General features: G+C 38.1%; 1 non-coding gene and 1 pseudogene across 1 annotated transcript; both read left to right on the top strand.

Moving 5' to 3' along the window:
- Positions 1-17,249: 17,249 nt before the first annotated feature.
- Ecsit-ps1 (ECSIT signaling integrator, pseudogene 1) lies at positions 17,250-18,414 on the top strand (annotated as a pseudogene).
- An 11,381-nt stretch (positions 18,415-29,795) lies between these two features.
- LOC120100376 (small nucleolar RNA SNORA2/SNORA34 family) lies at positions 29,796-29,931 on the top strand. Its single transcript, XR_005500139.1, has one exon. It is a non-coding gene; the product is annotated as a small nucleolar RNA SNORA2/SNORA34 family (small nucleolar RNA).
- Positions 29,932-72,089: the final 42,158 nt, after the last annotated feature.

Consider the following 72,089-nt stretch of genomic DNA (forward strand, 5'->3'; position numbering starts at 1 on the left):
AACTACCATTTCTGTTCTTGTGGTATGAAACAGATCCTCTAATCTCTGTTATGTGGCATGTAATGTAATAACTAAATTTTCAGCATCATTTATTTCTCTAAATTTGTTTTAGTTTAATCTTCCTTTAAAGGCATGTAGAATGACAGGTATTACTAACCATATAATTTGTATGTTGCCAGTCAAAACATGTGGGGTCAAAATCCTCTCATTTATAGTGTTTTCCAGATTTTGATATGAAAAATATTTTCTTTATAAAAATCCCTTTAATTCTCTATAGGATGACATTATTTTATTATTGAAACTCTATTTTTTTAGTCTATATTCAATTAGCTTATTTATTTATTTACTTTTAGCATCTAGATACCTTTGAAAATATTTTCATCTATTTCTCCTTTTCACTCCTTCAGAGACTTCATTTTCATTGTGCATTTTTATGACCAAGTTGCAGCTACCCAAAGACCACTGAGGAGCCAATTCTGATGCAAATCACATAAGGGCCTTTATCGAGATCATGTGCAAGGTCTTTCAGACTCTTACACTGAAGCAGGCCACAGTGAGAGCACCGAGTCTGGGAGTTCAGGTTTTTTTATTGTGATTACAGCAAACTTGGGGAAATTACATAGGGGTCAGCAAGTTGATATTGTAAAAACGGCATTTCTGGTATAATCTGCAGCAACTGAACACAAGAACAGAAACACCTGAAAAGGGGAATTGTCAGGTTATCTATTCTCTGCAGTATGTCTTAGGTTATCTTTTTGTACCTTGGTCTTGCTATTGTAGCCTGGCTGTTGCTAAGAGGGGAGGGGTGTCATAAAATGTTTGCCCAGATGTGATTTTATCCCAGAATCAAAGATTAGCTCCTGGTCTCACACAAAATGGGTTTTTTCAAAAACAGAGTTGCAGGGGTACTGGCTGTTTTTGTGTGTCAATTTGACACAAGCTGGAGTTATTTGACACAAGAAGGAGCCTCCCTTCAGGAAATGCCTCCATGAGATCCAGCTGTAAGGAATTTTCTCAATTAGTAAAGAAGGGTGAGAGGGCCCATTGTGAGTAGTGCCATCCCTGGGATGGTAGTCTTGTGTTCAATAAGAAAGCAAGCTGAGCAAGTCCTGGGAAGCAAGCCAGTAAAAACATCCCTCCATGGCCTCTGCATCAGCTCCTGCTTCCTGACCTGCTGCAGTTCCAGTTCTGACTTCCTTTGGTGATAAACAGAAATATGGAACTGTAAGTTGAAAAAACCCTTTCCGCCCCAACTTGCTTCTTGGGCATGGTGTTTGTGCAGGAATAGAAACCCTGACTAAGACAGTTGGGTTTTACACATTCGTTTATTTAATTTTTAACTTTTTCCCTCTTGGGAAGATTTTTTAATATTAATCTTCTCTTTAAGGACTTCATTTTATTTATTTATTTATTTTTATTATTATTAACTTGAGTATTTCTTATATACATTTCGAGTGTTATTCCCTTTCCCGGTTTCCAGGGAAACATCCCCTAATCCCTCCCCCTCCCCTTCTTCATGGGTGTTCCCCTCCCCATCCTCCCCCCATTGTCGCCCTCCCCTCAACAATCTAGTTCACTGGGGGTTCAGTCTTAGCAGGACCCAGGGCTTCCCCTTCCACTGGTGCTCTTACTAGGATATTCATTGCTACCTATGAGGTCAGAGTCCAGGGTCAGTCCATGTATAGTCTTTAGGTAGTGGCTTAGTCCCTGGAAGCTCTGGTTGCTTGGCATTGTTGTACATATGGGGTCTCGAGCCCCTTCAAGCTCTTCCAGTTCTTTCTCTGATTCCTTCAACGGGGGTCCTATTCTCAGTTCAGTGGTTTGCTACTGGCATTCGCCTCTGTGTTTGCTGAATTCTGGCTGTGTCTCTCAGGAGCAATCTACATCCGGCTCCTGTCGGCCTGCACTTCTTTGCTTCATCCATCTTGTCTAATTGGGTGGCTGTATATGTATGGGCCACATGTGGGGCAGGCTCTGAATGGGTATTCCTTCTGTGTCTGTTTTAATCTTTGTCTCTCTATTCCCTGCCAAGGGTATTCTTGTTCCCCTTTTAAAGAAGGAGTGAAGCATTCACATTTTGATCATCCCTCTTGAGTTTCATTTGTTCTAGGCATCTAGGATAATTCAAGTATTTGGGCTAATAGCCACTTATCAATGAGTGCATACCATGTATGTCTTTCTGTGATTGGGTTAGCTCACTCAGGATGATATTTTCCAGTTCCAACCATTTGCCTACGAATTTCATAAAGTCATTGTTTTTGATAGCTGAGTAATATTCCATTGTGTAGATGTACCACATTTTCTGTATCCATTCCTCTGTTGAAGGGCATCTGGTTCTTTCCAGCTTCTGGCTATTATAAATAAGGCTGGGATGAACATAGTGGAGCACGTGTCTTTTTTATATGTTGGGGCATCTTATTAATTTCAAGGTATTTTCATCAATGATGTTTTATACACAGTGTCAGCCTTCTTTAGCATAACATCATGATTTTTTAAATATTTTAACCTGATCAGAATTTTAGGTGCTTTGGATTATTTTTGTGTGTCTCTCTGTCTGCATCTGCGGTTCAGCTCTGATACTGTTTTGTCTAGGTGATGCCCCTATCTTTCAGCTCACAGACAAGAGACATTTCCACATGTAAGCTGGGGTTGCTTTACCTGATCCTAACCCCTACCCAGCTCTAGGAAGTTGTGGGTGCTGGCTACTAGAACAAATAGAGCTGGCTTTGCCCCAATGAAGAAGGACTTTGGAGAGAGAGAGAGAGAGAGAGAGAGAGAGAGAGAGAGAGAGAGAGAGAGACTCTTTTAGCCTCCTACTTCCCCATCCCCTAACCCCTGAGGTTCAGATTTAAAAAAAAATCCAAAAATACTTTTGTCATTGTTTTTGTTGTTGTTGTTGTTGTTTGTTGGTTGGTTTGGAGTTTTGGTGTGTGTGTGTGTGTGTGTGTATGTGTGTTTAGGTCCAGTCACCAGTCACTCTGTTATTTTGTTGTTGTTGTTGTTTCTTGGTTTTATGTTTAATAAGTCCTTACCCATTGACCTAGAAAATAACTAGTCTTTTTGTTTGTTTGTTTGTTTGTTTGTTTTGTTTTGTTTTGTTTTTCTGCAGTGTGCATAGCAGGAGTCTCCTCTGCATTCTCCTGCTGGAATCCTCCTCTGGAGTCCCTCCAGAGCATATTGGCTGCTTTTCTCTGTATCTCCTGGGCAGAAGGAAAATGCCTAGCTCTGTGGCAAACACTGACCAAAGTCTTTGTGGTGGTGGCTGGGGTGTTACCCACCATCCATAGAGCACAGCAGGTAGTTCATAGACAGTTGCAACTCTATATCCCATGGGCAGATGTTGGACAGGATTAGTGCAGCAGCAGCAGCTAGTTGTGTCCTCTCCCAACCCCAGACTATAGAAACACAGCCTTACAGACCTTAGTAGGCTTCTCTGCTTTCTACTCAGAACTCTAATATTGTGAACATGAATTTTATGTGTTTGGATGTGAGTTGGCCACCAAAGGTAAAAAAGTATAACATAAATGTAGGCAATAAATTAATACCTAACCTGTCTTCCTTTTTCCTAACTAGTTTCTTAATAACAATACAGAGGAGAGAGAGAGAGAGAGAGAGAGAGAGAGAGAGAGAGAGAGAGAGAGAGAGAGAGAGAGAGAGAGAGAAATTGAGGGGGGCAAAGATTTATTTCCAACTTAAAAGCAAAATAACTAGGCATTATAAATCTATTCTAATTCTTTAGGCTAAAATCTTCAAGATATTTGCAATCTAGCATTGGCCTGGTTCTCTATAGTTCTCAGGTGTGTTTCCATATCTTTCTGAACCCCTTCCTCCTTGTGAATTCCTCTGGTCTTGCTCTCTTCCTCAATCCTATCTCCTCACTGATGTTCCACCTTGTCTCTCTACTGCCTACTTATGACTATTTCCAGCTTTTATTATTGTCAAGGCAGAGAATAAAAGGTGAGCAGTGTTTACTCAAACTTTGGCAGGAGATATTTCTTTAATGACTGTAATTGTATTTACTTCTCTATTTTGTGGAACTTTATCGTGTGAGTATTTAAATACACTTGAGAAATATTGAACAAAACATAATTACATGCATACTCATACAGAGAAACTTTTTTATTGGATATATTTCTTATTTCCATTTCAAATGTTATTTCCTTTCCCGGTTTTCTGTCCATAAGCCCTCTATCTCCTCCTCCTCTCTCATAGGGGTGTTACTCCCCAATCCACCTCCTCTTAATACCATCTCCACCCTCGACATTCCCCTGCACTAGGAATTCAACCTAGGCAGGACCAAGGCCTTCCCCTTCCACTACTGCCCCAACAAGGATATTCTCTGCTACATATGCAGTTGGAGCTGAGCAGGAGATTCTTAACATACACATTACAATGCTGTGTCTGTATTGCAACCAGAACTCGGGATATAGAATTCACCATTTGAATCTTACAAGAGCAACTTTACACAATATACCATAGCATTATTCTTGTATCTCAAGGTGTCAAAAAAGGACACAGTCTACTCTACTTGGATTGTGGTAAAGCTAACAAGTAGGCTAAGAGCAGCAACATCTCTCACTCAGTGCAGAGACCCTGCACAAACTGTGGACATTGTTGGGTTGGGTTTATTGGACTACACTTCTTTGGCAAAGTAAAACAGTTTCCCCAAGTTCCACCTCCCCAGGAAATGTTTTTACAGCCTTTGTGTCTAGCATCTGAAGGTTAATGTTGTCCTATGTGACATGCAAAGACAACTCATGCCCCACCAAAATGAAACCATCAAGGAGCCAAGGATATCCATCAAGTTAGTAGGTAAGTCTTTGACACTTTCTTTTTTTTTTAATTTTTTCCATCTGTATTAAATTGAGTATTTATTATTTACATTTGATTGTTATTCCCCTTCCTGGCTTCATGGCCAACATCCCCCTAACCCCTCCCCCTCCCCTTCTGTATAGGTATTCCCCTCCCCATCCTCCCCCCATTACCACCCTCCCCACCAACAATCATGTTCACTGGGAGTTCAGTCTTGTCAGGACACTTTCATTGATACAAAAGTCATTTGGTTTATACTTCCTGCTCTAATTAATCCTTGTCAGATTTCTAATGTTGATGGTTAACTGTTCTCCAGTTTAACAGTCTACATTAGCCAAATAAAAATGTCTTTTATTACTAAAATTTATATGTTTGTTCAAAAACATTAAACATAACAATATAAACAGACTTATTGATGAATTTTAAAAGAAACCGAAGGCTAAATTAAAATGAAAAATGTTTTAAAACATATTTATTTAGATAATATGCTGGCCAAAAATACAAATTTATTTTCGTGTTTCTCAAGTTCAGATGGAAACCAAATGCAATTAAACCAATGGTACAATTATTAAAGTTTATGTATTTTTAAATTTTTTGCCTAAAATGATTTTTGGTACATCTAAAGAATCTGTTATATCATATTGTCTATAAAATGTGATAAAAATTAAAGTCACTCAGCAAGTTGTTCATCCATAATAAAATTATACTTTGATATTTTTCTCATTTTTGCTTTATTCAAAATATCAGAACATGTACTTTCTCTCTCAAAATTTTCAATTATTATTTTTCATTTACTTCTAAATATCCTGTTACCTAATAAAAATACCTTTTTAACTTCAAAATAAAAATTGTCCTACATTTTAAAAATCCAAAATCCTATAACCTTACATTAAAATCTTTAAATTCTTTTTATTTTTATAATATTTTTAATTCTTTGAGAATTTCACAGATGCATGTAATATATCTTAACAATTATCATTCTTTTTAAAGCATGAGTTGGAGTAAAATATAATTTTTGTGATAGAAAGTAATAAAACTGGCATCTCTATTTTTTCACTTAACCAATATTTTTCAAAGTTCCAAACAAAGTTTAATAATTTAAGTGAAATCATACACTATTAACATATCTTCCTCTCTCTCTTTCTCTCTCTCTCTCTCTCTCTCTCTCTCTCTCTCTCTCTCTCCCTCTCAAAAACAAGCCAGCTAGAAAACAGGAGAAGCTTCTCAAGGTAAATTACCAACAAAAGAAAAGTCAGCAGCTCCGAAAAAAAAGAAAAAAGAAAAAAAAAAGAAAAGTCAGCTGATCTGCCATGGTAAAGACAGACTTCATGACACGCTTCAATCTACAGTAGTCTGTAGATGCTCTTTCATTACAGGGTGAGATGGGTCACCTACATGCCATTGTGAAGCAGTATGGCACATGTTTTCCGAAGAGCAGAAGCACAACCCCAAGCATACAGACTGATGAAGAGTAACTGCAGCTCCTAAATCTAGAGAACCATAAGCTCATACATGACTCATGTATACGGATGAACCACATGGCCCCATTTAAAAGTATCTATATTCTTAGATTTTATACATAATAGCACACATTCACAAACCTCAAAACAGGTATATTAAATTGAAATTATGTCCTTTTAGTGGTTAGAGTTGGGTAATTGTTATGTCTTTCTCCATATCTGTATTTTCTGATATGCTATACAGATTTTTCCATGCTGTACAGCAACATTGCTGTGTTCCTTCTAGAAAGCCCTATGCTGCTAGTGAAGCAGAAAAGCGTCTCTCAGACAGGCAGGGAGCATCCTTGCAGCAGCAGCTGTACACAAAAAATCCGCTTCAGGTCTCTGAGCTGTGCACCACTGTCCTCTTTCTCTCTTCCTTCCTTCCTTCCTTCTTTCCTTCCTTCCTTCCTTCCTTCCTTCCTTCCTTCCTTCCTTCCTTTCTCTCTCTCTCTCTCTCTCTCTCTCTCTCTTTCTTTCTTTCTTTCTTTCTTTCTTTCTTTCTTTCTGGTCTCTCTCTCTTTGTTCTTTTTGGGGGTGGATATTTTTAATTTACATTTCAAATGTCCCCTTTCCCGTTTCCCATCCATAAACCCCCTATCTCAACCCCCTTCCCCTTCTTCTATGAGGGTGTTCCCCCACCTATCCACCAACCCTTTCCATCTCCCCACTCTGACATTCCCCTGCACTGGGGGTTCCAGCCTTGGTAGGACCAAGGGCTTTTCCTCCCATTGGTACCCAACAAGGACATCTTCTGCTACATATGCAGCTGGAGCCATGGGTCTGTCCATGTGTACTCTTTGGGTGGTGGTTTAGTCCCTAGGAGCTCTGGTTGGATTGTTGTTCTTATGGGGTTGCAAATCCCTTCAGCTCCTTCAATTTTAAAGATCTCTGTCTGGTTTTGGTTTTATTTTGTCTTCTTTTAATTGTATGTTTGCCTTTGTTCTGATAAATTATAAGACTCTGACAATGAAAATAGTTAAGACACTCATGAAACCCTGTACTCAATTTAAAGTGTTATTTTACACAGTGTGAAGGTATTATTTACAGTATTCCAATCTTCTAATGCATAATTAGAATGAACATCAGCTTGTCACCTGGACTATTGCTGTCTGTGTCTGGCACATTCTTTGCTCTTAGGTATGTAGACATCTATGCTCAGAGTGCTTTACAGGCAAATAAAATTCTCTCCCTAACTTGTCAGCTACAAAGCATATCGCAAGATCTGGCATGGGGCCCAGAGGACTTTAAGAAAACAACATTATTTCATATTTGAATCTTGAGTTTGTCAAATAACTCTTTGTACATTTCCCTTCAATGACTCCTCTGAAAATGAGTCTGTTTACTGATGATGCCACATGGTAATTTTCAATTTTTCGATGCAAAATCCAATTGAATTTTGTCAGGGCCTTAAAAGACACACCTTGTAATTGGAGGCAGTATGATATTGTTTACTAAGCTATAGATTTTTTTAAATGTTCTTTTATTGTCAATCCCTGGGATGGTTACTGATATACAAAAAGAGGTCTCAAGATTGCCTGTATGATTAGCATTACAGAAAAAATATTAGCAGATATTAATCAAGAGATAGGTGATTTGAGAAATATAGTTTTACAAAATAGTCTACCAGGGTCCATCCTCGACACAAGATCAAAATTCTCAACTGGAATCAGGGATTTGGAAGGCACACAGTAAACACACACAGACAACTTTTCAGGTACAAACTGACAGGCAATTTTTCCAGGCTTAAAGTTGCACTTCTCTCTTGAAGCTTCACATCCTTTTGATCCCTCCTCGGGCTGGAGGTTGTGCTCTCTCTTTTGCTCCCTTTCTCACACTTATACACTCATTGTGTTTGTTCTTCTTCTTCCACACGTACTCTCTCCTCACACACTCTCACTCTCTCTCCAAACCGTACACCCTACACTCACCTCACGAGCACCTCCTGCACACCTCACTCTTTCACCTTTTTCTTGTTCTAGTCTTTCATTGTTACTCCAAAACAGGTAGAAGACACTGAATAATAATTGCCAAATCAAATTCTAAAGAATAACTACATCCCACAAAGAATCAAGAGTTGCAATTGTTCTTCAAAATTTCAAGCTTCTGCTATTCCAAGGCCTGTGGTCAAAATAATAATAATTACAAACTTACCATTATTTACACTTTAACTTTTAACTTCTTATGAAAGTCTAATGATAAATGACAGATAGTGACCAGAAGGAATCAAGTTAACCCTTCACTCAGCAGTTCCTCAAGCTTTCTGCTTCTCTGCATTGTACAAAATGACTCTCCTAAGAGTCCCAGGGTTTTGACCATCTTTTACTAATTTATAATTTTATGCATTCTATACTTTCTTATCCATACATATCTGAAAGAGGCCAGGAACTACTCTCAAATGTTGTGTAAAACTCATTCTATAAATTTCAATAGCTTTTTCCTTCCTGAATTAAAGTATCCCATGTTTGTGTTCCCTTATTCCATTTTTCCTCTATCCCATGACTATGTGTCTTCTACTAATGCTTTTTCATGATTCCAGTAAACTCCTTCACTTTCTGGTAATGGACCCTGTATGCCTCTAGCAATATATGGCTCTGTTTCATTTAAACATGATTTCTTCAAAATTTCTTCCCAAGTCAAACAATCTAGAACTACCATTTTGCAGTTACTACATTGTTTCCAAGATGAGAATGCACAGCATGCACCTGGGCCCATTTTGCAGTTACTACATTGTTTCCAAGATGAGAATGCACAGCATGCACCTGGGCCATTAGGACTGTGCTGTGCTGTGCTGTGTCCTCGTGCCTCAATTTTTAATTGTTTAAGAAATTATTACATCAAGGAACATTTAGTTTCACAGAATTCCCTAAAGCAGAAGTAACAAGTAGGAAAGACAGATATAATAGAATAATTATGCACACCAAAGCCAACCGAAAAGCAGCCATGCACAAATTAAATCTATATAGCCTTTGTCTGGGGCTAAGGTTAGGAGAAATGGGAACAACTTTTTTTTCTTTTACAAAAAGCTGCTGCAGGCTACTGAGATGTCTCCATCCAGGCATACAGCAGGTGCTAGCCCCTACTTCTGATGGCAGATTCCCTGGAGGGATGTGTCTCCTGCTTCTTAGGAGGAGCTCCTGTGGGCTTCTGAGATGTCTATCCTGGCCTGCTGCTGGCAGTCCCTGTCATGATATGCTGTTCCCAGCAAGAGACTTTTTGTCTCTCAAGCATAGTCTTCATTGTCAAAAATTTCTTGATATTTGTTTTATATGTGTCAGAGTTTTCTTATACTGCTGATGGTCAAATAAATGCTTTCTGCAAATAGATAGATTAAATCTCTCATGTGACCTTTGAATAGCCATTGTGCCTAAGATGAAGCTGATCTTTCCTTGGTCCTTAGTTAGTTATTTGTGTCAATCTCTATGCTTGCTCCTACTAATTAGACTAGAGCTAGAGGAAGCTCACTCAAACATGACCTTTATTAAAGCCACTATCTTTTCTTTAAAAACTTATATATGGGATATCTTGAGAGTAAGATATCCTTGTACAGTCAGACAAGCACTATGGAGGCTAGAAAATGTTAAACAGAAAAGGTTTTCTACTAAAAGAAATATATGTACCAGTTTTCTATCTGGAATGCTAGCAAAGACTGTAGTTTGCAACCTTGTGATGCTGAAGTTGTTTCAGCCTTCAAATGAATCCCCCAGGATACTATGTTTGTATATACCTGCACCCCTACCCCATATCTTGAGCATTGCCTCTCTGTCTATAAACCCATCTTTATAAGTGATGTCACTTGTACTTTACAATAGCTTACCAAATTCTGGCCAATCCTAAATCCCACAAGCTATTATACTTATCGTATTCATTCCTCCTAGACACATACTAATGTTGCAATAAAATTTCAAGAGACAGTTACACAATCTGTAACAATGCATGAAGCCCTGTAGCTTGGTCATTCATATTCTACAAAGTTGAAATCCTAGTACTGGATGTTGGGTGTTAATAAAGTGATTTGCTTGCCATGAACAGAGCTTCCCTATGCCCAACACAATCTGAGCATTTGTCTTACTAGGAATGCTCAAAGTCTGCATATAAAATTTTGTTTGAAGAAAAATTATTCCCAGTATTGATGAGGTTAACTATTTTCTTCATTGGTGGAAGGGGATCTAGCCACTAAATATTTTACCATCTATTCCATTGATACTAATGTAAGGATTTATACTAGAAAGCTGTCTTCAGTTGCACTGATGATCAGGTTTTAACTATGTAAAAATTTTGCAACTTGATACAATTCAGTAAGTAAGAAAAAAGGGTCCTAGTCATAAAATAACAGCTCTAGTGGAACAGTTAAAATTAACACCTAAGAAAAGATTTATACAAACTATGAATAAAATCTTGCCACAGATCTATAAATTATGTATAAATTAAGATTACCATGAACAAATGGAAACTAAGTAATTAAACAACAAAGAAGCTGCTAGCCTGAATGCAATTTTGTGACTGTACTAATTATTGTGAACAACAACATAAAATTACATATATTCTGACTCCTTTTGACTACACCACTACAACTTTCCAGGAAAGGGTAAAGTAGTACTTTAAAATAAAACCCTTCAGCTCCTTCAGTTCTTCCCCTAACTCCTCCATTAAGGTCCCTGTGCCCAGTCCAATGGCTGGCTTCCAGCATCCACATCTGTATTTATCAGTGGGTGGGTGGGGGAGCACGCTCACAGAAGCAGGGGTGGTGGGATGGGGGAAAACTATGAAAGGGATACCATTTGAAATGTAAACAAATAAAATATCCAATAAAAAAGTAGGACTTTAAAATGTACATATTTAAAATATAGATTTGAAATATAGATTTTCAAGTTTACGAATGTAGAGAAGACAACATCACGGTGATTTCTGCCTTACTTCCATGGGGCTAAGTAGACAGTCACAGAATGACTTTCCCATGCACATAAATATATAAATGAAAAATTAAGCCATGAAATGGTTTTCAGATGTTTGCCAGATGTACCACAGTGCTCTGATCCAGGAGGAGGGAGCTAAAGTAATTGTGAAACCTAAAAAGTACTTCAGCTCTGGCCTTCTGCAAAATACAGTGTAGAGATAGATACCCAAAACAGGAAGTAGGTCCAACTCAGGTAATGAGGCAGAAACTATTGCTCGGGATTACTGAAAGGCCAGAATTTAGATGTAGGCAGAAATACCTGTGGTCCTCTGTAAACACGAAGCCATGCATGAGCAAGACAAAATTCTTCAAAGCAGAGAAGCAGCACTTACCACAGGTCTCTGATCTCAAGCACCACTAGACCATTTTAATCATGGGCTTACATGGCCATAGCATGGTGACTTCACATAACTTTCCAGGTTTTAAATTCTTTTCACTCCAAAAATCTTAAAAGAACACTTAGTTTTATATTTTAATAAATTAAATGCTTACCAGCACTGTTGGTAAATCATGACTTCTGTCGGAGAATCAGATAAACTACTGAATTTTAATTAACATGTGTGAGAACTGTAGTTAACAAGCATTGTTATACAACTTCCTCAGTGCACGCAGTCATGTGGGCATGCTGACTATCTGTTACAATATCCTAGGCCAAAGGTAGTCATAAACATTGCTTGTGGCCTGGATTGTGAACAGATGTGGTCCTGAACTGGTATCTTCGCTGTCTTAACACCTTTCATCTTAGAGTCATAGGCTCTCTATAAATTCCTACAGAGCCATCGTGATAGGATGCTCTTGAATATCTCCTATAGCATAATGGTGAGAATCTCAGCTTCCCTCAATGGATGAAGATGCTTTTAGGTCAGGTGGGCAATGCTATCTCACAGAGCTAGTAAAGTTAAAAGAACTCGGAACCCAGATACCTCAGAGACTTGGAGATCAGCAGGAGTCATGCTGCTCCCTACCCATTTCTGTATCTGCTCTGGAACATGTAACCGTAACACCAAACAAAGAACATCACAAGCAGTCAGTCACCCTATTGAGCACCTGCAGTCTTTCCTCATGCAAATACATCATCACTAATATCTCAAAATGAGTCAATAGGAAACAGCAACCTCTAAGTCCCACACCACTCTTCAATGTTCATATAGTCCCTGTCCATACGGGAAAAAGTACACTGAGGATCATTTGAGAGCGGCTGTCTTACCTAACGCTTGCAGAAGCGTTCTCTTTCCTGAAGCATTCATGACCGTACCTTGGCTGACCAGGCTCATGCCACTGCTTCCACACTCACTGTCCCTGTCCCTGATGCTGGTTCTGTCAGTGCCTCTGTAGCTTAGGAAAGTCTTGGGACCTTAGCTACCTGCTCTGTTTAGACTAGCCAAATCTCCTTGCTTCCCTTCTTAGAGCTGTAACACTCGCAGCAATCCAAGATGAACCAGAGACCCAAAGAACCTATTCATCCCAGAATTTTTTCACCCTCTAGACAGATAGCAGAGGACAGATGGTCAGGCATGTAATCCAAGCATTTAGAAGGATGTTGAGTTGGAAGAGTCTGTATTGTTTCAAATTCAGCCTGGGCTATATAGAAAGTTTGAGGCCAGGCAAAGCCACAAAGTAAAAATGAAACTCTACTTCAGGAAGGCCAAAAAATAAAAATAAATAAAAATAAGGATGGGACAAGGAAGAAGAGGATGAAGAGGAGGTAGGAGAAGAAGTAGAATGGGAAGAGTAAAAAGTTACATTTCTTCTCTGGTAGCAAATAATTGTTAACATTTTCTTATGTGTATTTTTGATGGTTTGTGTATGATTGGCCAAGGGAGTGGTCCTATCAGGAGGTGTGGCCTTGTTGGAGTACGTAAGCCACTGTGGGTATGGGCTTACGACACTTACCCTAGCTGCCTGAAGTCAGTTTTCCACTAGCAGCCTTCAGAAGAAGATATATAACTCTCAACTCCTCAGGTACCATGCTGGCCTGGATGCTTCCATGTCCCTGCCTTAATGACACAGCACTGAACCCGTAAGCTGGCCCCAATTAAATGTTGTCTTTTGTAAGACTTGCTTTGGTCATGGCGTTTGTTCACAGCAGTAAGATCCTAACTAAGACAATGTTTAAATGGTGTCTTTCTTTCAAGTATATGTTCACTGCTTCAGAAATGCAAACAGTGATTTTAGTAGGGATAACACAGCATTCTTTCACTCAATGTTTTAATTTGACAATAATTATGCTAATACTTCTAGAGTGACACAGTGTGTTACATGGGTAGCCATTAGTAACACTTCTCCATAATATACTTCTCAAAGTTTAATGGGTGACATTTAAGAAGTTTTTAGATTTTCCAGCTGAGGTGCATTCAGTGGATATTTCATGTGAACTCACACATATGTTGGAGGTGTAACAGTGTGATCATGTGTGTGACCTTATTTTCAGGCCTCATAAACTTATCTGGAATTCTCTTCAGTTTCTCTTGACATAGAGCAGTGCTTTTGTTTGACTTGAACATATGGGACAATTAGTTATCTTATATATATAGTTTTGGTTTGATTGTATTTTTTTGTTGTTGTCTTCATTAAAAACCCATGGTTCTCAGAATTCAAGAAAAATACGTGCATTTGTGTGTGTGTGTGTGTGTATGTGTGTGTGTGATCTGTGTTTTCATGATAGTACAGTCGGTCCACACATTGTCTGTGGAGGCTAAAGGAACCTCAGATTTCATTTATTGGAAACCATTCAACTTGTTTGGTTTTTTTTTGTTTGTTTGTTTTAGATTGTCTGTATGTATGTATGTATGTATATATGTATGCATGCAGATTTATTTGTTTGTGTGAGGCAAGGTCTGCCACTTGGACCTGAGGCTCTGAGCATATGTTAGAGTGGCTGGAGAACAAGCACCAGCTATCTTCCATTATCTGCTTCCCCAGCTCTGAAATTACTGTCAGGTGCCGCCATGCCAGGTTTTTACATGGATTCACGACAGAATGCTGGTCCTCCCTGCTTGTCTGGAAGGCCTTTTACCCACAGAGCCACATGTGAACTCCCATGTGTATATATGCCAGGGTAGTGTAGATGAGTCCTAACAGAAAAGATGTGATGTGGTGGTGACCTTAAACCCTGATACCTTAAATTCATTTCCATGACCACAGGTGTGTGAAACTTCGATGAACCAACAGAATAGCTTGGACCTATCAGAAATAGTTCAAGAAATAGTTCAAAAACATCACAAACAGTACAGGATGCCAAGAGAAAGAAACACATTGTTTATATAAATATTTAGGATTTCACCCAGGAGCTTGTTCATCCTACTTCATTTTACTGATAGCCCAAGAGTAGGGAAGTCACAGTGGCGAGGCCTCCCCTAATCTGTTGCTGAATATTTAGAGTTTGTCAAGATCATGGGGTGAGTGATGACAGATGCTTCATTTAAATTCATACTGTCTGAATATGGAATTGTTCTTGCCCTCCCTCCATGCAGACAGAAAATATCACATTAGATTAAACAACAAAATCACAGTGAAATCCATAAAATATTTTATCCAAATCCAGAAACACAAAAGATTTTTTCAATATCTTACAAATTAAAAGAGAAGAAATTCTATAAGTAAAATCCCTGAGAATTTTGCCTCTTGTCTTAATTGTAAATAATAAATAACAGAAGGTGCAAATGATTTCTATTCTCATACTTCTCTCCATTTCAGAAATGGATGAGGCTAAGTTCTGGGTAAGTGCCATTTAGTCTAAGACTGTTCACACATAGAAAGCAAAGGACTGTGGACTATTCTTCACATGTGGCATCTGAATAACAAATCTTATAGAAGAAGAGGAATGAGGTGTTCCCAGAATGCACAGTGCCAGTGGAGGACACGATCAATGGGAAAAGTGCAAGCATCAGTTAGACAACAGGAGTGAGATGTAACATGTGTGTTCCTGTGTGTAAACATACAGTGAGGCCCTTCACACAGATGAAGTTAGTAATACCGCAACTTACTTATTTTTATAATCATCAATAAAGAATATTATATTCTACTCTAAATTATAAGTGGCTATATAACTTGTCAATTTATAATAAAGTACAATGGAACTGAAACAATAAGTATGCCGCCTTCATTCAACAGAGACTCCTATCCTTGGAGGGTACAGATTCTAGATTCTTTCTTTAAACTGACAGGACTAAAGATACCACATTTCTGTGATCTTATGTTTCCATACTCGGAGAAATAAATTGCCTGCCACACTGCAAGTATTGGTAATGAGTTCTTGCAAAGATTTCAAATCCTTTCAAAACTGTTCCTTGTGGGGAGGTTTGCCTATGAATTAAGATTATATGTTATAAAATGTATTCCTGTTTTTACTTCTCCCCAAGCCTTATTAGCCTCTATTTATCTGTGTTAATTGTTAATTTGTTTATGTTATCTCAAAGAACTGATGAAATGGAAAAAAAAAGAGTTCAGAATTTTGGAAGAGAGGTTTCAATTATCCTTAGAATCAAGGAACTCTCTGTAATAGGGTGTGAAGGGTTTGGTCAGGTACAAACAGAGGCAGCTGATACTTTAAATTAAAGGACTGAGTCACAGTCTGGTGATGCCGAAAAGATAAGAAAGTGTGTGTTCTTATCTGAATGCAGAAACAATAACTGTGGAAGGGCTAATACCTTTTTCTACTTCTTATGCCTTTCTCTTTAGGTACTTTCTTTTCTCCACATCCCAGTCATTTGTCCACACACAATTAAGTGTACATTTCAGAGTGGCCTCTGAGACACCTTGCATGTGATCTGTGACACATTTTCACTGAGGACATAAAATATTTTCAATGGCATCTTGCATAGGATCAGGCCCAGTCATACTGCAAATGGAAGACTGTATCTCTCTCTCTCTCTCTCTCTCTCTCTCTCTCTCCTCTCTCTCTCTCTCTCATCATCATCATCTCCACATTATTATAACAGTCAAAGCAGAACAAAACATTTGAGAGCTATGCTTACAGCTCAATGTTTCCAATTTTATGTAATTTTTTTGTGCCAGAGAGTGAATGCTGTATTAAGGGAAATATCTTTCATTGTTCATGTGTTCATATATTTATCCTCAGGTCTTCTGTGCATCCCTCTTCTACTAAGTTCTTCTTCCAGGTTCTAAAACTAATAAATTAGCAACGTGATTTAGTAGTATAAGTCGTCATCCAATGGTACAAGGATTGGTAAGTTCGTAAGTGCTCATCACTCTGCAAGCACCTTTGTGATGGCAAAGCTTGTTTAATTAATTAACCTGAAGCCAGGGGTCCTTTGTATGGAATCCCTCTATATCTGCATTATCATGATTTTAACACCAAACATTTTTATGCACGATTAAAGCTCAGTGATTTTAATTTGGTATTCGTAATATTTTATCCTTGTGAATGGAAACACAGAGTAGAAACACCATTCATATAAAAACAGCATAAACATTTTATTTGATACTTTTCATCTGTGACCGCAAAGCTATTCAATTTCCTAGTGACTACATCCCATTTAGCCAGGAGAACAGTTCAGGCTTAATGTATGTCTGGCAACATTTTCCCACATGACTAGCTCTAAATCATTTGAAAAGCTAATAGCCATAAATTGGATGTTGAGAAGCTTATCATTAACTTCACTCTTATTTTATGTTTTAATACCTGCCAAGTCTAAGTGTTGATAGAACTTTGATCTTTCAAACTACATTAAAATTGATGATACAGATAACAAAAGAGATAGATAAATGAAAATCAAAGAATTTCCCTGCTACTGTTGCCCTATCAATAGAAACCTTCAATGAGCCTAAAATTTTTAGAAAGGCTCCATGCACTGTGCCAAAGTTAATGTAAGCTTATCTACTAAAGGAATTAGTAAGTGTAACATTCATTTAATAATACAATAAAACATTTTTTAAAACTTCAATAAAAATAGGGTCCCACAGAGCCAACTGGGTCCTCAACTAGCCCCGTGAGTAGGTGTAGTTGAATCTACAGAGGCATGAGCTGGCTGTAGGTCAAGTTGCTGGCCCAAGGCCTCTCTAGGGGATGGGAGGCATCTACAGGACTGTCCTCTCAGGAACTCTCTTTGCTCAGGTTCCACGATGCCTCCACTGTAATGCAGCTACAAACAAGGATGAGGTGTGGTTGGTTCCTTGACTACCCTGAGCTCCAACGGAAGCCCATCAAGGTTCCAGCAACGCATGAAGACCTGTCCAGGCCATCAGGAAACGGGGACCAGAACAAGGCAAGCTTCCTGAATGCAGTGCACATCTTTGGGGTGCACAATGTGCACAATCGCGGCCACATGGACTTCATCTACCTAGCACTGCACAAGACGCCAGAGTTTGGTGTGGAGCTCATCTTTGTCCACTACACAGGGCAGCAGGAGTGTGGAGTTGCTGTCCTGGAACACATGGAACTACACGCAGTCATTCCCAACACAGAGACAGAGTTCCTGCCGATTCAAATATTTGGGCACAAAAGTTATTCCATGTTCAAGTTCTGCAGATGAAGCTGTGGTTCACCCGCTTCAAGAATATTAACCCCAACCCAATGATCTGAGATCTTTCCCAGGACCTTTTGGACTTGGCCAAGCTAGGCCTGCAGCATATGGAGCCTGTTCTCAGTGCTGAAGTCACCGTTTACCAGATGTGTTTTGCCCCAGTAACTCCACAGGCATGGAATATCCTACACAGCCTCACATTGGAGGAATCCAGAGTCCAGATCAGCAAGCTTCCCTGGCCTGCCTCAACGGATCCTGGTCTATTTATGCTGAGGTCCCCTTCCCTCTCTGGCTTTCTAATGAATGTGTCTATTTTCACCTAAGAGCTGACCTGCTACTCCCTGAGGAAGAGAATGTAGAGGAGATTCCAGAAGAATGGAACCTATACTACCTGGTGATGTTGGACCTGGAATATTTAAGGAGTGGTTGGGACAACTATGAACTTGACATGGATGAAGAAACAGAAGGCCCCATCTTCTCCATGTGCATGGGTCATGCCCATGATCAGGCAACATTGGTCAAGTGGATCTGAGGTTTGCAGGAGACAAACCCAACTGTAGCCCAGATCCCAATGACATTCCACCTGGCCAGGTCCACAAAGCAGCTCCTAACAACTTCAAAGCTGGAAGAACAGTCCCCTCCTCAGGGTGATAACTTCTAGTTCCATCCATTTTCCTGCAAATTACATGATGTCCTTATTTTTAATAGTTGAGCAGTACTCCTTTGTGTAAATAAACCACATTTTCTTTCTCTATTCTTTAGCTCAGGAGCTTCTGGGTAGTTTCCAGTTTCTGGTTATTAGGAGTAAAGCTTCTATGAAAATAGTTGAACAAGTGTCCTTGTGGTATGGTGGAACATCTTTTGGGTATATGCCCAGGAGTGGTATTCCTGAGTCTTGGGGTAAAATAATTCCCTATTTTCTGAGAAGCCAACAAATCCATTTCCAGAGTGGTTGTATAAGTTTGTGCCCCCACCAGCAATGGAGGAGTATTCTATTCGCTCCACATCCTTGCCAGGATATGTCTTTCACATAAAGGTTTTGTTGTTGTTCATTTTTGTTTTGTTTTGCTCATTATTATTATTTTCTTAGCCATTCTGATCAGTGTTAGATGGATTCTTGAGAAATTTTATTTGCATTTTGCTAATAATGAAAGACTTAAATATTTATTTTACATTCAGGCATTTGATCCAGTAGAACTTTAGATTTATACAAGGTAAGAAATATGGATCTGGTTGCATTTCTCTACATGCAAACATCCACTTAGACCAGCTCCATTTGTTAAATACTTTTTTCCATCGTATGACTTTGGCTTCTTTGTCAAAAATCAAGTATCTGTTGGTGTGTGGCTTTATTTCTGGGTGTTCAATTCAATCCCACTGATACCTGTTTGTTTCTATATCAATACCATGCAGTTTTTATTATGATTGCTTTGTGGTACAGCCTTAACTCAGACAAGAACAAACCCCTAGAAGTTTGTTTGCTTTTGGTTCAGGAGTGGTTTAGCTATCCTGGTTTTTCTTCTTCTTGTTTTTCCATATGAAGTCGAGAATTATTCTTACAATACCTGGAAAAAATATGTTGGATATTTGATGGGAATTGCATTAAATCTGCATATTGCTTTTGGTAAGATGGCATATTCACTATGTTAACCCTACAAATACATGAGCATGAAAGATCTTCCCATCTTCTAATATCATCCTCAGTTTCTTTCTTCAGAGACTTCATATCACAGATGTTTTTACTTGCCCCAATGGGTTTACAACATATTTTATATTATTTGTTCCTATTATGAAGAGAGTTATCTCCCTAATATCTTTCTCTTTCACATCATTTTTTGTATAAAAGAGGGCTACTGATTTCATTGAGTTAGTTTTGTATAAAGCCACTTAACTGAAAGTGTTTATCAGCTGTAGGAGTTCTCTGGTAGAGTTTATTGTGATCACCTTATGTATGGTATTATATCATCTAAAATACTACTCCTTTGACATTTTACTTTCCAGTTTGTATCCACTTAATCTCCTTTAGCTGTTTAATTGTTATAGTTAGAACATCAAGTACTATGTTGAAGAGATAAGGAAAGAGTGGCCATCCTTGTCTTATTGATGATTCTATTGGAATTGCTTTAATATTTTCTCTATTTAATTTGACTCTGTCTATTGTCTTGATGTATAAGGCCTTTATTTTGTTCAGGCATGTGTCTTGTTTCCCTGATCTCTCAAATACATGTTGGATTTTGTCAAAGGCTTTTTAAGCATCTAATAAGATAATTTTTTTTATTCAGTTAGTTTACATGGTGGATTATGTTGATGGATTTTTTATGTACTGAATCATTACTATATAACTGGGATGAAGCCTACTTGACCATAGTGGATGATGTTTTTGATATGTTCCTGGATTCAATATGTGAGTACTACATTGAGTATTTTTGCACCAATGATTGTAAGAGAAATTGGTCTGATATTCTCTTTCTGAATTGTTGAGTCTTTGTGTGATTTAGGTATCTGGGTGATGGCAGCTTGGCAGGATTCTTTCTGTTTTGTGAAATAGTGTGAGGAGTATTGGTATTAGCTTTCTCTGAAAGTCTGGTACACTTTGCCTCTCTATTCCCTGCCAAGGGTATTCTGTTAAAACAGACACAGAAGGAACACCCATTCAGAGCCTGCCCCACATGTGGCCGATGCATATACAGCCATCCAATTAGACAAGATGGATGAAGCAAAGAAGTGCAGGCCGACAGGAGCCGGATGTAGATCTCTCCCGAGAGACACAGCCAGAATACAGCAAACACAGAGGCGAATGCCAGCAGCAAACCACTGAACTGAGAATAGGACCCCCGTTGAAGGAATCAGAGAAAGAACTGGAAGAGCTTGAAGGGGCTCGAGACCCCATATGTACAACAATGCAAAGTAACCAGAGCTTCCAGGGACTAAGCCACTACCTAAAGACTATACATGGACTGACCCTGGGCTCTGACCTCATAGGTAGCAATGAATATCTTAGTAAGAGCACCAGTGGAAGGGGACGCCCTGGGTCCTGCTAAGACTGAACCCCCAGTGAACTAGATTGTTGGGGGGAGGGCGACAAGGGGGTGAGGATGGGGAGGGGAACACCCATAAAGAAGGGGAGGGGGGAGAGGGATGTTTGCCTGGAAACCGGGAAAGGGATTAACACTCGAAATGTATATAAGAAATACTCAAGTTAATAAAAATAAAAAAAAAAGAAAGAAAGTCTGGTACAACTTTCTTCTAAAATAAGTCTTGGTTCTGGGCCTTTATTGTTTGTGTGCGTATGTAAATTCACTTTACATCCCAATCAATGTTCTCCCTCTAGAATCTCCTTCCCCACAGTACTTTCCCCACAGTACTCTCCCATGCCCCCTTCTCCTCTGAGATAGTGGAACCACCCACTGGGTATCCTCCTACTCTAGCACATCAAGTCTTTTCAGACCCATCTGCTTCTTCCCTCACTGAATGCAGGACAAGAGTTAGGGGAATGGATTACAAAGAAAGCAAAGAGCTTTAGGAATATTTTCCCTATTTTCTTTCTTGGCCCATTTATCATTTGTATAAAGGAAGACTAATAACTCTCTCTCTCTCTTTCTCTCTCTCTCTCTCTCTCTCTCTCTCTCTCTCTCTCTCTCTCTCTCTCTCTCTCTCTCTTCAATTTTATATCCAGATACTTTGCTAAAACTGTTTATTACCTGTACATATTCTCTAGTAGAAATTTTTTCGGTTGATTATTTATACTACCCTATTCTTCACAAATACTAATATATCGACTTCTTTTCTAACTTATATCCTCTTGATCTACTTTGGTTGTCTTCTTATTGCTCTAGTTACAACTTCAAGTACTATATTGAATAGATAGGGAGAGAGTGGGCAGCCTTTTCCTGTCTCTGATTTTAATAGAATTTCTTTAAGTTCCTCTTCATTTAGTTTGATGTTGGCTATTAGCATGCTGTAATTGTTTTTATTATGTTTAGGTACATGCCTTATACCTCTGATCTCTCTAGGACTTTTATCATGAAGGAGTGTTGGATTTTGTCATGGGCTTTGTCAGCATCTTCTGAGATGATCATGTAATCTTTTTCTTTCAGTTTCTTAAATAATGAATTACATTGATGGGTTTTCATATATTGAGCAATCACTGAATTAGGGGGATGAAGCCTATTTGATCATGGTGGATAATATATTTTATGTGTTTTACTGCTGTGAATATACACTATGACCAAGGCAAATTTTATAAGGACAACATTCAATTGGGGCTGGCTTACAGGTTCAGAGGTTCATTCAATTATCAACAAGGGCATGGCAGTGTGCTTGCAGGCATGGTACAGGAGGAGCTGAGAGTTCTACATCTTCATCTGAAGTCTGCTAGCAGAATACTGGATTCCAGGCAGCTAGGCTGAGGGTTATGAAGCCCACACCCACAGGGTCATACCTACTCCAACAAGGCCACTCCTTCTCCAACAGGGCAGCACCCTCTAATTATGCCACTCACTGGACCAAGCATATACAAACAATCACACTCTCCTAAGTCAAATTTTGGTTCCAGATATTCACTGAAACCACTTGTATATCACCTTGCATTTTTATTTTATTTGCCTAGGGACAGCCTAATTGGGTCTTCTTTCTTGTTTTTAGTTCTTCTGGAGGCAGCAGATGGGGAAGAACATCAGTGGGAGGTAAGACTTGATCATGTGAGATATTTAGAGTTGCCATATAATAATAAAAAAATTTTTCCTATCATAAGTCTAAGTCCCTTAAGCTTCATTTTTTTACTTGTATGATAGAGCAACTTTATTTCTTTCTTCCATTTGTATTAAATTGGGTATTTCTTATTTACATTTCAAATGTTACTCTCTTTCCCAGTTTCCTGTACATCAGCCCCTCTAACCCCTCCATCTCCCCTTTTATAAGGGTGTTTCCTTCCTTATCCATCCCCAATTACGGCCTCCCCAACAATCTCCTACACTCGGGGTCCATCCTTGGCAGGACCAAAGGCTTCCCTTTCCACCGGTGCCCCAACGAGGCTATTTGCTGCTATATGTACAGTTGGAGCCCAGGGTCAGTTCATGTATAGTCTTTGGGTAGTGGTTTAGTCTGGAAGCTCTGGTTAGTTGGCATTGTTGTTCTTATGGGGTTACAAGCCCCTTCAGCTCCTTCAGACTTTCCTCTAATTACTCCAATTGGGGTCTCATTCTCAGTTCAGTAGTTTGCTGCCAGCGTTCACCTCTGTATTTGACATGTTCTGGCTCTGTCTCTCAGGAGAGATCTATATCCAGTACCTGTCAGCATGTACTTCTTAGCTTCATCCATCTTATCTAATTTGGTGGCTGTATGTATATGGGTCACATGTGGGGCAGGCACTGAATGGCCATTCCATCAGTCTCTGCTCCAAACTTTGTCTCCCTATCCCCTCCTATGGATATTTCTGTTCCCCTTTTAAAGAAGAAGTGAACCATTTGCATTTTGGTCATCCTTCTTGAGTTTGATGTGTTCTGTGCATCTTGGGTAATCTGAGTATTTGAGCTAATATCCACTTATCAATGAGTGCATACCATGTGTGTTTTTCTGTGATTGGGTTACCTCACTCAGGATGATATTTTCTAGTTCTATCCATTTGCCAATGAATTTCATGAAGTCATTGTTTTTGATAACTGAGTAGTATTCCATTGTGTAGATGTACCACATTTTCTGTATCCATTCCTCTGTTGAAGGGCATCTGGGTTCTTTCCAGCTTCTGGCTATTATAAATAAGGCTGCTATGAACATAGTGGAGCATGTGTTTTTGTTTTATGTTGGAGCATGTTTGGGTATTTGCCCTGGAGAGGTATAGCTGTGTTCTCAAGTAGTGCAATGTCCAATTTTCTGAGGAACCTCCAGACTGATTTCCAGAGAGGTTTTACCAGTTTGCAATCCCACCAAAAGTTGAGGAGTGTTCCTCTTTCTCCACATCCTCACCAGCATCTGCTGTCATCCAAGTTTCTGATCTTAGCCATTCTAACTGGTGTGAGGTGCGATCTCAGAGTTGTTTTGATTTGCATTTCCCTAATGACTATGGATGTTGAACATTTCTTTAGGTGCTTCTCAGCCATTTGATATTCCTCAGCTATGAATTGTTTGTTTAGCTCACTTCCACAATTTTTAATAGGTTTTTTTTTTTTTTTTGCTCTCTGGAGTCTAACTTCTTGAGTTCTTTGTATATTTTGGATATTAGCCCTCTACCAGATGTAGGATTTGTAAAGATCTTTGCCCAACCTGTTGGTTGATGTTTTGTCCTAATGACAGTGTCTGTTGTCTTACAGAAGCTTTGCAGCTTTATGAGATTCGATCTGTCGATTCTTGCTCTTAGAGCATAAGCCATTGGTGTTCTGTTCAGGAAATTTTCTCCAGTGCTCATGTGTTTGAGATTCTTCCCCACTTTTTTTTTCCATTAGTTTGAGTGTATCTGGTTTAATGTGGTGGTCCTTGATCCACTTGGACTTAAGATTTGTACAGGGTGATAAGAATGGATCAATTTATATTTTTCTACATGCTGACATCCAGTTGGACCAGCACCGTTTGTTGAAAATGCTATCTTTTTCATTGGATGGTTTTGGCTCCTTTGTCAAAAATCAAGTGACCATAGGTATGTGGGTTCATTTCTGGGTCTTCAATTCTATTCCATTGGTCTATCTGCCTGTCTCTGTACCAGTACCATATAGTTTTTTTCACTATTGCTCTGTAATACTGCTTGAGTTCAGGGATAGTGATTTCCACGGAAGTCCTTTTATTGTTGAGGATAGTTTCAGCTATCCTGGGTTTTTGTAATTCCAAATGAATTTGCGAATTTTTCTTTCTATCTCTATGAAGAATTGGATTGGAATTTTGATGGGGATTGCATTGAATCTGTAGAGTGCTTTTGTTAAAATGGTCATTTTTGCTACATTAATCCTGCCAATCCATGAGCATGGGAGATCTTTCCATCTTCTGAGATCTTCAATTTCTTTCTTCAGAGACTTGAAGTTCTTATCATATAGATCTTTCACTTGCTTGGTTAAAGTCACACAGATTACTCAAGGCTGCCCACTTTCCCCCTACTCATTCAATATAGTTCTCAAAATTCTAGCCGGAGATATCAGAAAACAAAAGTAGGTAAAAGAGATACAGATTGGAAAGGAAGAAGTCAAAATATCACTAGATTATACGCAAGTATACTTAAGTGACCCCAAAAGTTCCACCAGAGAACTAGTAAGCCTGATAAACAACTTCTGCAAAGTGGCTGGGTATAAAATTAACTCAAACAAATCAGTAGCCTTCCTCGACATAAAGGAGCAACAGGCTGAGAAAGATATTAAGGAAAGGACACCCATCATAATCGTCCCTTAACTTCTTAGCATTGGTAGCTAACCTGTCTTCTGAGTTCCTTTGAGGCTAGAAACTGTTTAGCACTTTATCCTAAAAGAGCAGGAGATTAAGTAAGGTAGCTTTTGTTCTATCTCTGCAGGAAATGAAGGGCTCTTAAATTCAGCTTACTAGCTGAAATTACAGGAAGAAAAAAAAGACACCTTGGAAAGTGATTTTAGCTTTTATATCTAAGTTTTCTCCGAAAAGTATCCTATGAAATTTCTATAAGAAAAAGGGGAAAGGGGCTTCTAATAAAAAGAAGATAAGCAGAATCTAAAAAGAGTGGGTTAAGAAGTGCTAAGAAGAGGCATGGGTACACAGTGGGTACATGTTTCATGCTGTCAAATTGACCTGGGATTTTGTTTCTCCCTTTGGATCTGTTGAATCAGCATCACTGCCATTTGTCACTGTCTGATTTACAAATGGAAGCTTACTCAGTTGGGCATCCTTTCCCACAGTTGTCATTAAAAGCCATGACAAGTCATGATGTAGAAAATCAGATACAATTAAAATTATAACCCGTTTTCATATAGGAAGCTTACTGCTCTCATTTTTTTCAGTGTTTCCATAGTTATCGTTAATTGTAGAAACTGGCTTGTCTGTTACCTTTCTTTTCTGTTGCTGTCTGTTTAGATGTAGATTTCTAGATACAAGACTGATTCATGTGTATTAGAACAAAAGTCTTAAATGCCACGGTTGTCTTTGGTCTTAGAACACATGTGCATTGTAGTGCATGTATATTGGTCCAAACTTCCAGAGTCTCAGCTTTCCTTGGTGAAGAGCACAAACAAATCCAAGTCTAGCAATGTTAGCTTGCTAAAGAAAATGAACTATTCTCACCTGCTCCTTTTACACGAAGATGCACAAAACAATGAAAGGCACTGTTAGATTGACTGAGTGTAGGTAATTTTTTCTTATCAGCTTAAACCCTCTGGTTTTTCTTTATACTCCTCCTGCCTGCAGGTTCATTCCAAGGCATTTGGATGAAGTTTGCTTAAGGTGATGAAGTGAATGGATGCTTTCCATCTGTGATGATAATGGGTGATACTTTCAGGAGATAGAATTAGTTCAAGCCCTCTGACTTGGTGAACAGTTGCTGTGAGAAGCTGTATCGTTCTCACAGAGGATCCCTGAGGGCATTTTCAGTTATTTATTTATTTGACACATCAAAGTGATGGATAAGTTTCTAAGTCTATAAAGAACAGATGAAAAAGAGGCAGAAATTAAAAGGAATTTTCACCGAGTTAGAAGAAGAGCAACTAAGGCCAATAAGAGAACGGGGCACGGTACATACAGGGGGTCAAGAACATGGGACTTTTCTCATACCATGAAGCAGAAGAAAGCAGAATTCTGGGTCTAACCTGGAAGTATAAAAAGCTGTTGCTATTTATCATTGTTAGTCATCACATAAGAAACCTTTCTTCAGATGTAAATATGGTGTCAATGGAGCTTTATCTGTATTCATTCTCTCACAATGTGTTTACACAAACTGACAGTTGGCTCTGTAGTTCATCCTGGTTGCCAATGAAAGGTTGCAAGTTGTAGCAATGGATTCTCATTTTTGAATTAATAATTCAATAAATCATATCACCGCATATTCACTAATCAAAAACAAGAGCAACTTCCTCTCTGCTGGATGAATGTTCTGGTTTAGAATCGCGCAGAAACTAGAGCAGGTTCTGACATCCCCATTAAGTTGATAATATGCAGCTGCTGCAAAGAAATAATACCTGTTCTAATGAGTCAGTGTCTTTGTCAAAGACTCTGACCAGTTCTGTGCTGTGTTTTTGTTTCTTTTTGTTTTTGTTTTGTTTTTTACATCCACTTCTCTCTGAAGACTTAAGGCAACCCATATCTATAATGAATTTTAACAAACTATGTAATATACAATTGGCAGAGAGATATGATACAGCCTATATGATGTAGGAAGCTTTGTAGTGAGTGTGGGGAGCACATAGGCTTTTATGGTCAGCAAACAATAAATGAGAGGACTGCATGCTGACAGACGTGTGCATGTTATATTTTCCTTTTGTGGATGCTACAAGATTTTTCCCCTCTCAGGAGTTGTTTCAGAAATGACACAAAATATTTGGATCATTTTTACTCACCTTAGAAAGATGAAGGTGAGACTTATACAGGATCAGAATTTAGTGAAAATATAATAATCCCTTTGACTTCAATTGTCAACAAAATTAAAGATAAATTTTTCTACTCTCTGAAGTTTAGTTTCAAGTTCCATAATTCTTTTTTGATAGAGAGGAAAGTTTAGTATTGAAAACAGAGGCATATATATAGGCATATATGATAAGATCCTAAAGCAAGAATCTTTTCATCTTCAGTTAAAGTTGACTATTTATTATTTGTTATATCCATTAAATTATAATTTATTAAAACATTAAATGACAATCACAGGTAAAACTATAGGAGTATATTTGAAATGCTGAATACTGAAAAGACTCTTCTAAGTTCCCTGACTTACAATATTAAGCTGCCTCGGGGTTCTTTATTGCATATTTTAATGTCTCTTCTGTTTTGTTTGTTCATTTGTTTTTCTCATGACAGCGTATTTACATTTGCAGAAATTTTTCTCATGTGATGACAAAAAACAATAAATACAGATATTTACCCTTTGCATAATGCCAGTTTAGACCCAGAATTCTTCTTTCTCATGCTTCACGGAACAGTCCCATTTGAAAAATATAACTCCGCGATCAGAAAAAGCCTAATAGGTAGGTCTTCTCACAAAGCTAAATCCAGTAGAAAAATGATACCAAATTCTTCCTCATCTTTTCCCTAATCACTGCTCTGGTACACTGAAATCACAACAGATAGTAGGCACTGAATTAACTAGTATAATCAATATTGATAGTAACTTGACCTGTAACAATAATGAAAAACAGAATGTCAGCCTAATAGTTGAGAAAAAATTCTGTGTATTACATAATTTTGCTTTGAGAACAAACGTTGCTAGATGTCCCATTTGAGCAGAAAGACTGGTGATCTTGGCAGAAGGCCACAAGACTCCTAAGTATCTCAGGCAGTCTGGGAAGAAGCCATTGTCTTGTCTTCATGTCTGTAGTTCTGTCATCATCTTGCCAAGGGAATGCTTGTGTTTTCATCTAATGGCCCATATTTCTATAAATGGTAACATTAATGAGGTATTTAAATGCAAATCTCTCCTGAAATACTCATGGGTTAGGGCTATAAAGTCACAGTTCAGAATCTCTTAAAACAACAATTTTGACTTTAATGTATTCTGGGATTTAACAGAATAAACAGGAAGGGATCATTTTAGAATGTAGGATGATAAAATGGGTCTATGAGATGATATGGTCTTCTTGTTCTCTACTGCTGGGAAACTTGTAATTCTACTACAAATAAATAACTACATTTACATTAGATTTATTTTGATCAACCTCTAAGGTAATTTAATTTTTTTTAGAGTCAAGCATGTAAGTATATATTTCTATTTTTGTTTTTAGTTGTGGAAGTTACATTTCAATCATTGGGCAATACCTTATTGCTTTGTTGTAGGGATAAGAAATTACTTCAGATTGATTAATTTATAAAGCCCAGATATTTATTTCTTACAGTTATGAGTGGCGAAATTTCCAAATGAGTAATGCCAACATCTCTTAAGGGTACTCTTGAGTGATAGCTCGGCTGATAGTCAAATGGCAAGGAGGTTTCTTTGAGACAGTGAATGATGTCCCCACCTTGCCAAAGCAGGCTCTCTCTAATAATATCAGGCTGAATTCACTCATAAGGAAGATACTCTAAGGACTTCATGAATTCATTGAGTTATCTTTTCATAGAGTTAGAGTGAAAATTAAATTTGAGCATTCAGTTTCAGAGGGAATATACAAATATACCTGAGATACAACAGTCTATGGGCACTTCTATCATTAGCAACATCTGTCTCCTGCCCATAGTTCAGTCCTAGATCCAACTCCTATTTCCTCAATGAGATCCAGCAAATCCTGCTTTTGAATTAATTTTATTTTCTCTTCATTGTGGCCTTTTTCAGCACTTGATTTTCTTTTATGAATTTACTTACTGACGTTGGACCTGACTCTACATCATTACAGATGTTTCGTATGTCATCTCTAAATAACTAGTTTGATTGTGTGTAATGTTTTAGGATGTGATAGCAGTATTTTTCTACAACTATTTAAATATATGGCTCTGGGCTCAAAACATCTTTACTAAACATCATATATTCAAACTGAAAATAGTTTAGTGTATAAATGTCTTTCTGTTCTCTAATTACACCCCAATTAAGACAGGAGGAGATACCATTACTAGCAAATTGGCAAAAAGAGCTACTTAGAAAGACTAGTAAAATTCTTCCATTCCTTAGATATGGTACATCCCAGTCAAGTCAACAACATTTGTTTGCCAAATGAAACATATTGGAAAAAATCTCACAGGGAATCCAGACTAGAATATATTTTAGAAAAAATTAAAAACAAAAACAAAATAAAAAATGAGACTATAGATGTATTTTACAAAGACAGTGGTCTGCAACAGCTACTACACAGTCTGGGTTGTTTCTATTGTTCAATGTTTTATGGCAAGCTTCTGCATTTAGACTGCTGTCCTTACATCCTCTACTCTGTAGATACTAATTTTAGCTTTTAAAACCTTATTAATATGGTTCTCACTGAAGACCAGCAGTTGTACTATAGCTGTTGGTTTCAAGCAGATGCCTGAAGAACTGTCTTCCTGTAGTTTGTTGGCTATTCTGGACTTCAATGGAGAATGAATATTCCATTTGGAAGAAACAAACCCTTCTTCTGTTGGGTTTGACAGCTTCAGTAATGACTGATTCTTAGGAACAGCAGAGTAGTAGGAAAAGTACTGGGAATAAACTAGTTACTTAAAAAAAGGCCTTATTAATAAGCTATTACCTTATTACCATCTCATAGAACAACTCCTTTTGATACTAAATTAATATATTTATGGTGTGTTATAGCCCAATCTTTCAAATGTTCATATCAAGTCTTTACACCATTTCCTCTATAATTGCACAAGGAATGGCTAGGTTCTTCACCTTTTCTGAAACTCAGTACTTGTATAAAATGTTGCTTCATCCATTTCACCTAAAATCTTAACATAATGTTACATGCTACACAGCAGTGTTCGAAGGATATTATATCAAATTTTTTGGGGGGAAATCCTTATTGCCACCATCAAAAATCTTTCCTAGTTTCTATTAAACTATGTTGACAACTTAAGTTGATAGCCTAAACACCTGCTGCCTTACTTGGTTTACTTTTTATTAATTCCAGATAATTCATTATGTTTTTAACCTCTGTAGCTTTTTTAAAGGGGTACTATTATCTCAAGAAGCATTTAAACTCACTGGATTGGCAATGATAGCCTTCAGCACCTGATCCTCCTCTCTTTACCAACTTTGTGCTAAGATTATAGCAGTGCACTACCACAGTGGCTTCCAGAGATGCACTGTTATAAAGAGAACATGATGAAGACCTATTGGCACAAGTGTTTCAAGTTTTCACAGTGTGCACAGGCACACTAATGTTGATTGGTTTTGTTTATAATAATTATTCTTTCCCCAGTTCGATATTGAGTATATGGCTGTTCCTCAAGAAATACTTGCTGAATATAGAAATGAAGAAACAAGAGGTTTTATACCAGAACATAGAGTATATCTCATGACAATGGAAACTAGAAGGCAGATGTGGAAGAGGAGGGTTAATATGCATTGCCATTTAGCATTCTGCACATGAAACTTCAGAAATAGTCCTGAGAATCTTAGTCTCTAGAAAGAAAAAGGGTTCTGCATCTTCTGATCTCTTACTAAACTTTTTTACGACTTTCTATCAGAGATTCTGAGGAAGGAAGGGAGAAGCTGGGAGGAAGTCCATTCAGGAGAGAGGAATGAGGATTGTTGAAGCCACACTGGAGGGAGAGAAGACTTGAGAAGGTTGGCAGATGTAACACACATTTTTATAAAACTGAAAAATGTACTCAATTGCAATATATTGGTATACAATGCACAGAGGAAGCAACTTAAACAAATATCAAGTAAATGTTATAATTCAGGGAAGAACAGATGGCAAGTGGCAGGAAGAAGAAAGCACTGCACTGGACAGATGTGGCACAAAGAAAACCTCCTCATCACTGATCAAAAGAGACTCAGACTCAGGCGACCAAAGAGAACAACGTACTGTACATAGCTGAAGTGCAGCTCATCCTCCATGCCCTCTTGAAGCCAGGCAGAAGCTGACCATGCAACACTGTCATTTATCCAATGTCCAGCTTTATAATCCCTACATGGAACCTTGTCCTTCACCGAGGCCAAAACAGATGTTTTTCACTTCTATCATCATATTTCCTATCTTTAAACTAGACTTTTAATGAAGGATTGAAAAATTATACATACGGATGGTACTAGGGGAGAAAAAGGGAGGACAGAGAGAAAATAAGAGAGGAAGAAAGGAGAGAGAAGGGGGAGGGGAAGAAATGAGAAAGGGAAGGAGAGAAGGAGGAGAGAGGAAGAGAAGGGGCAGAAGGAGAGGGAAGAGGGAAAAGGAAGAACAAAAAGGAAAAACCGTTCCTTGGCTTTTGTTTTATTTACCTCCTCCTCCCTAATCTCCAATTATGTCATTAGTCTTGCTAACTCCTGAGAGGGTTTCAGAGACAGTTGAGCAAAGAAAAGCATTTGATTTTAAGTTGGAACAATTTTTGTTCTCATTTCCAAAGCACTAAACAACCTCTCTAAATTCAATGCTTATAATGAATACTTCTCACTGCTGGAGCCAAATCAAGAAATGCTCACAAATGGCACTGGATAAGCTTCTTACGTCTAAACAGTTCACACTTAAAGGAGCAGAGTAAACCCAAGCATGTAGAAGTGTGCTGATTGATTCTTTCGTTGATGGTGTTCTGAACTGATCCAGTGTCTACTTGATCCAAAATTAAATTCTTTCCCCTCTACCTTGGTACTGTCTGAGAAACAACAGAGCGATTGTCAGTTTGTTTGTCGCCCACTCCCCCCACTATGTTACTATATTGAGACATTCTACATTAGAGTATCAGGACAGTTTTGTAATACTTTATTTATCATGCTTCATTTCAAGCTGGATGGGCATGAGACTTCTTCCCTGGAAAACTGACAGGTAAGGAAGGGGACAGCTAGGTAAAGCTCAGGCTGATCACTAGGGATGATCTTAATTTCACAGTATGTAAGCAGCCAGCATGCTTGTAATGGAAGCCTAAGGGGTGGCATAGTGAAAGAAAAAAGGGAATGGTGTGTACGGCATGGAAGTCTGCACACTGTGAGAAAGAAGTTCCTTGGGTAAACCACAATGAAGAAAATTATACTCTGGAGCAAGAGGAATGAGAGGAGATGCCATAAGGTCAGTGGCCAAAGTGGTAATCATGAACAATAGGTGGACTGCGGTGTGATTCCAGGCAAAGTCATAAGGATTTATTGATGGATTGGAAGGCAAACATAGAACTCCTAGATACGAGATTGACCAAGTAGGTGGGCAATGGTGTCCCTTTCTGACAAACCAAAAACAAACTTAGAGTCAGGTTTAAATAACACAGAAGCCACTGCCAAAATTTTTGCTGGCAATGTAGAAACTTACTCAACTAACTAGTTTCAAATCATATGATTTACTGTCTTGTACTCTGCATCCCCTCTGCACCCTACAGGAGGCTTTTAATGAGTGTTTGGGCTAGACACGCTAACGTTTAATCATACATATGCATTAAACTCTCAAAAATAAGACATAAATATTCCAAAATATACATATATACAAAGCAAGCATAGGAGGAGCCAAATGCATCCTTCTTCCCCATCTTCACTGTCTATGTCTGTGACCCTCTATTAACTCCTATTCTCGCCATTTGTTATTTCTTCACCCATAATACAGGAATATAGAATATACTTCCTTGAGTTATATAAAACATGAAATATGTAAAACTCCAGACTCATTCCTGTCAGAATGCTCTTGAAATATTATCAGTAAGAAAAACCTCAGACTTGGTTCTCTCTGCATTGCGACAAGCTGTATAAGAAACAGTGATATGATACATTATCCTGCTTTGTTTAGACAACAGTAGTCTTGTTCCTCCTGTAGGAGTTTTCCTGTGACTACCTTCTCTATACAGCATTCTCATTTAATTATGAGCAGAGCTAGCATTCCACAGTAATTTCCCCTGCCCCCTGTGTGAGAAAGAAATGTTTATACATCATTACCATTGTTAATTTAGCTTTTCTCATCAATCCAACAAAATCTTGTTTTATAATCTCTGTTTCACAAATAGGCACAAATCTCCAGATAATACAAATTTCATCAAATACAGATACAACCATTAGATAATGAGGAACTGCATACACTTCTGAACTAATTGAGTGCAAAATAATTATTTGGCTACTGCCTGTGTTCAGCCACAGTTACTTCTGGAACCTCATGCCTCACAAAGCAGTCTAGCTTTACAGCAGTCCTGAGGGGGAGGCAGTAGGATTTGTTTCTTCTATTGTAATGGCAACTGCTCTTTCTGAAATCTCTCTCCGCAGGTACTGATTACACAGCTCTTGCTGTCTCAAGTACTTACTTTTCTCTGACCCTGTCTTTATGGTGAAATTTTCTACAATTCCTTTGACAGATTAACCTTCTTTGTCGCCTGAATTTTTCTCCATAAGGGACCAAACAGATGTTTATACTCTGGGTCCTTTTCAAACATCTCAGCTATGAGATGAACATTCAAGATTGATCAGATTTCCATAGAAATGGTTTGTTTGGTCTTTCTGACTGCAGGTTCTCCAATTTCTGTTAGAGCCAATTAAGCACAGACTACATAGTCACTAAAATTAGTTTGGGATAGGTTAGGAAACTGAGGTCACAGGAACCTATTTCCTGTAGTTAGACATGCACCTGGGATGTGTGTCTTCCATTCCTTCCTACTTTGCTTCATTTTATGTAGCTTTTTAAATAGGATATGACAGTTTAGTTATACTGCAACCACATGGAATCAGCCTGCCTAACGATTTATTTCCTTATAGACAGTAAGTTGTGTTTACCAGTCTTTGAATGCTAGATCTTTAATGTCTGATTTCTCTTTCTCCATATACACATGAATAATGGATAAAGTGATTTTTCCTTCTGAATGTCAGATGGGAAACTATAGAATAAATTAAAATGTAACATTTGTAAAAAGTAGCATTATAATATCATTTTATATGTAGAAAAAGTTATCAACATTACAAAGCAGAGCACAAGAAATCTTGGCCAATCATAAATGATTTAAGCAAAGGATAAGCATTGTTGCTTTAGAAATCTATCTCCTTGGTTAACTAAAACGATATGTAAATAAATATTATTTTTGTTTAAAATTATCATAGAATACACTTTTACTGATCATAGCAGAATTTGATGATAAATTTTTGGTAGTATATCTCTAATATGTTATAAAATGGATCAAGAATAAAATGCATAAGGTTTTAAAATTATTTTTTCCTATGCCAATACTGATGCTGGCACACTTATACTTTTGAATGGTGGGTGATTATATGAATAACACTGATTGAAGAGGAAGGAAAGGAATCATATCATACACATAAGCTTGCAATATCTCTGACTGAAAAACTAGGTATTCAATAATAGTTCACTAATGGCTGCTCTTTAAGGTGATTTCTGCCTCTATCAGCCAATCTAAAACTCAGCTGTCCTTCCTTTCTTTTAAGGCTAGAAAGGCAAAATACAGAAGGAGATAGTACTTGGCATGAAATCACAAGTTCTGGACCTATTCTGTGATCTGGGTAGAGTCAAGGCAGTTCCCAACTGCTACGTTGCATTTTGTGACATGACTGCAGACACCTGGCAAGCTGCTTGCAAAGATCAAGCAATTGAACGTGTATACATTTGCCATGTACAGTTATTAACAGGACTCTCTGTGATAGCCTGCATAACTTCCACCTGGCACTCTTTCTCCTTCATTTACACTTTCTTTATAGCAGTGACTTAAGGAAGAATGAGAAATGTTTTTATTCTTCCATCAGCCCTGTTGTACTTTGAATCCATTCTACTCAAATGCATATGTCTTAAATTACTGATCACTATTTGTATTGGAATGGGAAAATCAGCTACTCTATAAGATTTTCTTTTTCCATGTGTAGAGTATCTTTTGAGTAGTAAAGGAAGTGTGAATTTCTCTTTAATCTCAACATCATTTCTCTTTTTACTTCCTCTTCCTTTTTATTGATGGTTAATGTTCTCAATGTTTAATGTTCAAAAATGTCTCAATGTTTTCAGGGAGCCAAGTTGTCTGCATCAATACTTGAAGTTTGCCTCATGAAATACCATGGCTTTCAGTAAGCAAATCCAGTAAAAATACCTACATCTAAGATGTGTGAGATCTAAGCAAAATAAAGCACCTGGAGTGGTGAGCCGAGAGTATTGATCAGTCAGGGTAAAACTAAGTAATCAGAACATGTTTCAGCGAAAGTCTTTTAGGCATTTTTAGTGAGACGATTTCAGCTCATACGTTGAAAATAGATCTTTTGCTTTAAATGTGGATTGCTACTGTCTTCTCTGTCTGTGAGGACATTTTGTCTTCGTGGTAAAGTTTGATGTGAGACTTCTCATATTTAGTGAATTTCTATTCATCCATTTTCACGTGCTCAAAAGTATTGTATGGCAAGTCTGAAAAGTTGTATTTGGTAAGAATAAACTCACAAAAACATCACTTTTTCTTTTAAATGCTCAGTTGCAGCATTTTTTGCATATTTTGAAGACTGCTGTTGGTAAGGCAGTGTTCAATGCTCTTGCTTACAGATAGTATTACAATCGGTTTTGAAATATTCTCTGTTCCCTCTTGAGTTAACTTGGAAATTTTGAAAACTAAAAGGCTTTCTATCTACCTATGTGTTGCAATGTGATACTGGAAAATTTTACAATCTTTATTTCCATTCACTTTCCATTCACACAGAACAGAGAAAGTAGTGCATAGAAACTCCATTCCTCATACTTTCTCACTATTCTGCCTATATGGTAATGATGCTACTTATATTTTCAAAAATGGAAAGAAACAGCAAAATTCAACACTGGTCCCAAATCAATAAACACTAAGAGTATATTCAATATTTAATACTTTTAACTCTTTGCGAGGGAATTCACTTACGAGTTGCAAATTACAAATTGTATTTGCCAAATGTTATGATCTATGACCTGTTTTCTTTATCTAAAGAGCTTCTAAAATATCATCCATCTTATTAAGAAGAGGACACTGAGTTCAATTAGTCACAGAAACACACATCATACTATAAGATCATTATTTAAGTATCTTGTATTGAAGTTATTATTGTACCAGCATACATAAAAATGTATGTCTGCAATTTAAAACTCCCTTTGTTCTGTTTTCAGGAATGTCGATTGTAATCTTTATATTTCTTGTTAATTTCATATATTTACTAAGGTATTCATGAGTTTCTGACATAATCTGTCATTTCATTTGTGTGTCCATTCAGGTGACAAGCAATTCTGAGGTTACTACTTAAAACTGAAAACCACTCCCTGTTTCCCATCTCATCTCTTTCCAAGTGATAGCAGAAACAGAGCAAGAGGTGTCAACTGGAAAGCATGATTTTAACACTCATTCTCATGCAATGGTATTATTGAATATTACTGAAACTATTTTAGCATCTCCTTTATTATCAGGGGTGTGGTAAGGTGACCTCTCTAGGACATTTAGTTATTGTTTCAAGTGAAAGTAGAGTCTCTAGAAACAAAGTCTTTATTTGTCTAAAAGAGAAAGAGACAGGGTAAAGAAAGTGTACAGAAGGGATAAGAGAGGGAGTGATGGCTGATGGAAGAAAGGAAGCATGAGAATGAGGGAAGAAGGAAGGAAGAGAAAGAAGAAGAAAAAATTAAGAGTCTTAATGTTCACTTTAATGTCTAAGACAGCCATGTGTTTACTAATTGCCAATCTGCATACATGTTCTGGGCTAGAGTTGTCTAGGAGAGCATATAAATCTACTGGGCTCATAGTAGTGAAGAGAAGGCAGAGAGAGAGTATTTATTTATTAATTTTGGGTAAAATTGTGCCACTGTCACAAAACCTAAGGGCAACTAGAGATTGTGAAGTCTCGGCATCTAGGGAAATCATAAGGTCCAGCAAAAACTAGACCCATAGCTTGTCAGGCACAGTAGCATGGGGAAATAGAGGACATCTGAGACTGAATGCTGTAATCATTACTGTCTGAAAGACTGAGAGAGTTAACTGAAATGAATATGCATGAATATATCAATGATAAGAAAAATTATTTGAGAAATTTGCATAAGCAATGTTTTAGGTTGGATTAGGCCAGCACCACAATCCCACTTTTATAGTGTTATTATTTAAAAACAGAATTACTAAACTTAAGGTTATGATAAGGGCATTTTGAGAGATTTGGCAGGGGACAGTCCTCTATGCTTGTCGCTGGTGAAATTAAAAAAAAAAGATATCTAGTTGGGTCTATGTTCATGTGTGTTAAATTGTCTCTCCTTTGGTAAACATGTTTTTGAGAGCACAGTTTCTGTCCTCTGAAGACGCAGGAGTTAACAAATGGAGGAAAGAAATGTAAATAAATGCCTGGTAGATGCCACAGCACACAACAGAGATGTTGGAAGTAGGTACACAATTGGGGAAGATGTTTATATCAGAAGAGGCAAAGATATGCCCCAATTATGACTCTCAAAATTAGTAGTTTACATTATAGTATTAATTTGTTCCTTTTAACAATTTTGCCAATTTAGCTTATAAAAGAATAATGATATTTATTCCCAACAACTTGGGTTGGAATAAAATTATATATTTAGTTATTCTAGAGAAAAGAGCCCTATAGAGTAAATGTTCAATAAATAACAGAAAGATGAGAGAAGGAAACTTGAGTTATTTGGAGAGCCCAATGGAGGATGCTTGAATCTCACTCAGAAGGGGGAATATAACAGTCATTAGAGGTGGACTGAGGGAGGAATTAGTTGGGGAAGAGATGGGGGTGGGGTAGATCAGGTATAGGGAGAGCCTGAGAGAGATAGCAAGGAGAGTGAAAGGAAATAATCAACGGGTAGGGTTGGGGGATCTCTAAGACTTGGCAAAGACCTAGGATGGGTAATGCTCCAGGTAGTCTATGAGGGTAACTGTAATTGAGACTCCTGTCAGTGGGAATCTGGAGCCTAAATTACCCACCTCCTGTAACCAAGCAGAATACCCAATGGAGGGATAAGAACACCAACCTGCCCATAAAACCTTCTACCCTTCATGTCTACAAGAAGTTCAAGGACAAAGATGGCCCAGAAATTGAGGGAATGGCCAACCAGTGAAGGTCCCAACTTGAGAACCATTTACATGGGCAAGAACCAATCAATCTCTGACACTCTGTAATTCTTGAAGTCAGGAACCTAGCATAACTGTCCTCTGAGAGGCTCCATCTAGCAGGTGACTAAAACAGTTGTGGCGATTTCTCCACAGACAAACATTAAATGGAATTTCGAAATTTTTATAGAAGGGTTGGGAGAAGGATTGAGGAACCAGGACAGTATATGGACTCTACAAGAAAACGAACACAGTTACCTAACCTGGACCATTGGGGGCTCTCAAAGACTGAACCATTAGCCGAAGAGCAAGCATGGACTGTAGCTAGGCTACCTGCACATATGTAGCAGATGTACAGCTTGGTCTTAGAATTCTAGAGAAGAAAGTCCTCTAGAGTAAATGTTTAATAAATAACAGAAATATGGGAGAAGGAAAACAAACATATTGCACGTATGTATGTATACTAAACCAAAATTTTTCAGGAAATATAGTGACAGCTACTAATGATTATTATGAGCAATGCTCACAGCCTCTTGGCCTCTCCTCCTACTTACTATGATTGCTCAATATGAAACTTTCCCCATTCAGTAACAGCAGAGATGAATGAAACTCAATTCAGCATGAGACAGATTGCCTCCCATCCAGCAAGTCACAAGGCAAGATGGAACTAAAGGAACATCTGTGTACATATGTCAACTCCACCTTTGCACTGAAGGGAAATTAATCTTTCCCCCAGTAACAGCATCAGTAGGCCTTTCTGTCTAATACTCCATCAATTCCCGTGTAGTAGCTGTAAACTTCATGACAACATCGATGGATCAGAAAAAGAAAATGTGCACAAAGTACATATAATGAAAATAATTGTACTGCTGAGGTTTTTGAGGGTTTGGAATTCTTAAAGTATAATTATTTCAAAATCAGAATATTATTTCTTACAGCACAAATCAGAGTAATAGAGTATTTACCATGGGTACTTGCTTATACACATAAATTGGTAGGGCATTGGGCAGCTCAAGTGTAGAAGAATCAGATTTATGAAGCTTCTTCTAGAGTGTAAAGAGGAAAATGAGAGGGCTCATCATTTCATCCATTATAACACTTAGAATACTATGGAAATGAGGCAAAATGAGTAAATCAAAATTAAAAGAAAAAATATGTGCTTACTTGCACGGAGCCATATTGGATTTGGGCCTAGCCGCTTTTTGACTGCATGGCTCAAAGTGACTAGGTGACTCTGGGCTGTTTGGCCACAGAGACTCACCCCTAAGATGACTGCCTTAAGTCTTAAGATTGTTGGATGAAAGCCTCTCCCATGAATTTAAGGCACAGGAAGATAACATTCGAGGGATGCCTCAGCTCCCTTAGCAGATACCAGTTATCTCCTGAATCAACACCCGGTGTCTCCACCGCCTGACCTCGCCTGACCTCATCGTCTACCACCTGACCTCTTTGCCTCCAGCTATCACTACCTATATCCGCACCTCCCCCTCCTCTGTGTTTCACAAAGGACACTCTCCCTACCTGAAAGCCTTAAAAAGCTGTAATGTTCACCCCAATAAATGAGACCTTGACAACAGAACTTTTGCTTGGTCTCCTTCTTCTCTTCACCCCCATTTTGGCCCACAGGTAGAAAGCCTCTTCAGGACCCTGAATAACTGGGTCCCCACTGGTGGGGACAAGTGGCGCCTGAACAGGGACCCCCGAAGCAAGGCCGACTACAGGACGACGGAGATAAGAGAGCTGCAGCAGGAATCGAGGACTTTTCAGGCCGTATCGCTCGTGCATTGCTGAAGAGGGAGGTAAGGACCGGTCGAATAATTGTCGTCTAATTGCCATGGGGAAGGTAATGTCTAAGGAGGCTTGTTTCATAAGAGAAATCAAGCGTTTACTCAGGGAGAGAGGAATAAGAGTTAAGAAAAAGGATTTAATCAAAATTTTTTTTTGTTTCGTAGATGAAAAATGTCCTTGGTTAATTTTAAGTGGCCCCGATATTCACCCCCATACTTGGAATAAGGTTGGTCAGGAGATTAATAGGCTTTTGAAAGCCAGCGACCCAGTGTCTGCGGCTTTTTTCAGTTACTGGGGTATCATTAGAGACATTATAATAGATGCTGAGGAAGGAGGCAAAAGTGCCTGCCTCCTAGCTGTTGCAGAGGACTTCTTACAAGCCTCTAAGCCGGCTTCAGGTAAAAATGAAAAAGAAAACAGGGGAGCCGCATTCTCCTTGCCCTTCCATTGTTATTGATATGCCTGGGGATGAGGGAAATCCCTCATCCAAAGCCTTAGCTCTCTGGAAGTTCCCAAGATGTCCAAAAATTCAAAAAGCGGCTAGACCCAAATCCAATATGGCTCCGTGCACTTACTATCTGTCTTCTTTAGCCTAAATTCCCATCACACTTTACTGTGCTGATTTTGCTGTTTAAATTTTCCTCCTACTTCCATTCCTCTTCTTCTCCTTCCCATTTTCGTTCTCTTCTTTTTTCTTTGTTCTCATTTTCTCCATCTTCCTCCTCTTTCTCTTCTTCCTTCTGCTCCTTCTCCATGTTCTCCATTTTTGTCTCCTCTTCTTGTTTTAGTTAAGATTTCTATCTTAACTGTGAAGAAACACCATGAACAATTCAACTCTTATAAATGAAACATTTAATTGGGGTTGGCTGGCTGCCAGTTTAATCGAAGCTTATTAATAAGTATTTCTCATGGAAGGGAGCATGGCAACATGCAAGAAGAAATGGTGGAGCAGTAGCTGAGTTCTACATCTGAATTTACAGGCAGAAAGAAGTTAGTGGGGTATACTTTCCCCAACAATGCTACATCTACTCTAACAAGGCCATACCCCCTAATTAGGCCACTCCCTGTGAGACTATGGGGAACATTTTCACTCAAACTATCACATTTCACTCTCTGACTTCCATTTGATAATAGTTATATTTATTGAAAAGGGCATTTAGTTCAACCTCAAAAGTCCTTCCAGTCTATAAAAATCTCAAAAAATGTTCAAAGTCAAAGTTTTTGACTCAGGGGATCTCGTAACTGTAATCCTCTGTAAAATCAAAATGAAAAGTAGGTTAAATATTTCCAACCTATAACAGCACAGAATATACATTACAATTCCAAAAGGTAGAATAGTGAGAAAAATACTAGAGCAAAGCAAAACTGAAAATCATCTGGGCAAACTAAACTCAACATCTTTATGTCTGATGTCAAAGCCCTCTTCAGATGAAAACTCCTTTCATCTTTGTTAACTGTAACAAACTTCTTTCTCTTGGGCTGGCTCCCCTTCCTGTGAGCAATTATCCATTCAGAATTTCAAGGGGGTCTTCAGTTGTAGCCTTTAAGGCTTCATATACTAGCCTTTCTAGGCCTCTATGCAGAAACACCCCTGACAAAAGCCTGTTTTCTGGGGCTTTCCTTAGCCATGGAGGGAGATTCCATAACCTCTTTCTTCTATCCTTGACTCTAAAGCCAGAGTTAACTGGCCAAAGGTGCCAAGTTCTGTTGCTTGCTGGCACTAGAACATGATGTGTAAATTCAAATACATCTCTACCAGCTTTCTGTTTACTGTGATTTCCTTCACTGCCTGGGACTCATTCTATAAACATGACTGATTTCAAACTTAGAGATCCATCCAATTACATTGGCCTCCAGAGTGCTGGGATTAAAATTGTGCACCACATTTTGCCCTAAGTTTTTCTTTAACATTTTTTCACAAACTGGAAGCCTAGACGGAGGGAGTATTGCCCTTAGGTCACTACTCCCTTTAGTGATCTGTTATTTTATTACACACAGAATTTAGTACCATTCCATTTCCTGGTGACCCATTCCTCTTTGAACGTTACATGTTTTTCCTTGCTCAGCTTGCTCCTTTTCATCAAAGATCTTCATAACAGTGAACACTAATAATCATATGACAGGGTCTATACTGGGCTGTTTTGGAATTTCCTCCTCCAATGCAATGAATCCAAAAGTCCTCAAATTATCCTCAAGCAGAACTTTCTTAGTGGGGCCAAAATGGCCACATTCTTCATCAAAATATCATAAGAATAATCTCTAGCCAACATATTTATATGATTCTATTCTGAAACCTTTTGAGGTGAGTTTGAATCACCTTCTATAATAGTCCATATTCCTACTAGTGTGGCACATTAAGCCCCACCAAAAGAATTTACCTGCTTTCTAATTCAAAGTTTCAAAGTCCACATTCCTCTGAACAAAAAATGGTTAGGTCTATCACAACAAAAACCCACTCTTTGTACCAACTTTCTAACTCTTAGGACTTCTATAGTTTTGAAGAGATACCATAGCCACAGCAAGGCTTTTAAAGTAAAACACCTAATTCAGGTGAGCTTACAGTTCAGAGGCTTAGTCCATTATCACAGTTGGAAACATGGTGGCAGGGAGCCAGATATGGAGCTGGAGAGGTAGCTGAGAGTTCTACATCTGGATCCATTGGCAGCAGAAAGTATATGCCATATACATACCTACTCGAAGAAAACATACCTCCTAATAAGGCCACTCCCTGTGGGTCTTTGAGGGCCATTTTCATCCAAATTACCATAACCTCTCTTTATTTTTCCTGTTCTTTGGCCATATATTTTCTGAGACAAGATTTTTCATATATCTCAGACTAGCGACACCTCAACAATTAACCCACAATTGTCTCTCTATCACATGCATCCTTCTGTTTCAGTCATGTACCCACAAGTGCTGGGATGACAGGTGTGAGTCATCATATCCCAGTCTTTGATTTTTATTCCGTTTTTTCATAATCTCTTTGTCTTTGTTATAATTAAGTCATTTTTGAAATCAGTTTATGCTAATATGTTTAATGACAAATGTTTTCTATATTAATTCATAGTACATATTTTTCAGTTCAATTTTTCTCTTGTGTAAGTAAGTAAATTTTAAACTGCTCTGTTTGCAGGATACAAAGTAAAATCCAGGGGTCACACATTAAAAGGTAGTTTTTAGGAATGGATATCAACAATGTATTTTCCTTCTTGATACATATTCACTAGATTGAAGCTATAATTTAAACCAGGAACACTGAAATGTATTTCACAAATCCATAAAATTACACTTAACTACTGCAACTTACATTTCCCCCATATACGTTTTATTTTAATAAGCAAGTCTAAGACTTATATAATTCACATGGTGTTATCATGCTTTATTCATTCTCAAAATGGGTGTTTTTATGAATTATAGATGCCAGTATTTCTAAATGTTGCACAGGCCTCTTTCAGCTGACAAGAGTACACACCTTTCCCCATAGTTGGTGCAGATTACTCAGAAACCCTGGGGTCAAATTGCCTTCTGACTGAACAGTAGGTTCTACTATGTGAGAATGCAATGTCAAGCTCACACTAGGGATGACAGATGCACACAGTCCTTTGCATTAGGTAATTTATAAGTTTGAATTTTTCATCAAATGTGTTCGGGTGCAATGTTGTAAACTTCTCAAGTGATATTTCCGTCTATGGCCTAATTGCTGAGCAATGTCAGAGTGAGTGGCAGCTACAGAACATGCACACAGAACATAGTTACCCTTAGGGGTAAGTTTTGAGAAAGCTTCCTGTTTTCATGAAGTAAGCCAGTGCTTTAAGCAGTGCTTTAACCAACAGTCAGGAGCAGTAGCAGATATAATTCTGCCCTCTGCTTCTGAAGTCTCACAGAGTACTGCAGCCACCAAGTTCTTCCTGAGTCTCAGAAGAGTGCATGAATGTAGAGCCAACACGCTTGCTCATAGCATCTGACTAACTGAGGAGGCTCACAGTCTACAGTCCAGTAAACTGAAGCATTACCACTGGTCATCAAAGTACAAAGAGTGCAGGGAGCATTTCATTAGGGTTCAGACATCGAGAAGCTTAAGTAAAAGAAGGAAGAGGGATATTAAAGCCTGATTGATGATAAAATAAGATAAATAAACATGAGAATAGCAAAACAAGAGAGGAAGGCCCCAGGATATGAATCTGAGCCTATATGGGGTCAAAGACACATAGAGTTATGTCATTAACAGCACTGTCTTAGTTGTCATTTTAATTGCTATGATAAACTGATGATCAAAAACAAATTAAGGAGGAAATTTTTTAACTTGTATTTTAAAGGCCATCATTAATGGAAGCTAAGGCAGGAGCTAATGTATAAGCTATGGAGAAATATTGCTTACTGGCCTGATTTTTGTCTGTCTCAGCCTGCTTTCTGTAGAACAGAGGAACACTACCAGCCCAGGTGTGGAACCTGTAGTATAGGCTCACCAATATTAATTATTAATCGAGAAAATGCTTCACAGGATTGGCAACAGGTCAATCTCATGGGGACCCAACTCAGCTATAATAAATAAAATATAATTATACATATTATAATATGTTATATAATGACATTTTGTGTTTTGGTATTGAATGAATTTATTTTTGTTCACATAAAAGTTATGAATACATATGATCGATATGAGCAAGGTTCTCTATGCACTTCTTTGATGATTTACAACACTGTAAAAGCCTAGAATCTGAATGAATGGTAAGGAAGTGACTCACAGTATGCAATAACCTGGAATACCAGAGAACATCATTGGAATTCAGTCTTCAACACATTGTTCACATAGTGATAACTCTGAAACATACTAATTATATCAATCTGCATCAATTTTACTTTATATAACTAAAGCAAAAAAAAAAAACAAAGCAAAACACTTCTTAGTCTAGAAGGGTATTTATAGGCAAATACAAGCAGACATTGGGGCTAATTGATGTCTCAGCTGTTAAGTACACTGGATGCTCTCCCTGAGGACTTAGGTTTGATTTCCAGCTTCCATATGCCTGTTCAATGTATGACTATTATGGACAAAACTCATGCATGTAAAATAAAAAAGTATTTTTGAAAAGATAAAATATTTAATCATAAATATACGAAGCAAACAGATACTTCTCTTGTGTTCTCCCTGGCCTAATTTGCTTTCTCCTGTTGTGATAAACACTGTGACAAAGAGCAACTTGAATGGAAAAGCGGCTTTTTCATCCTACAATTTATAGTCCTTTGTAAAGAGAAATCAGGGAAGAAATTCAATGCATGAATGTGGAGATAAAAACCAAGACAGAGATCATGGAGGAATGCTGAGTATTGCCTTATATCCTGTTGCTTGCTTAGTCTGATTTTTATAAATCTAGAACCACCTTTTCTGGGTGTAAACACTCATAACTGAGTTGGCCCTCCACTTCAGTTGTTAAGAATATGCCCTAACTGGCTTGCTTCAGGTGCATGGTATGGAAAATCTTTCTCAATTCAGATTCTCTTGTTCATGTTAAGGGTATGTGCTTAGTCCTAAAGATATATTGTACTTCAGGCACAAGATTCAAAGTATCTTGCAAGTTCATATGCAAGATTCTAATGGAGGGAAGCAATCAACGGTCCTACACAACTATAATAATTATGAACCACAGCAATGACCCATTTTCAATGATATCTAAATGTTTAACTGTGGTGTTTATATCTTGGTGGAATCTAACAGCTGTGTAATTGGACTTAAGGCCCACTAAACAAGAGGGAAATGCCTGGTACTGGAAACTTAGGCAACTACTAGGGGTTAGTGATGTAATGGATCTACATAGAATCTATAACCACCATTACACTAAAGCAGCATAATTCCTAACTGTATTCTAAATATGCTTTCTTATACACATTGGTAAGGGTAGTCCTTATCAAAGAAATTTATCATTGTAAAAGACAGAGAGCAAAACCAGAGCTCATCAAGATGCAGCAAACAATCTATTGTATTGTGGTCAGCTCTAGTTAGTACATCTAGTTAGTACAACTCTTTCATGTAGGCCTCCAGGAACATCACAGAAGGGGCATAAGGATTTTGAGATCTGGGAGATCAAAAAGTCAACTGTGATACAATGTATCTCAGAAATGATAGGGAAGGTTCACCCAGGACCTCAACAACATGGCTTGCTAAACAAGACCCAAACAAGGACTGTACAATTGAACCTGCTAATATAAAAGTGGAAAGTATCTTGGGGTCACACACCTAAACAAAGTATTGTAGGCAACTGAAGAATGCTGAAAGTGAGAAGAATAGTCTTTCCCAGGAATGATCTCCTAACTGTCCATTACCAATTGGTCGGCCTTGAAATCATACACATGTAAGGAACACTAAATAGAATATATATATACATATATATATATATACACATATATATATATGTGTGTGTGTATGTGTGTGTGTTTGTGTGTGCGTGCGCATGTGTGTATGTGTGTATTTGTATGTGTATGTATGTGTGTATGTGTACATATATACATTTATATGTATATATATATATATATTCATACATATGAAATAAGGAAAAAAGAGCCTACGAAATTGAGATGGAGACTTATAGGAGAACTTTGAAAGAGGAAAGGGAATGGGTCAATTGATATAATTATATTTTATTTCAAATGAAAAAGTAATTCAAAAGTAAAAATTATTTCCTCTTCCAAATTATGTCCAGGCTTTTATCAAATTCACATGAACCAACCACACACTCATAAAGTACTCTTCAAGCTGACTAAGAAAGGACCATCCTGCATGTTCTGAAGGCAATTATCTTCAGTCCTGGACCATAGATATTGTATCTGTGCCTCCAGAAAGAATAAATTCAGACTCTCAGAGGAAGTATAAGCTGGGTTTACACAGTGAAGTGAGGAATTGCTCCTTGTGGTTGTTTAGCTAGGAGAGTTTTCTTCTCCCACTTAAGTGATGGGATCAGGAGAGATAATTGTAAATCTACTCACCAAGCTCCTGTTAATTGCACTTTCAAGAGAACATAATTGTGGCATTAAATCACCATTGTAGATTTCTTTAAAGATTCATTGTGTTCCAGTGCATTTGCAACAATATCTTTCACTAGTAAGCATAAAATTGGTTATCCCGTGTTAAGGCAAAAGCTCTAGGCCTTTATACAAAAACTTCAGTCAAGGCAATGAAGAAGTAAATTAAAGAATCTGGTGTCTTCTTCTGACCTCCAAGTGCTCCAGATACACACATGGTGCTCAAACAAGCACACAGTACAGCTACTCACATAAAATAGTTCTAAAAAATAAACTAGGAAAGGAAGATGGTATTGAATCCATTGGAACTGGAGTTACAGTCCGTTGTGAGCTAACATGTCAGTGCAGAGAAACATTGTGGGTTCTCCACAAGAGCAGCCATTAGTCTTAACCACTGAGCCATCTTTACAGTTCATAAAATGGTTTATTTTAACACACATCTTCAGAGAATTTTTTTATTTTTTATTATATATTTCTTTACTTACATTCCAAATGTTATTCCCCTTCCCCATTTCCTGTCCAAAAGTCCACATTCCCTCCCCTCCCCCTCCCAATCCCCCATATGAGTATTCCCGCATACATCCCCTTTATTGCCCTCCCCCATATTCCCCTGCACAGGGGGTCCAACCTTGGCAAGGCCAAGGGCTTTCCCTTCCACTGGTGCCCCAACAAGGCTATACTCTGCTACATATGCAGTTGCAGCCCTGGGTCAGTCCATGTATAGTCTGTTTGTAGTGGTTTAGTCCCTAGAAGCTCTGGGTGGTTGGCATTGTTGTTTTTATGGGATTGCAACTCTTTCAATACTTCCTCTAATTCCCCCCCACAAGGGGGTCCTATTTTCAGTTCGGTGATTTGCTGCAAGCATTCACCTCTGTATTGGACATGGTCTGGATATGTCTCACAGGATAGATCTATATCCAGTACCTTTCCGCATTCATTTTTTAGCTTCATCAATCTTATCGAGTTTTGGTGAATATATATATATATATATATATATATATATAGGCCACATGTGTATCAGGCTCTGAATGACCATTCCTTGAGTTGCTGCTCTAAAGTTTGCTTCCATATCCCCTCCTATGAATATGTTTCCCCCTTTAAAGAAGGAGTGGGAGCATTTGCATTCTGGTCATCCTTGTGAGCTTCCTGTGGTCTGTAGATTGCATCTCGGGTAATTTGAGCTTTTTGGCTTATATCTACTTATCAATGCATGCATACTAGGTGTGTTTCTCTGTGAATGAGTAACCTCACTGAGGATGATATTTTAAGCATTGATCTGTGCTGTGCGCCTGAAGACAGAATATCATGACTCTGAGAGCTTGCAGAAGAGACTGCTTCCCTGAGGAGTTTAGGAAGCCAAGGCAGAACAAAGTTCCAGGGACAACACATCCTTAAAAATCTAATTGCTACTTCCTGCAATAAACCTCACTCCCTAAACTTTCACCACCTGCTAAGTAGCTGAGAATTGAGCTTTAATGAGAGCCTCCAGGACCCACTGTATATTAGAGCAAAAACAAATATAAAAGTTTTTTAGTTATATAAAGATAAATCTGTTTTCCTTAAGAAACAGACATGAGACACAGTTTTTATAAATAAATATCCAGGCTGCTATATGCTCATCCTTATAATGTTGATTCTAACTCTTTCCATCCAAGCCTCTGACCAGCTGCATCTTAAATGTCTGTGGGGTTTAGTCTCAGTTTCCTGGAAGGTGAAGAGCCTGGTATGGAAGCACAAGATTATTTCCCGTCCTGCATTAAATATCACAAATATTCTACTTAGTAGCTTGTTCAACTGCCTTTCCTTTACAGTTCAGGCCAACTTGTCCAAGTATGGAACTGTGCACAATGGGTTGGGACTTCTTTTAATCAACAATCAAGAAAATGTCACACATATATGTCTATGGGCCAACATCAGAAAGAAAATGTTAGTTGTGATTTCATCTTTCCAGGTATGTCAAGTTCAGAACCAAGTTATTCATACCATTGAGTAACTTGAAAGTTAATTTTTCTTCCTTAATTAGGAGACTGTTTTCCCATGGGAATTACAATTGTTAAATGCTGTTGTCATGTTTCTTACTCCATGGGACCCAAGATGAGAAAGTGATTTTTGTCTGCTTTCTGGAATTTAAAACTGTATCTTAAGCTGGTTTCCTTCACCCTCTGTCTTTTCCTTCTTTTGTTCCATTTGCTAGAACATTTGTGAGCATTGCTAGAACTTGCCATGACTGGCATTGTGACAAGGGTTGGTCAAGTAGATTATGAGTGATTATTAAGTATAAGGCTGAGGAAATTGACATGAATTCCCACATCTGAGTATGGGATTGCATTGTTGAATGAACAGTAAGTAACTATTGGGTTGTATGGAAGTTTAGCATTTAAGAAAATGTTCTATTCTTCGAAAAGATCCAAATTCAACTCCCAGTACATGAATTAAGTAGCTCTCACCTTTCTTTGTAACTCCAAATCTGGGAGATAGATCTGACATCTCCTTCTTGCCTCTGCACGTACCTACATTTATACATGTACACACACACACACACACACACACACACACACACACACACACACACCACACACACACACACTTAACTTAATTTGTTTAAATTAGAATCTGAAAAATCTGTGAATTTTAGGTGTGTTTGCTTTCTAGTTAATCACAGAACTTTGCAGAAATGAATAGCTTAATTGCAAACAGTGTATACAATATCATTTAGGTTTAATTCACAAATTTCTAGCTTGAATTATCTCACAGTTTCAAGTATCGGTTCATAGTAACATAATTTGTTGCCATTATGCAGAATAGTAATCACATACTTCTCAGATCTGGAAAGGAAAGTCAAAAAGAATAAATGATTCAAAGTGTTTTATGCTTTAAAATCTATACAAAGTAAGCAGACGGATGATTATGTTTTTGCCTAGATAAAAGACATAGTGACAATTTCTAAAGGAATCAGTAGCATGCAAGATTCATCTACTGGTTGCCTTATTTTAAAGTTATTTAAAATTACTTCATAATACTTGCTCTCCAGAAGCCTTCCTCATATTTAATCACCTATGAAAAAGAATGATCCAGAAAATTACTTCGAATTAAAGATATGATCATGTTCATTAAAACTATGTACAATTCAGCAACGTCCCTGATGTACAGATAATTCCCTAGGATTGTTGTACAATTGATTTACAGTCTCGAGGCTCACTGGAGCAGAAATTGACAACCATGACATAAACTTAACCATCAGTCCATCTTCAGCCTGGACTCCACTGTGAGTGGCTTTCAGGCAATTTCTTATATTAATCAATAATGTGACTTCTACATTCTGCATCAGTTCTTCATGCATAAGCTCTAAGACCTCTCATAATATAATGAACCAGCAAGCTGGGAAATTCATAAGTACTAAAGAGCCCTATGCCCCTTCAACAATAAACAACCCAGTTCTCTTGCTTTTTTGGCATTAATTCACAGTCACTGAATGTGTTAGTGACTTCCAAATTACTAATTGTTCCTGTACTACCATTTTCTGATTAAACTTAACTCACTATGTGAAACAATGCCTCTAATAAGTATTTGGGAATTTTCAGAATAAAATGTGATATAAGCTTTGGACACTGCAAAGTCCAACTTCTTAGGTTTTAAAACCATCTCCATACTGTTTTATGTATATGTTCATTTGGCCTTCATATTTCTTTGTGCATCATATATGTGCCTGGTATACACAGAAGCCATAGGAGGATGTCAGATCCCTTGGATCTGGAATTAAAAACAGATCTAAGTCACGAAATGGGTGCTGAAAATAGGACTTGGATCCTCTAGTTTAGCTACCAAAACTCTTAACCACTGGACCGTCTCTATACCCTGATCAATCCATTCTAAAGGATGCCTGGTGTCTCTTGTTTATAGGCCTCATGTTTATCTTGCTCCAGATAATAAACTTCCAACTGTTTAATGAACTGAAGTGGAAGATCAGCTATCTGTCTGTCCTATGAAATACAATCCTGTAGCCAGAAAACTTTAGAGTTGTTCATCTTTCTCTCTTTAACCCTACCTACAAATGTGTTGATGCCATGATGTTTCAACTCCTGGAGCATCCATGCAATCTTTCTCTAAAACTCATCTCCTACTGGAACCTGTTGTCCCACTGAGTATTATTCTCCAGATTCCAAATCTTTCTTTTGTTTACCCCTCCTATTCCCCATATTTCACAAGTGTAAAAACACTATTAAATTTTTCCTTTCTTCCATGAAATAGTTCTGTAGAGTGAGCATGAGACGATGTACAACTTAATTTGCCAAATTTACTCAGATTCTGTCCAGTAACTAATTCTTTTCATTTGACAAACTATTTTCTACATTGGAGAGTCTAGTTGCTTATCATGAAAACTAGTTGTATGCATAGTTATACAATTAGTAGCTTATTTGACCTAAATATTACATTGTGAGCATTAGAATATTTTGAAAAAATGGTGTGTGTATGTGTGTGTGTGTGTGTGTGTGTGTGTGTGTGTGTGCCCCTGCATGCATGTACTCTCACTGTGACAATTTGATATGGGGAAAAGATAACATAAAGTTACTATTTAAACACTTAATATTAATTACATTCTAAGAGAGATCAAAGTACAGATAATTTTTACATGCTCATTATTTCAATGATGCAGAAAATGAGAGGTAGGCATTCATCACAGTTATTTTCTATATTTTAATAGTTCAGGAAAAACCGTGGGATCAGAAAATTTATTTTAACATATATTTTCAGGATAATAATTGATTTGCATGATAATATTTTATTGGACTGTAAAAATATAAACATAAATGTGGGGAGCGGGTGTGGCAGCAGTCCCAAGATGGCGCCCGGGACTGCAGCTAAGGCTCATGACTAGCACCTAACTTCCTCACACACCTGAAACTAGCCACGTCCATTGTGAGAGCTGCACAGGCCCACCATGACGCAAGATCAGGCCATGTGACGAGGACCTATGAACTGAGAGAACACAGTCTGGACTGAGGAGGCAGGGTTGAGGGAGGATATAAGGGAGTGTGCTCGAGGGGACAAAGAGAGAAGAAAAGAAAAGAAAGATTCCTGTTCACATGTTGTAAGGTTCCTGAATAAACCACTTTGAGAAGAACGTCGTGGTGTTGCTCCTTTCTATGGGACAGAGACAGAAGTGACACATAACATTTGGGCTAATATTTTTATAACTCCGAAACAAATTAGTCATATAATAACAATATAAGGCTAAAAAAGATGACCATTCAGAGCGAAGAACACATCAGTGCCTTCATTTTTATCTTTAGCTTTCTCTGGACCTTGATTTAGTTTGTCTAATACATGAACACAAATCGAGACCAGGTCACTATTTTACTCTATTCTGTATTTTCTCCTGGTCTCTGTAATTTCCCTAAAAAATGGTATTCATTGTCCTCTGGTTCCTTTATCTACAGATTTCTTATGGAAATATTCACTAGTCTGGTTTTAGTCCTGTTTTTGGATTTGTTTTAGTCATTGACAATCACACTAAAAGTATTTCCCTTGAATTTTCAGATTTTCCATTCCACATTTTGCACAAAGATTCATTCTTAACGTGTTTCACTAATTTAAAGCACTTAACTTTTCAGTGAGATGGTTGATCTTGGTTGTCAAGTGGATTGCTTTTGGAAATGACAAAGAGATAACCTTCTGTGCACCTATGGAGTGGTATTCTTGATCGTGCTATATGAAGTGGAAGGACCCACTCTAAATATGATTGTGCCTTGTGGTAGCAGCCATATAACAGCTTTGTATTTTGTCCACTTTCTTTCACATATCCATTACATCATGCTGGCAAGTTCATCCATCCTTTTAATCTCCTGCTAAGATTTCACCCATCCTGTTGTTGCCCCTGCTGCTACCATTTTTGCTTGCATGGCGTTCACAGGCAGTCTAATGAGCTGTGTCTTAGTTAAGGTTTTACTGATGTGAACAGACACCATGACCAAGTCACTTCTTATAAAGGACAACATTTAATTGGGGCTAGATACAGGTTCAGAGTTTTGGTCCATTATAATCCTAGCAGGAGCAAGACAGCATCCACATATGTATGGCTAGGGAGGAGCTGAGAGTTCTACATTTTGATTTGAAATCTCCTAGGAGAAGCCTGACTCCCATGTGCTTAGGAGGAGGATCTTAAAGCTTACCCCCACCAATACTTCCTCCAATAAGACCACACCTATTCCAACAAGGCCACACTTCCTACAAGTGTCACTCCTTGGGTCAAGCATATTTAAACCACCATAAGCAGTGAGCATGCAGGAATCCTCCAGGCTAATAACAACTGGAGGGTGACTGCTGAGCCCAGCAGCCTCCTAGAGTTGGTAGTTACCAAGTTATTTACCTCTGTAGTTTGAGAGCCATTTTGGCACTACAGACTCGATCTTGGAGTCAATTTAATACGTGTCCATCCTATCAATTTTGTTCTTCTAGTGAACCCCAACTGAGGCAGTAGCTATAACAGTTCATTTTGTCTACTCTTTTTCCCACAGTTGGGTTGTAATTGCTTTGACACCATAATTTTCTAATCCCGTTTTCTGTTTTTCAAGTCTATAACTCTGCAGCTCAGTTCCTAATGAAGAAACCCCATTACTCATTGTGGAAGAGTTGAGAACTTGCTTAATCTGTTGCCGCATCTTGAATACAGTTGTTCAACCCAGTGTGGGATCATAGAGACTTGAACCCAAAAATAAAACACAATACATAGCAATAAAAAATCTGCATCAACGCAGATCATTCATTTGAGTCTTTAGACTTTGCCACTCCTTTGTATAACTTTCACACACCAACTCAGTATTCCCTCTGCTCTACAGGCTCCCAAGGCCAGGTAGGTGCTAGGCAACTTCAGACTCTCTATCCAATGCAAATAAAAGTGCCTGTGAAGATTTCTAGTGAGTCCTACACTGTTCACTCTGATGAGACTTTTCTTCCAGCAGAAAATCTACTACATCCTCTGATGCAAAGATTTCTTTCTACACTACATATTCCCCAACTATTTGCCATGATGTCCTCTCATTTTGAAGACGCATCTGAGAATATGAGAGTCCCAAGGATCAGGGGTGCTCACTGTATTATTCAGGTCAAGTATACAAGGAACGGGGGAGTGATAGTAAGGTTCTGTCCCTGAAGTGCTCTGTTTCTTCTAAGGATTTTTGTTTGGTTTGTATGTTACAGAAATTGAACTTTATAAATCTTAGTTCTTTTCTTTCTTTAGTCACCAAAGTCAAAACCAATTAACTTTAGAACAGGAATAGGTAATTCTTTTCTGTAAACAACCAGATAATAAAATACCATAGGCTTCTCATATTTACAGGCTCAGTTCAGTCATAAACTCTTCTATAGGGTTCAATTATGCAGTTCTTCTATAGAGAGATGTATATAGACCATATAGAAATCCTCAAGATACATTCTGACTAGCTAACTTTGTGCAGCAGCATGCAGTGTGATAGTAACTGTTACAGAAAATTAAATTTTACTTTTTGATAATCTACTCACATGCACCTACATATAGGAATAATGGGTTTGTATCAGTAAATAAGTCTTCTTTTCTTCATTTTATTGACTACCAATCACTTTATTGGCCAAAACATGCACTGCTAACATGACACTAATGCATTTCTTCCATGTCTAATTGCTCCACAGCCAAAAGAATCTCCAGATAAGGAGACAAGAAATAAAGGTATAGAAAAATGAATTCGTTTTAGGCTCCAAACACACAGAGAGTCATTGATGTGTTGAAGATAAAAGAAGGCACAAGAAACTCCCAAGTTGCATGAGGCTAAAAATGTCAAAGTGGGAATGTAAGACTAACACAAGGTCATTTAAATTCTGGATAATTCAGTCTCTATCTTCCTTGGCCCATTCTTTTCCCCAGAGACCTTATAAACCACTGCACTTTACAGATTCAATAAAGCATAATACAGATTCCATGTTTTAGATTAACTCTAATTAATAATTAAATTTCGAGTGTCACAATGTTTCTTTCAGTACAAACATGTTTAGTCATGCGTTTTTTTCTCATTTTCTTTGAGACTACACAGCAAGTTTTGGGAATATGCTTTCACATAAAAAAGTCCTGGAAATCTTTCATGCCCTCAAACTTTGCATGTAGAATGAGCTAACCATGGGAGAAACATCATGTCTTCTAATGTACGTTGACATCAGCAAAACAACATTTGGGATTAATATTGCAAGACTGCCCATTTTCTGGATACTTTTAGGTTATAGAGATAAAGAATACGAGATAATTTATCTATCTACTTATCATATATCTGTATACCTTTTATCATTTTTATCATGGATCTTTGTTTTCTGCAGCTATGATAAAACACTCTGGTCAAATACAACTTGAGAGAGAACATGATTTGGCATATAGGTTATAGTCCATCACTGAGGAAACCATGGCAGGAAATTAATATAAGAGACTGGAGGCTGGAACTGAAGCAGAAACTGTGAAGGGATGGTATTTACAGGCTTGCTCTCTATGATTTGCTCAGCAAGTTTTTTTATACAGCTCAAAGTCACTTTGCTCAGGATGAAATTGCCCACCTGGACTCTCACACAGCAATTAGGAACTAGGAAAATACACTGTGAAGATAATCCTTCAGGTGAAGCATAGCACCCTCTTTCCAGGTAACTGGCTCTAGGTTTGTGTCAAGTTTACAGCTAAAGCTAACTATGAGATCATGGCACTGGTAGCATTTACTATCTCTTTGCGATATTAATAACACATATATTGGTTTTCCATAGCACACAAAAGGAGACATTTAATATACTGTTACTAACACTGCTGATCGTTACATTACTGAGATGGAATTCCTTTTCATTTGTTCTTATGCTTTGATGCATTTGAATCAGGGGGATGGAGAGTTAGCAGTACTGCTGCTCTTCCAGAGGTTCTGGTATTTCCAGCAGCAGCAAATGATTGCAGCTGTCAAATGATTGTAACTCCAAGTCAAAGTAATCAGATGCCCTCTTTTGGACCCCCAAAGGCACTGTCATGAATGTGCTACACTCCCAGGGAGGTAAAACACTCATATGCATAGGATGAATAAATCTAAAAGAATTTTTAAGATATCTGGCTGAGTATGCACAGCCAAAGACTGGTACTGCAAGGGCCACTCATTCTTGTGTAGTTAATACTATATTGATGTTTTTCTTTAATTGTAGATAATTATTTATCTTGAATAATTACATATGTTTATGGTCTATTAAGCCTGGGTGTTATAGACAAGTGGAAAATGATTGGGAATATTTTCACACCTGATTCAGCTCCCTTTACTTCCTTCATTGACTAACAAAGATCCATAGGAATAGCCTAGATCACTCGGGTCAGATGGGAGGGCAAAAACTTGAGGTCTTAAGAAGTTCAGGGAAGCTGCTGGGATTCTCAGGACTTGGGCACCCTCTTCTCTTATATCTCAAGCTGTTGATGCTAGCAATCCTTGTGATCCTTCAAATATCCTTCCATTTTCTTTTGGCTTTCCTGGCTCACCTGCCTTTTTCATCGGAGTTCATTATCCTGGAGAGAATTACTTCTGAGTTTCTCAGTCCTGAAACTTCTCCAGTTGTTTCTGAATTTTTCTCAATTGTCACCAATGTAGCCACTCAAATCCCCAATCCCATTCTCCTGCCCTGCATGGGCTACTCCCACTTTAACCTTGCTACATCTAGCATATTGTAAACTTATACTCTCTACGTATATTCTCCTTTACTTCAAGGGTGAATTGGAGGGTTTCCTCTCCTTAATGGAGAGAGGAGATTGCTTTATGACTGCTTGTATAAACCTCATATTTTATGGAAAAAGTTTAAGCTCTGTGAGATTTAAGGAGAGAGAGAGAGAAAAAAAGTCATGCCTGCAGTCAGCCAGACTTCTGCAGGGACTAAGAAACTACAAGAATCTCTCTCTCTCTCTCTCTCTCTCTCTCTCTCTCTCTCTCTCTCTCTCTCTTTGTGTGTGTGTGTGTGTGTGTGTGTGTGTTGTCTTTCATTCTTTCTACACAAACACCAGCTATGTAAGTGCAGAAGCTGGTTTCAGGAGGCCTTGGGCATCCTTGCAGCTGAGAGACTGAGATCACAACACAGAGATTTTTCTGAGTTATCTTTAGGCTCCACACTCAGAGAACCCTGAACTCTGTCTAAGCTCAATGAGTGTCTGCAGTGTAGAGAGGAGGCACAGATTCCCAAGTGGTTTCAAAAGGTCATGGGCGATTGTGAATAATATTTCACTTTTAGCACTTAGTTCTGACATCTAAATGAACTCAGCACTTATTGGAAAAAGTGTTCATGGTTTTAAGGAACATGGGAACCAGTGAAATGTAAAATGATTCCATCACAGTGAAAACCAAATTGTAGTCTTGCATATCCAATGGTGTTTGTTTCTGATATTGAAAAATGTAATAATTAAAAGCTAAAAATATCCCCCTTGTACATCACAGAATTTCATCTATAGCACAGCTAGTAGATTATTGTGTCAAGTTTTTATGGTGTTTTTTTTTTTGCTGGCAAAAACTGCCATGAGAGTGCCAAGGACAGTGTGAAGCCTGATTTTAAAAAAAGAACAAAACAATAAAAACTAAAGAAGAACAACAACAAAACAAAACACCCAGAAAGAAAAAATCCAATAGTAGGATCTGTTGTTATCTGGGTCCTCTGAGAAGGAGACAGTAAGTTTGCTATGGATTCTTTAGGTGCCTGCCCTGCCTGAAGGTTAAAGGGGAGGACCCACAGGAAGTAGTCAGTGTGTATTTCGTTAATGGATAAGAAAGAAAAAAATGATTTCATGGGAACACATTGCATTGAGGTACACTAAAGAAGTCATTGAATATATCACACATTCCTCTAGAACCAGAGGTCTTCTTTGGTCTTTGTTGGGCTCAGGCCTGGCTATGACAGGTTAATGGAATAGAGATCATTGAATGAGCAGATGCTAGAATCAGAGCTCAGCCTCTGGGACCCTAAGTCTGTTACCTACCCCTGCGGTTACTTGGCTCCTTTTTCTGATTCTCTCATGTAAAGTAAAGGAAGCATACTGCCTCACCTGCAGCTAGGATGACAGCCTATTTGTCTTTTATGCAAAAGTATGCATTTAAATGCAGTGCATATCTTAGAACTTTCTGTTTTCTCCCAGAACAAGAATCATGGGAGAATTGACCATGGTTTAAACAACTGAAATATTCGAAACTCTTAAACATCCTGGCAGAGAGAAGAATGTGAACGCCTTGGATCACAGAAATGCTCCTTTCAAAAGGGATGTACTCACTTCCCTAGCTTCATAGTAGGGAGGGTTGGAGGACAGTAGCCCATGTGATTGATTAGATAATGTTTTTGTTTGTTTGCTTTTCCAGTGTTGATCTCATTGACTTATTCTTCTAAGAAATTCATTAACTAATAATCAGTTCAATTATTGTGAACTACTTATTTAGTGGTCAAAGGGTCTAATTATCAGGTTAAAAAAAATGACATCATTTCCTCATTCCTCAGCCCTGATAGGCGTTTTTTTCTGCTAGTGGCCTCTTCTACCATGGAGGTTTCTTCTGGGCTTTGAAATCCATATACTTGACAACAGTTGGTCCTCTTGTGGTATAACTTTACTTAGTGTGTGCATACTGTGGATAGTCTTTCATAATAGTCTCTGGGCACATAGACACAGTATTTCCCAGAAATACTGGAAATTAGTAGGGATTAATAAGGACAATTTAGTCAACTGAGGCTATTTTCACATTTGAAGTCAATCCGTCATCTTATAGACTTGGATACACAAGAATCAGAACCTTGCTAAGTATAGGCAGGTAGATGGTGTTTCCTAAAACACAAATTTTAGATATGCTAATTTTCAAATTTAACTACCAAATCTGGAGTTTTTGGCAATTCTCCAGCCAATCCTGAGGATACGTGTGGGCTGGGGTATATGATTCATCATCTGCTGCTTCCCTCCTCTACAAAATAAGGAGACTAAATAAAAGTTTGAAAGTACTGTTTTTTGAAGGTTTATAACAATTTGTCTCTAAAAGTGTCACTAGAAGATGTGTCATAGACTGTTTAATTGGAAATTCAATAGAGAAAAAAAGAAGAAATTAAAAAATCTTAAAACAAGGCCAGAAGACAAACACACACGCATGCGCACGCACGCGCGCGCGCACACACACACACACACACACACACACACACACACACACACACATCACAGTTTCAGACAATATATAATAAATTTTAATTTTCTCCACCATCGCCATCTCTCAGACCTCTCCATCTCTTCAGCACATAGCCCAATTGCAACTCAACTCCCCAGGTATTATGACATATCCAGGATCACAGGCTCACAGGCTCACAGGAAGGACAGGCTCCAGTCACAGACAGGGAGGCCAGATAACACTGGAGATAACCAGATGGTGAGTGGAAAACTTAGGAACATAAGCAACAGAAAGCAATTTGACTTGGCAATATCAGAACCCAGTTCTCCCACCACAGCAAGTCATGGAAAACCCAATACATCTATAAGGCACAATTCAGATCTAAACTCTCTCTTTTATGAAGATTATAGAGGACCTTAGGAAAGACATAAGTTGACTCCTTTTAAGAAATGCAGGAAAACACAAGTAAACAAGTAGAAACCCTTATAGAAGTAATGCATAAATCTTTTAAAGAAATACAGAAGAATACAAACAGAAGAAGGAATTGAACAAAACTGTTCATGATCTAAAAATGGAAATAGAATCATTAAAGAAAATTAAAAGGGAGACAGACCTTGAAATGGAAAACCTAGGAAAGAGAAGAGGAGTCGTAGATGCAAGCATCACTAACAGAATACAAGAGATAGAAGAGAGAATCTCAGTGGCAGAAGATACAATTGAAGACACAGCACTTAAGGAAAATATAAAAGCAAAAGCCTCGTATCTCAAAACATTCAAGAAATCCAGGACACAATGCAGAGACTGAACCAGAGAATAATAGGTATAAAAGAGAGTGAAGATTCCAACTTCATAGGGCCAGTAAACATCTTCAAGGAAATTATAGAGGAAAACTTTCCTAACACAAAGAAAGAAGTGCCAATAAATATAAATATATCCTTCAGAACACCAAACAGATGGGACCAGAAAAGAAATTCCTTCTGTCACATATTAATTAAAACACCAACTAGGCAAACAAAGAAAGAATATTGAAAGCAGTAAGGCAAATGGTCAAGTAACATATAAAGGTAGGCCTATCAGATTTACACCAGATTTTCAACAGACACTCTAAAAGTCAGAAGATCCTGGGTAGATGTCACACAGATGCTAAGAGAATACAAATGCCAGCTCAGGTTACTATAGCTGGCAAAACTCTGTTAACATAGTGAAGAGACCAAGGCATTCCAAGACAAACCCAAATTTACACAATATTTTTCCACAAATGCAGCTCTATAAAGGATAATAGAAGGAAAAGTCCAACATGAGGAGGGAAACTAAATCAAAGAAAAAGCAGAAATTAATCATTTCACAGAAACAAAACAAAAAAAAAAAAGAAAAAACCACAAGCATAATTCCAACTCTAACAACAAAAATAACAGGAACCAGCAATCATTGGTCCCTAATATCTGTCAATATGAGTGGACTCAAATCCCCAGTGAAAAGCCACAGGGTAAAGACTGGATAGGTAAACAGGATCCAGCATTTGGCTGCATACAGGAAACACATCTCAGAGACAAAGACAAACAGTAGCTCAAAGTAAAAGGATGAGAAAACAATACCCAAGAAATAAGATGGAGTAGCCATTCTAATATGCAGAAAAATAGAATTTCAACCCAATGTATTCAAATAAAATGGGAAAGGACACTACATTCTTACTGAAGTAAAAGTCACGATGAACTCTCAATTCTAAACATCTATGCTCCAAGTGCAAGGGCACCCACATTTGTGAAAGAAATGTTACTAAGCTCAAAGAACATATTGAACCTAACACAATAAATGGGATTTAAACACCCCACTCTCACCAATGGACAGATCGTGGAAACAGAAACTAAACAGAGACACAGTGAAACTAAAAGAAGTTATGAATCAAATGGATTTAACAGATATCTACAGAACATGCCACCCTTAAACCAAAGCATATACCTTCTTCTCAACACCTCATGGTACCTCCTGAAAAATATATTATAAACTCAGACACAAAACAAACCTCAACAGATACAAGAAAAAGGAATTAATCCCATGTGCTCTGTTAGACCACCACAGCTTAAGGCTGGTCTTCAATAGCAGCAAAAACAACAGAAAGCCCCCATACATATGGAGCTGAACAATGCTTTACTCAATGATAGCTTGGTCAGGGAAGAAATAAAGAAAGAAATTAAAGACATTTTAGAATTCAATGAAAATCAAGGCGAGACATAGACAAACTTGTGGGACATAATGAAAGCAATGCTAAGAAGAAAACTCATAGTTCTGAGTGCCTCCATAAAGAAATTGGATAGATTATACACTAGCAGATTAACTCCCCATTGGAAAGCTCTATAGCAAAATGAATCAAATACACCAAAGAGTAGACAGCAGGAGATAATCATTCTCAGAGCTGGAATCCACCAAATGGAAAGAAAGAACTATACTAAGAATCAACAAAACCAGTATCTGGTTCTATGATAAAATTAACAAGAGAGATAAACTCTTAGCCAGACTAACCAGAGGGCACAGAGACAGTTTCTAATTAAGAAAATCAGAACTGAACAGGCAGACATAACAACAGAAACAGATTATATTAAAGAAATAATCAGATCCTACTACAAAAGTCAATGCTCAACAAAACTGGAAAACCTGGATGAAATGGATGATTTTCTAGACAGATACCAGGTACTAAATCAGGATCAGATGAACCATCTAAACAATACCTTAACCCCCAAGAAAATAGAAGCAGTCATTAGAAGTCTCCCAACAAAGAAAGAAAGAAAGAAAAAAGAAAAAAAGAAAGGAAGAAAAAAAGAAAGGAGGGAGGGAGGGAGGGAGGAAAGAAGGAAGGAAGAAAGAAAGAAAGAAAGAAAGAAAGAAAGGAAGGAAGAAAGAAAGGAAGAAAGGAAGAAAGAGCGAGCCTAGGGCCAGATGCTTTTAGTGCAGAATTCTATCAGACCTTCAAACAAAATCTAATACCAATATTCTTCAAACTATTCCATAAAATAGAAACAGAAGGAACACTACCCAATTCTTTCTGTGAAGCCACAGTTATACTGAAATCTAAATCACAAAAAGCCCCTACAAACAAAGAGAACTCCAGAACAATTTCCCTTATGAATATTGATGCAGAAATACTCAATAAAATTCTTGCAAAACAAATCCAAATACACATCAAAACCATCATCCACCACAAACAAGTAAGTTTCACCTAAGAAATGCAGGAATGGTTCAATAGATGAAAACCCATCAATGTGATCATATATATATATATATATATATATATATTATTCAAAGTGAAAAGTATGTGATCATCTCATTAGATGCTGAAAAATCATTTGTCAAAGCTGACCACTCTTTTCCTACCTATAGTACTCAAAGTTCTAGCTAGAGCAATTAGACAACAAAAAGAGATCAAAGGTATATGAATTGGGAGGGAGGGAGTCAAGATATCACTACTTGAAGATGATATGATAGTATACATAAGCAACCCTCAAGATTCGACTAGAGAGTTCCTACAGATAATAAACAAATTCAGGACAGTGGCTGTATATAAAATTAATACTAACAAATCAGTAGTTGTTTTTTACTCAAAGGATAAAAGGGCTGAGAAAGAAATTAAGGAAACAACACCATTCACAATAGTAACAATTAATATACAATACCTCGGTGTGACTTTAACCAAGCAAGGTAAAGATCTGTACGACAAGAACTTCAAATCCATAAGAGAGAAATCAAAAATATCAAAAGATGGAAAGGTCTCCAATGCTAATGGATTGGCAGGATGAACATAGTAAAAATTGTCATCTTACAGAAATCAATCTACAGATCCAAGGCAATCCCTATCAAAATTCCAACTCAATCCTTCACAGAGATAGAAAGAGCAATTCCCAAATCCATTTGGAATAAGAAAACACCTAGGATAGTTAAAACTACTATGAATTAAAAAAAAAAAAAACTTCTGGGAGAATCCCCATCCCTAACTTCAAGCAATACAACAGAGGAGTAGTGAATAAACTGCATGATATTGGTATAGAGACAGGCAATTTGATGAATAGAATGGAATTGAAGACTCAGAAATGAACCCACGTGATTTTGGTCACTTGATCTTTGACAAAGGAGCTAAAACCATTCTGTGGAAAAAAGGCAGCATTTTCAACAAATGGTGCTGGTTTAACTGGAGATCAGCATGTAGAAGAATGCAAATCATTCTCATTTCCTTGTACAAAGTTCAAGTACAAGTTGATCAAGGACTGTCACATAAAATAGAGCTATCCTGGCTCTAATAGAAGAGAAATTAGGGAAAAACCTCACTTGGGCACAGGGGAAAACTTCCTGAACAGAATACCCATGGGTTGTGCTTTAAGAAAAACAAACAACAAATAGGATCTCATAACATTGAACAGCTTCTTTAATACAAAGGACACTGTAAATAGAACAAAACAGCAACCCACAGGTTGGGTAAAGATATTTACCACCCTCACACACAAAAGAGGGCTAAATCCAAAATATAAACGGAACTCAGGAAGAGAGACTCCAGCTTCCTTTTCCTGCCCATGCCAAGAGCTGAAAGACAACCACCAGAAGCTACTACACACCTGAGAGTAGAGGTGAGACCAACTTTTCTGCTCCAAGTGACCTGCCTGATGAACTCAGGACCCACAAAGGCAGAAGTCCTCTAAGACAGGGCACTTCCTGTTTCTGGCTATGCCCAGAATTGAACTAATCCCCAGAACTGAACTGATCCTGGCCCACAGCTCCCTGCCCCTAACCCTAAGCCTAACCCAGAAGTGCAGACAATTCTGAGATCGCAGGACATGCTGCCACATCTGCCCACCTTTGCCCACATCCCTGGCCTAAGAGGAAACTGCATAGTGCCTGTGGACACAGGAACATAAGAGCAGTCCGCAGCAGGAACCCACTATGCAGGTCTTTGCCTGGAAATGAACTGAACCAGTCAAACAGCTCCCTGCACCCAAATCCCTTGGGGGGGGGGGGAGCTAGACCCTCAGAAGTGTAGACACTACTGAGAAATCAGACACTATTCTCTGTCCACATTACCGACACAAGAGGAAATTTCCTACTGTGATCTGTGCCCCTGCCAACCCCCCTGGGCATAGGGACCTAGGAACAGTCAGAGGCAGGAACCTACCAGTTCCTGACCCTGAAGAGAGCTAAAATCAGCCACCAGGAGCTACTACACACCTGAGAGCAGAACACTCTGTTCCAAGAACTGGCTGAAAAGAGCAGGAAAACAGGTTTACAGGAGCGCTGACACTCAGGCATAAAGGAGGGTCAAGCCATTGTCAGAAAGAGAAATACAAACTACCACTAGAGAAATCCTGATGGCAAGAGGCAAGCACAGGGACCCAAGAAACAGAAACCAAGACTACTTGGCATCATTAGAGCCCTGTTCTCCTACCAGAGCAAATACTAGATATACAAAAACACCAGAGAAGCAAGATTTAGATTTAAAATCACATTGTATGTTGATGATGGATGACTTTAAGAAGGACATAAATAACTCTCTTAAAGAAATACAGAGCAACATAAAAAACAAAACAAACAAACAAACAAACAAAAAAAAAACAAGTAGAAGCCCTTAAAGAGGAAACACAAAAATCCCTTAAAGAATTATAAGAAAACACAAGCAAGCAGATAAAGGAATTGAACGAAACTGTCCAGAATTTAAAAATGGGAATAGAAACAATAAAGAAAGCACAAAGGGATACAACCCTGGACATGGAAAACCTAGGCAAGAGATTAGGAGTCATAGATGCAGCATCACCAACAGAATACAAGAAATAGACAAGAGAATCACAAGAGCAGAAGATACCAAAGAAAATACTGACACAACCATCAAAGACAGCATAAAATCCAAAGAGCTCCTAGCCCAAAACATATTGGAAATTAAAGACACAGGGAGAAGATCAAATCTAAGGATAATAGGTATAGAAGAGAATGAAGACTCCCAAATTAAAGGGCCAGTAAATATCTTCAAGAAAATTAGAGAAAACTTTCCTAACCTAAAGAAAGAGATGCCCATAAACATAAAAGAAGCCTATAGAATTCAAAATAGTTTGAACCAGAAAAGAAATTCCTCTCGTCACATAATAGTCAAAACACATCATAGTGAAAACACCAAATGCACAAAGCAAAGAAAGGATATTAAAAGAACTAAGGGAAAAAAGGTTGTGTAACATATAAAGGCAGACCTATCAGAATTACACCAGATTTCTCACCAGAGACTAGGATAGCCAGAAGATCCTGGACAGATGTCATACAAACCCTAGGAGGACAAAAATGCCAGACCAGGCTACTATATCTAGAAAAACTCTCAATTAACATAGATGGAGAAAGCAAGATATTCCATGACAAAACAAATTTACACAATATCTTTCTACAAATCCAGCACTACAAAGGGTAATAGATGGAAAACCCCAAACACGAGTAGGTAAATTACTCCCTAGAAAAAGCAGGAAAGTAATCTCCTTGCAATGAAACCAAAAGAAGAGAGACACACAAACATAATTCCACCTCTAAATATGAAAATAACACAACCAGCAATCACTCTTCCTTACTATCTCTCAACATCAATGGACTCAATTCCCCAATAAAAAGACATAAACTATCAAACTGTATACTTAAAGAGGACCCAGCATTTTGCTGCATACAGGAAACACACCTCAAAAACAAAGAGAGACACCACCTCAGAATAAAAACCTGGAAAACAATTCTCCAAGCAAACGGTCCAAAGAAGCCAGTAGAAGTAGCCATTCTAGTATCAAATAAAATCAAATTTCATCCAAGAAGTGTAAGAAAAGATAAGGAAGGACACTTCATATTCATCACAGGAAAAATCCACCAAGATGAAAACGCAATCCTAAATATCCATGCTCCATATATAAGGGTACCTTCATTAATAAAAGAAACCTTATGAAAGCTCAAAGCACACATTGTACCTCACAAAATAATGGTAGATTTTAAAACCCTACTCTCATCAATGGACAGAGCCTGGAAACAGAATTTAAACAAAGAAATAGAGAAACTAACAGAAGTTATGAACCCAATGGACTTAACTTACATTTATGGAATATTCCATTCTAAAACAAAATGATATACCTTCTTCTCAGCACCTCGTGGTTCCTTCTCCAAATTTGAGCATATAATCAGTCACAAAACAGTCTTCAACAGGTACAAGAAGATTGAAATAATCCCATACATCCTATCAGACCACCTCAGACTAAGGCTGGTCTTCAAAAACAACAATAACATCAGAAAGCCCACATATATATGAAAGTTGAACAACGCTCTACTCAATAACTTAGTCGGGGAAGAAATAAAGAAAGAAATTAAAGGCTTTTTAGAATTCAATGAAAATCAAGGCACAACATATACAAACTTATGGAACACAATGGAAGCAGTGCTAAGAGGAGATCTCATAGATCTGAGTTCCTCCATTAAGAAATTTGAGAGATCAACACTAGCAGATTAACTGCTCATTGGAAAGCTCTAGTGCAAAATGAGTCAAATACACCAAAGAGTGGACAGCAGGAAATAATCAAAATCAGGGCTGAAATCAACCAAGTACAAACAAAAAGGACTATATAAAGAATCAACAAAACTAAGAGCTGGTTTTTGAGAAAATCAACAAGATAGGTAAACCCTTAGCCAGACTAACCAGAGGGCACAGAGAGTGTGTCCAAATTAATAAAATCAGAAATGAAAAGGAAACATAATAACACAATCTGTGGAAATTCAAAAAATCATCAGATCTTTCTACAAAAACCTATAGTCAAAAAACTTGAAAATATGAAGAAAATAGAAAAATTTTTAGACAAATACCAGGTACCAAAGTTAAGTCAGGAACAAATAAACTATCTAAATAAACCCATAACTCCTAAAGAAATAGAAGCAGTTATTAAGTCTCCCAATCAAAAAGAGCCAGGACCAGATGGGTTTAGTGCAGAAATCTATCATAGAAGACCTCATACCAATACTGTACAAACTAGAAAAATAGAAACAGACAGAGCACTACCAAATTCCTTCTATGAAGCTACAATTACTCTTAAACCTAAACCACACAAAGACCCAACAAAGAAAGAGAACATCAGACCAATTTCTGTTTTAAATATCAAAGCAAAAATACTCAATAAAATTCTTGCAAACCAAATCCAAGAACACATCAAAATGATCATCCATCATGATCAAGTAGGCTTCATCCCAGGGATGCAGGGATGGTTCAACATATGGAAATTCATCAACGTAATCCAATACATAAATAAACTCAAAGATAAAAATCACATGATCATTTCATTAGATGCTGAGAAATCATTTGACAAAAATTGAACACCCTTTCATGATAAAAGTACTGGAAAGAACATTAATTCAAGGCTCAAACCTAAACATAGTAAAGCCATAATAACAGCAAACCAGTAGCTAACATCAAACTAAATGGGGAGAAACTTGAAGCAATCACACTAAAATCAGGGACTAGATTAGTCTGCCCACTCTCTCCCTACTTATAGTCCTTAAATAAAGTCCTTAAAGTCCTAGCCAGAGCAATCAGACAATGCAATGAATTCAAAAGAGTACAAATTGGAAAGGAAGAAGTCAAAATATCAATATTTGCAGATGATTTGATAGTATATGTTTCTGAATCCAAAAGTTTCAGCAGAGAACTACTAAGCCCACTCACCTATGTTTACTTGATCTTTGACAAAGGAGCTAAAAGCATCTATTGGAAAAATAGCATTTTCAACAAATGGTGATGGTTCAACTGGAGATCAGCATGTAGAAGAATGCAAATCAATCCATTCTTATTGCCCTGTACAAACCTTAAATCCATGTGGATCAAGGACCTCTACATGAAATCTGATACACTCAAACTAACAGAAGAAAAAGTGGGGAAGATTCTCAAACCCATAGACACTGGCAAAAACTTCCTGAACAAAACACCAATGGCTTATGCTCCAAGATCAAGAATCGACAAATGGGACCTCATAAAACTGCAAAGCTTCTGTAAGGCAAAGGACACTGTCATTTGGACAAATAGTCACCAACAGATTGGGAAAAGATCTTTACCAATCCTAAATTGGATAGAGGGCAAATATTCAAAATATACAAAGAATTCAAGAAGTTAGATTTTCAGAGAGCTAAATAACCCTATTAAAATGGGTTACAGAGCTAAACAAAGAATTCTCAGCTGAGGAATGTAGGATGGCTGAGATGCACCTAAAGAAACGTTCAGCATCCTTAGTCATCAGGGAATCCATTCTTGTGTTGAAGGGCATCTGGGTGCTTTCCAGCTTTTGGCTATTATAAATAAGACTGCTATGAACAAAGTGGAACATGTGTCTTTGTTGTACGCTAAAGCATCTTTTGGGTATATGCCCAGTAGAGGTACAGCTTGGTCCTCAGGTAGTGCAATATCCAACATTCTGAGGAACCTCTGGAGTCATTTCCACAGTGTTTGTACCAGTTTGCAACCCTACTAACAATGGAGGAGTATTCCTCTTTCTCCACAGCCTCATCAGCATCTGCTGTCACCTGAGGTTTTATTATAGTCATTGGTGTGATGTGGAATATCAGGGTTGTTTTGATTTGCATTTCCGTGATGACTAAGGATTGGTAAAGATCTTTTCCAAACCTGTCGGGGGTTGAGCCTTGAGAGGCTCTACCATAACATGACAGATACAGAGGCAGATACTCAGAGCCAACCATTGAACTGAGAAAGTGGTCCCAGTGTAGGAGTTAGAGAAAGGATTTAAGAAGCTGATTGGGCTTTCTGCTTTTTTTTTTTTTTTTTTTTTTTTTGGAGCTGAGGACTGAACTCAGGGCCTTGAGCTTGCTAGGCAAGTGCTCTACCACTGAGCTAAATCCCCAACCCCCTGATTGGGCTTTCAATCCCATAAAAACAGCAATACCAACCAACCAGAATTCTCAGGGACTAATCCACCATTAGCTCTTGATTTGTAAGATGGACCTACTTGATTATTCTTGGAGTCGTGCCATTTAATACACCATACTTATCTGAATGAGATTGGTCTTTGAGTAGTCTGTGTGGCGATTTCCAGATCCCAAAACTGTGAATTGTGATCTCTCTCTCTCTCTCTCTCTCTCTCTCTCTCTTCCTCTTCCTCCTTCCCTCCCTCTCCCTGTCACCACTTTTCTCCTCTATCCATCCCTCCCCAATTTTCTCCTTTATCCATCCCTCCATCCCTCATCCCTCTTTCCCCTCATCCATGAGGTAAGCACCACAACTTGTTATGTCCTTTCATAGTTTCTTAAACCATAGAGTGAATCATAAAAATCTACAACATTGTGAATCAAATAAATGCATCCTTCTTATACATTGTTTCTCTATGATGTTTATTTATTATGTAACAATCTATTCAAAATAAAAAAGTCCCCTACTGTAAGGCTCATGAACCTTAAAAAAATTTGAAAAATTACACTTCAGCAATATTGATATTACAAGATACACAAAGCCCCCTTCAAGACTATACAAACGTGGGGAGCACTCTAGGAGTCCTACAGAGAGCCCCATGGATGCAGCTGTCCCCAGTTGTCACCTAATATGAGGTGGGTTGTTTCCTTACACAACTGCCTTTGATTCTATAACTAATCTTTCACTCATATCCCTGTAAGAACTCCCAGTAATCTAATCATTTCCCCAGGTCAGACTGTGGTAGAATATTGACTTGGGTCTTCCATTGTTCCCATATCTGGGGTCAACAGACATCTGTTAATGTCTCCCTAAGAATAGTTACACAATATTTTCACAGGAACAAAAGCTCTGACTCATGGATGAACCTTAAAAAGAAAGCCATCTAAATATTGACCAGTAGATGAATGAATGCCAACAACATGAAATGTTGTATGTGGTGTGTATGTGTGTGTGTGTGTGTGTGTGTGTGTGTGTGTGTGTGTGTGTGTGTGTGTATGTATCTTTGTGTAATACATAGGAATGCACACATTTTTATACATGTGCAATGCCATGTTCTGCTCTCAGCTGATGGTGTTAGGACACTACTAATACTCCTAAAACAGGGAGTCCAAAAATCTGCATTTCTTTTGGGGGTGATAGAATTTTGCTGTTTGCCAGTCAGGAAAGGGAAAATGAGATCTGGGATGAATGCTTTGGTTCCAAAGTCTCCTTTCAGGGTGCCTGAATACAGCCTGTAAATCCACCTGGAGAGGAAGTTAGCAATGAGTGCCCATGTTCCCTGTTCTCTCTTGTGGAATAAGACTTTAGCACACCACAAGGACAAAAGTTGTGTCCACAAGGGAAAGTGGAGCTTGGGATTAGCAAGACATTGGTCCAATTGTGAGCTAGTGCCAGGAACAAAAGGTGTGGGAGAAAAGAGAAGGACTTCTTTGGAAGTCTTAGTGTTGCAGCTCTTTTAGAAGAAGGCTGTGAAATTGTCTTACCTTTTTCCTATTTTTAATGGGTGTGGATGTGAATGCATATGAATTATTGGGAGTGAACCAGGGACGATTTAATTTGGGGGAAGTGCATGACAGTATCCTGGAAGAAAGGCCATTGGCTAAAGACTAAGGCTATTGAGAGACCTCACTGGAATGAAGGGGCATTCCAGGAGCTGTGCTATATGACAAAATGTCTGTGACCAACTTAGTTACATGCCCCAGAGCAGGCATTAGAGGGAGGAAGGGAGCAGCACCATTCTTGCTGTCTTAAATTTCTGAGATTCCCAGGGCTTGGGAATGCTTCTATCTTACCAGTTTCATGTCCATCTGGTAACAGGGGCCAAAGGACAACACACACGGCTTTGAGCTGCATATGTAAAAATTTATGATCATCATAGTATTGAAAACTTGTATAAAATGTATTATTTGTTCTTTTTTATTTTTTATAAGCCACTACATGTGTACAACCAAACCCTTCCTTTCTACATCTGTAACTTTCTACATCTTGTGATGTAGAAACATTTTGTGATGACGCCAGAGAAAGCTCTTGTCAGTGATCTCTGCTCTGTGGTCAGACCAAAGCACAGCAGAACTGTGCCTTGAGGGCTGAAAGAGACCCTGTGGCAGACTCAACTGTTTGCTTTTGTGTTTGGGCTGATTTCTGGCTAGAATGTTAACCCTGCCCCTTGCTCCATGGGTATGCTATCAGTTTAGCTGTTCCCTTAGATTTCAGATATACTGACTTTTGTACACCTTTGTTTGTATAACTGATAATTTTCTTTCATTTTACATGCTTTCAGAAAGCTATTTATTGTGAACCAGAAATCAGTTCAAATGTAATATCTATGGCGATCAATAGGTCAGAACTGTAGGAACATGTCAGAGACCATTCATTTGTTGGGAATTTGTTCTAATGCTTTGTTTTAATTAAGCTTTCAAAACTGCCCTTCCAGACCTGAGGGTCCCTGCCTCCAGTTGGCTTCATAATAACATATTGCCATATAGCCAATGACTGGGCAGAAAGATGGAGGCAGAGTTTTTGATTGCATGAACACGGGACAGGAGAAAGACAGGGAAAGATGAAACTTAAAGGCCTGAACATCTGCATGCAAAGATTCAGGAATGTGGCCCTAGGGTCCACTTCCCTAATTGGGTCTGAGGTATTAGAGATGAAATATAGATTTTAAAAGATGTTAACTCAGGAATAACAAAGGGAAAGTTT

Source organism: Rattus norvegicus, chromosome 1 (genome assembly GCF_036323735.1).
Source record: "Rattus norvegicus strain BN/NHsdMcwi chromosome 1, GRCr8, whole genome shotgun sequence".
Lineage (NCBI taxonomy): Eukaryota > Metazoa > Chordata > Mammalia > Rodentia > Muridae > Rattus > Rattus norvegicus.